We start from the raw sequence: 72089 nt of genomic DNA, 5'->3' as shown, positions 1-72089 counted from the left end.
TTTCGGACATCATGTCCCATGTCCGAAATTAGAAGCTGCTGAGCATTTCTTACAGATAACTTTGCACTGATCATTCGGATCTTGGTTAACCCCTTCACCCCCGGAGCTTTTTCCATTTTTTCGTTTTCGTTTTTCGCTCCCCTCCTTCCCAGAGCCATAACTTTTTATTTTTCCATCAATATGGCCATGTGAGGGCTTATTTTTTGCGGGACAAGATGTACTTTTGAAAAATACCATTGGTTTTACAATGCCGTGTAACAGAAAACGGGAAAAAAATTCCAAGTGTGATGAAATTGCAAAAAAAGTGCAATCTCACACTTGTTTTTTGTTTGTCTTTTTTGCTAGGTTCACCAAATGCTAAAACTAACCTGCCATTATGATTCTCCAGGTCATTACAAGTTCATAGAATCCTAACATGTCTAGGTTATTTTTTATCTAAGTGGTGAAAAAAAAATCCAAAGTTTGCTAAAAAAAAAAATAAAAAAAATTGCGCGATATTCCGATACCCGTAGCGTCTCCAATTTTCATGATCTGGGGTCGGGTGAGGGCTTATTTTTTGCGTGCCGAGCTGGTGTTTTTAATGATACCATTTTGGTGTAGATACATTCTTTTGATCGCCCGTTATTGCATTTTAATGCAATGTCACGGCGACCAAAAAACCGTAATTTTGGCGTTCTGATTTTTTCTCGCTACGCCATTTAGCGGTCAGGTTAATCCTTTGTTTTTATTGATAGATCGGGCGATTCTGAATGCGGCGATACCAAATATGTGTATGTTTAATTTTTTTTTAATTGTTTTATTTTGATTGGGGCGAAAGGGGGGTGATTTGAACTTTTAAATATTTTTTTTTTAAAATATTTTTAAACACTTTTTTTCTTAATTTTGGCATGCTTCAATAGCCTCCATAGGAGGCTAGAAGCATGCACTACACGATCGGCTCTGCTACATACAGATCACCTCTATGTAGCAGAAAGGCAGGTGTACTTTGAGCGCCGACCACAGGGTGGCGCTCAAAGCAATCGGCCATCAACAACCATAGAGGTCTCAAGGAGACCTCTGGTTGTTATGGCAATGCACCGCTGACCCCTGATCATGTGACGGGGGTCAGCGGTGCGAGCACTTCCGGCCGCGCGGCCGGGAGCGCTAGTTAAATGCCGCTGTCAGCGCTTGACGGCGGCATTTAACTAGTTAATGGGCGCGGGCGGATCGCGATTCCGCTCGCGCTCATTGCGCGCACATGTCAGCTGTACAAAACAGCTGACATGTCGCGGCTTTAAGGTGCGCTCAACGCCGGAGCCCACCTTAAAGCAGGGGATCTGCGTACTATTCCGTCAGCTGGCAGAAAGGGGTTAAAAAATTGCCACACTCCACTCTTCCTACTATGCAATACCTTTTCAGGCATTGTACGCTGTGCTACTGTCACCGGATGGCCACGCTGTCCTAAAACTGTTTTTTTGGTTGACAAACGTTTTTGGCCTGAGACGGGCCTGCCAGATGAAAGCTGTTGTGATGTTGATGGCTGCTGCGGATCATCCTCCTCCGCTTCTGAGCTACTGACAGCGGCACCCTCTTCTCCCAATGGCTGCCAATCTGGGTCAACAACTGGGTCATCTATCACCTCCTCTTCAATGTCATGTGCACCTTTCTCTGCGTCACCGTGTAAGGTGCTATAGCGTTCGGGACGGGGCACCATAGTCTCATCAGGGTCAGTTTCCGGCTCAGTACACTGCGAGGGCAATGTAGTGATCTGAGTCAATGGATCACCATAATAATCTAACTGTGGCTGTGCATCAGTGCACTCCATGTCCGATTCATCTTGTAATGGGCTGTTAACAATTTCCCTTTCTAACTCAGGCACGGTATGTGTAAAGAGCTCCATGGAGTAACCTGTAGTGTCGCCTGACGCATCCTTCACTTTTAGTTTGGGTGAAGGACACAAGAAAGCGACTTGTTCCTGAACGGGAGCATCCACTGACGACTCGCTGCTTTTATATTTGGAACTTTCTGAAGAGGAGGCGAAAGAGCTAGAGGTTGAGTTAGCAAGGAAAGCCAAAACTTTTTCCTGCTGCTCCACGGTTTTCCAACTCCCAGATAAGGGAGCCTTCGAGGCCTTGTGTAGCCAGACGATGACACTGACTCAACACCTCCAGACTTAGGTGCTATTTTGCTTTTCCCACTACACCAGATGCCCTACCACCTACACCACCATCAGTACCACCTGCAGCGACCGCCCATGGCCTCTTCCACCAGACTTCCTCATTTTTGTGAAAATGTAACCAAAATAACAACCATTATATGGTACTGTAAAACAAGGTAGAAGGTGTATCTAAACTTGTTGAGATTTTAAATCTCCCTTTTTTGGGGATGAGACTGCACCCAAACAAAGGGCCAGTGTATTACGCTACACAATGTAAGTGGCAGAATGTGGCTGGCAGATACAGTGGGGCAAAAAAGTATTTAGTCAGTCAGCAATAGTGCAAGTTCCACCACTTAAAAAGATGAGAGGCGTCTGTAATTTACATCATAGATAGACCTCAACTATGGGAGACAAACTGATAAAAAAAAAATCCAGAAAATCACATTGTCTGTTTTTTTATCATTTTATTTGCATATTATGGTGGAAAATAAGTATTTGGTCAGAAACAAACAATCAAGATTTCTGGCTCTCACAGACCTGTAACTTCTTCTTTAAGAGTCTCCTCTTTCCTCCACTCATTACCTGTAGTAATGGCACCTGTTTAAACTTGTTATCAGTATAAAAAGACACCTGTGCACACCCTCAAACAGTCTGACTCCAAACTCCACTACGGTGAAGACCAAAGAGCTGTCAAAGGACACCAGAAACAAAATTGTAGCCCTGCACCAGGCTGGGAAGACTGAATCTGCAATAGCCAACCAGCTTGGAGTGAAGAAATCAACAGAGGGAGCAATAATTAGAAAATGGAAGACATTCAAGACCACTGATAATCTCCCTCGATCTGGGGCTCCACGCAAAATCCCACCCCGTGGGGTCAGAATGATCACAAGAACGGTGAGCAAAAATCCCAGAACCACGCGGGGGGACCTAGTGAATGAACTGCAGAGAGCTGGGACCAATGTAACAAGGCCTACCATAAGTAACACACTACGCCACCATGGACTCAGATCCTGCAGTGCCAGACGTGTCCCACTGCTTAAGCCAGTACATGTCTGGGCCCGTCTGAAGTTTGCTAGAGAGCATTTGGATGATCCAGAGGAGTTTTGGGAGAATGTCCTATGGTCTGATGAAACCAAACTGGAACTGTTTGGTAGAAACACAACTTGTCGTGTTTGGAGGAAAAAGAATACTGAGTTGCATCCATCAAACACCATACCTACTGTAAAGCATGGTGGTGGAAACATCATGCTTTGGGGCTGTTTCTCTGTAAAGGGGCCAGGACGACTGATCCGGGTACATGAAAGAATGAATGGGGCCATGTATCGTGAGATATTGAGTGCAAACCTCCTTCCATCAGCAAGGGCATTGAAGACGAAACGTGGCTGGGTCTTTCAACATGACAATGATCCAAAGCACACCGCCAGGGCAACGAAGGAGTGGCTTCGTAAGAAGCATTTCAAGGTCCTGGAGTGGCCTAGCCAGTCTCCAGATCTCAACCCTATAGAAAACCTTTGGAGGGAGTTGAAAGTCCGTGTTGCCAAGCGAAAAGCCAAAAACATCACTGCTCTAGTGTGTGGCAACCTTGTGAAGACTTACAGAAAACGTTTGACCTCTGTCATTGCCAACAAAGGATATATTACAAAGTATTGAGATGAAATTTTGTTTCTGACCAAATACTTATTTTCCACCATAATATGCAAATAAAATGATAAAAAAACAGACAATGGGATTTTCTGGATTTTTTTTTCTCAGTTTGTCTCCCATAGTTGAGGTCTACCTATGATGTAAATTACAGACGCCTCTCATCTTTTTAAGTGGTGGAACTTGCACTATTGCTGACTGACTAAATACTTTTTTGCCCCACTGTATATGACAAACAGAACTGATGTAGATCCACTTAGTGGAAATTTAAATCTCCCTTTTTTGGGGGGTGAGACTGCACCCAATCTCAGGGCCAGTGTATTACACTACACAATGTAAGTGGCAGAATGTGGCTGGCAGATATACGACAAACAGAACTGATGTAGATCCACTTAGTGGCAATTTAAATCTCCCTTTTTGGGGGGTGAGACTGCACCCAAACTCAGGGCCAGTGTATTACACTACACAATGTAAGTGGCAGAACATGGCTGGCAGATATAGGACAAACAGAACTGACGTAGATCCACTTAGTGGCAATTTAAATCTCCCTTTTTTGGGGGTGAGACTGCAACCAAACTCAGGGCCAGTGTATTACACTACACAATGTAAGCGGCAGAACGTGGCTGGCAGATATACGACAAATAGAACTGATGTAGATCCACTTAGTGGCAATTTAAATCTCCTTTTTTGGGGGTGAGACTGCACCCAAACTCAGGGCCAGTGTATTACACTACACAATGTAAGTGGCAGAACGTGGCCGGCAGATATACGACAAACAGAACTGACGCAGATCCACTTAGTGGCAATTTAAATCTCCTTTTTTGGGGGTGAGACTGCACCCAAACTCAGGCCCAGTGTATTACACTACACAATGTAAGTGGCAGAACGTGGCTGGCAGATATACGATAAACCGAACTGACTTAGATCCGCTTAGCAGCAATTTAAATCTCCCTTTTTTGGGGGTGAGACTGCACCCAAACTCAGGGCCAGTGTATTACACTACACAATGTAAGTGGCAAAACGTGACTGGCAGATATACGACAAAGAGAACTGACGTAGATCCACTTAGTGGCAATTAAAATCTCCCTTTTTTGGGGATGAGACTGCACCCAAACTCAGGGCCAGTGTATTACACTACACAATGTAAGTGGCAGAACGTGGCTGGCAGATATACGACAAACAGAACTGACGTAGATCCACTTAGTGGCAATTTAAATCTCCCATTTTTGGGGGTGGGACTGCACCCAAACTCAGGGCCAGTGTATTACACTACACAATGTAAGTGGTAGAATGTGGCTGGCAGATATACGACAAACAGAACTGACTTAGATCAACTTAGTGGCAATTTAAATCTCCCTTTTTTGGGGGTGAGACTGCACCCAAACTCAGGGCCAGTGTATTACACTACACAATGTAAGTGGCAGAACGTGGCTGGCAGATATACGACAAACAGAACTGATGTAGATCCACTTAGTGGCAGTTTAAATCTCCCTTTTTTGGGGGTAAGACTGCACCCAAACTCAGGGCCAGTGTATTACACTACACAATGTAAGTGGCAGAATGTGGCTGGCAGATATACGACAAACAGAACTGATGTAGATCCACTTAGTGGCAATTTAAATCTCCCTTTTTGGGGGGTGAGACTGCACCCAAACTCAGGGCCAGTGTATTACACTACACAATGTAAGTGGCAGAACATGGCTGGCAGATATAGGACAAACAGAACTGACGTAGATCCACTTAGTGGCAATTTAAATCTCCCTTTTTTGGGGGTGAGACTGCAACCAAACTCAGGGCCAGTGTATTACACTACACAATGTAAGCGGCAGAACGTGGCTGGCAGATATACGACAAATAGAACTGATGTAGATCCACTTCGTGGCAATTTAAATCTCCTTTTTTGGGGGTGAGACTGCACCCAAACTCAGGGCCAGTGTATTACACTACACAATGTAAGTGGCAGAACGAGGCCGGCAGATATACGACAAACAGAACTGACGCAGATCCACTTAGTGGCAATTTAAATCTCCTTTTTTGGGGGTGAGACTGCACCCAAACTCAGGCCCAGTGTATTACACTACACAATGTAAGTGGCAGAACGTGGCTGGCAGATATACGATAAACCGAACTGACTTAGATCCGCTTAGCAGCAATTTAAATCTCCCTTTTTTGGGGGTGAGACTGCACCCAAACTCAGGGCCAGTGTATTACACTACACAATGTAAGTGGCAAAACGTGACTGGCAGATATACGACAAAGAGAACTGACGTAGATCCACTTAGTGGCAATTAAAATCTCCCTTTTTTGGGGATGAGACTGCACCCAAACTCAGGGCCAGTGTATTACACTACACAATGTAAGTGGCAGAACGTGGCTGGCAGATATACGACAAACAGAACTGACGTAGATCCACTTAGTGGCAATTTAAATCTCCCATTTTTGGGGGTGGGACTGCACCCAAACTCAGGGCCAGTGTATTACACTACACAATGTAAGTGGTAGAATGTGGCTGGCAGATATACGACAAACAGAACTGACTTAGATCAACTTAGTGGCAATTTAAATCTCCCTTTTTTGGGGGTGAGACTGCACCCAAACTCAGGGCCAGTGTATTACACTACACAATGTAAGTGGCAGAACGTGGCTGGCAGATATACGACAAACAGAACTGACGTAGATCCACTTAGTGGCAGTTTAAATCTCCCTTTTTTGGGGGTAAGACTGCACCCAAACTCAGGGCCAGTGTATTACACTACACAATGTAAGTGGCAGAACGTGGCTGGCAGATATACGACAAACAGAACTGACGTAGATCCACTTAGTGGCAATTTAAATCTCCCTTTTTTGGGGGTGAGACTGCACCCAAACTCAGGGCCAGTGTATTAAACTACACAATGTATGTGGCAGAACGTGGCTGGCAGATATACGACAAACAGAACTGACATAGATCCACTAAGTGGCAATTTAAATTTCCCTTTTTTGGGGGTGAGACTGCACCCAAACTCAGGGCCAGTGTATTACAATACACAATGTAAGTGGCAGAACGTGGCAGGCAGATATACGACAAACAGAACTGACGTAGATCCACTTAGTGGCAGTTTAAATCTCCCTTTTTTGGGGGTGAGACTGCACCCAAACTCAGGGCCAGTGTATTACACTACACAATGTAAGTGGCAGAACGTGGCTGGCAGATATACGACAAACAAAACTGACGTAGATCCACTTAGAGGCAATTTAAATCTCCCTTTTTTGGGGGTGGGACTGCTCCCAAACTCAGGGCCAGTGTATTACACTACACAATGTAAGTGGCAGAATGTGGCTGGCAGATATACGACAAACAGAACTGACTTAGATCCACTTAGTGGCAATTTAAATCTCCCTTTTTTGGGGGTGAGACTGCACCCAAACTCAGGGCCAGTGTATTACACTACACAATGTAAGTGGCAGAACGTGGCTGGCAGCTATACGACAAACTGCACTGACGTAGATCCACTTAGTGGCAATTTAAATCTCCCTTTTTGGGGGGTGAGACTGCACCCAAACTCAGGGCCAGTGTATTACACTACACAATGTAAGTGGCAGAATGTGGCTGGCAGATATACGACAAACAGAACTGACGTAGATCCACTTAGTGGCAATTTAAATCTCCCTTTTTGGGGGTGAGACTGCACCCAAACTCGGGGCCAGTGTATTACACTACACAATGTAAGTGGCAGAACGTGGCTGGCAGATATACGACAAACAGAACTGACGTAGATCCACTTAGCGGCAATTTAAATCTTGCTTTTTTGGGGGTGAGACTGCACCCAAACTCAGGGCCAGTGTAATACACTACACAATGTAAGTGGCAGAACGTGGCTGGCAGATATATACGACAAACAGAACAGACGTAGATCCTCTTATTGGCAATTTAAATCTCCCTTTTTTGGGGGTGAGACTGCACCCAAACTCAGGTCCAGTGTATTACACTACACAATGTAAGTGGCAGAACGTGGCTGGCAGATATGCGACCAACAGAACTGACTTAGATCCACTTAGTGGCAATTTAAATCTCTCTTTTTTGGGGATGAGACTGCACCCAAACTCAGGGCCAGTGTATTACACTACACAATGTAAGTGGCAGAACGTGGCCGGCAGATATACGACAAACAGAACTGACGAAGATCCACTAAGTGGCAATTTAAATCTCCCTTTTTTGGGGGTGAGACTACACCCAAATTCGGGGCCAGAGTATTACAATACACAATGTAAGTGGCAGAACGTGGCTGGCAGATATAAGACAAACAGAACTGACGTAGATCCACTTAGTGGCAATTTAAATCTCCCTTTTTTGGGGGTGAGACTGCACCCAAACTCAGGGCCAGTGTATTACACTACACAATGTAAGTGGCAGAACGTGGCAGGCAGATATATGACAAACAGAACTGACGTAGATCCACTTCGTGGCAATTTAAATCTCCCTCTTTTGGGGATGAGACTGCACCCAAACTCAGGGACAGTGTATTACACTACACAATGTAAGTGGCAGAATGTGGCCGGCAGATATACAACAAACAGAACTGACATAGATCCACTAAGTGGTAATTTAAATCTCGCTTTTTTGGATGTAAGACTGCACCCAAACTCAGGGCCAGTGTATTACACTACACAATGTAAGTGGCAGAACGTGGCTGGCAGATATACGACAAACAGAACAGACGTAGATCCACTTAGTGGCAATTTAAATCTCCCTTTTTTGGGGGTGAGACTGCACACAAACTCAGGGCCATTGTATTACACTACACAATGTAAGTGGTAGAACGTGGCCGGCAGATATACGACAAACAGAACTGACGTAGATCCACTTAGTGGCAATTTAAATCTCCCTTTTTTGGGGATGAGACTGCACCCAAACTCAGGGCCAGTGTATTACACTACACAATGTAAGTGGCAGAACGTGGCTGGCAGATATACGACAAACAGCACTGACGTAGATCCACTTAGTGGCAATTTAAATCTCCCTTTTTGGGGGGTGAGACTGCACCCAAACTCAGGGCCAGTGTATTACACTACACAATGTAAGTGGCAGAATGTGGCTGGCAGATATACGACAAACAGAACTGACGTAGATCCACTTAGTGGCAATTTAAATCTCCCTTTTTGGGGGTGAGACTGCACCCAAACTCGGGGCCAGTGTATTACACTACACAATGTAAGTGGCAGAACGTGGCTGGCAGATATACGACAAACAGAACTGACGTAGATCCACTTACCGGCAATTTAAATTTTGCTTTTTTGGGGGTGAGACTGCACCCAAACTCAGGGCCAGTGTACTACACTACACAATGTAAGTGGCAGAACGTGGCTGGCAGATATATACGACAAACAGAACAGACGTAGATCCTCTTATTGGCAATTTAAATCTCCCTTTTTTGGGGGTGAGACTGCACCCAAACTCAGGTCCAGTGTATTACACTACACAATGTAAGTGGCAGAACGTGGCTGGCAGATATGCGACCAACAGAACTGACTTAGATCCACTTAGTGGCAATTTAAATCTCTCTTTTTTGGGGATGAGACTGCACCCAAACTCAGGGCCAGTGTATTACACTACACAATGTAAGTGGCAGAACGTGGCTGGCAGATATACGACAAACAGAACTGACGTAGATCCACTTAGTGGCAATTTAAATCTCCCATTTTTGGGGGTGGGACTGCACCCAAACTCAGGGCCAGTGTATTACACTACACAATGTAAGTGGTAGAATGTGGCTGGCAGATATACGACAAACAGAACTGACTTAGATCAACTTAGTGGCAATTTAAATCTCCCTTTTTTGGGGGTGAGACTGCACCCAAACTCAGGGCCAGTGTATTACACTACACAATGTAAGTGGCAGAACGTGGCTGGCAGATATACGACAAACAAGAACTGATGTAGATCCACTTAGTGGCAGTTTAAATCTCCCTTTTTTGGGGGTAAGACTGCACCCAAACTCAGGGCCAGTGTATTACACTACACAATGTAAGTGGCAGAATGTGGCTGGCAGATATACGACAAACAGAACTGATGTAGATCCACTTAGTGGCAATTTAAATCTCCCTTTTTGGGGGGTGAGACTGCACCCAAACTCAGGGCCAGTGTATTACACTACACAATGTAAGTGGCAGAACATGGCTGGCAGATATAGGACAAACAGAACTGACGTAGATCCACTTAGTGGCAATTTAAATCTCCCTTTTTTGGGGGTGAGACTGCAACCAAACTCAGGGCCAGTGTATTACACTACACAATGTAAGCGGCAGAACGTGGCTGGCAGATATACGACAAATAGAACTGATGTAGATCCACTTCGTGGCAATTTAAATCTCCTTTTTTGGGGGTGAGACTGCACCCAAACTCAGGGCCAGTGTATTACACTACACAATGTAAGTGGCAGAACGAGGCCGGCAGATATACGACAAACAGAACTGACGCAGATCCACTTAGTGGCAATTTAAATCTCCTTTTTTGGGGGTGAGACTGCACCCAAACTCAGGCCCAGTGTATTACACTACACAATGTAAGTGGCAGAACGTGGCTGGCAGATATACGATAAACCGAACTGACTTAGATCCGCTTAGCAGCAATTTAAATCTCCCTTTTTTGGGGGTGAGACTGCACCCAAACTCAGGGCCAGTGTATTACACTACACAATGTAAGTGGCAAAACGTGACTGGCAGATATACGACAAAGAGAACTGACGTAGATCCACTTAGTGGCAATTAAAATCTCCCTTTTTTGGGGATGAGACTGCACCCAAACTCAGGGCCAGTGTATTACACTACACAATGTAAGTGGCAGAACGTGGCTGGCAGATATACGACAAACAGAACTGACGTAGATCCACTTAGTGGCAATTTAAATCTCCCATTTTTGGGGGTGGGACTGCACCCAAACTCAGGGCCAGTGTATTACACTACACAATGTAAGTGGTAGAATGTGGCTGGCAGATATACGACAAACAGAACTGACTTAGATCAACTTAGTGGCAATTTAAATCTCCCTTTTTTGGGGGTGAGACTGCACCCAAACTCAGGGCCAGTGTATTACACTACACAATGTAAGTGGCAGAACGTGGCTGGCAGATATACGACAAACAGAACTGACGTAGATCCACTTAGTGGCAGTTTAAATCTCCCTTTTTTGGGGGTAAGACTGCACCCAAACTCAGGGCCAGTGTATTACACTACACAATGTAAGTGGCAGAACGTGGCTGGCAGATATACGACAAACAGAACTGACGTAGATCCACTTAGTGGCAATTTAAATCTCCCTTTTTTGGGGGTGAGACTGCACCCAAACTCAGGGCCAGTGTATTAAACTACACAATGTATGTGGCAGAACGTGGCTGGCAGATATACGACAAACAGAACTGACATAGATCCACTAAGTGGCAATTTAAATTTCCCTTTTTTGGGGGTGAGACTGCACCCAAACTCAGGGCCAGTGTATTACAATACACAATGTAAGTGGCAGAACGTGGCAGGCAGATATACGACAAACAGAACTGACGTAGATCCACTTAGTGGCAGTTTAAATCTCCCTTTTTTGGGGGTGAGACTGCACCCAAACTCAGGGCCAGTGTATTACACTACACAATGTAAGTGGCAGAACGTGGCTGGCAGATATACGACAAACAAAACTGACGTAGATCCACTTAGAGGCAATTTAAATCTCCCTTTTTTGGGGGTGGGACTGCTCCCAAACTCAGGGCCAGTGTATTACACTACACAATGTAAGTGGCAGAATGTGGCTGGCAGATATACGACAAACAGAACTGACTTAGATCCACTTAGTGGCAATTTAAATCTCCCTTTTTTGGGGGTGAGACTGCACCCAAACTCAGGGCCAGTGTATTACACTACACAATGTAAGTGGCAGAACGTGGCTGGCAGCTATACGACAAACTGCACTGACGTAGATCCACTTAGTGGCAATTTAAATCTCCCTTTTTGGGGGGTGAGACTGCACCCAAACTCAGGGCCAGTGTATTACACTACACAATGTAAGTGGCAGAATGTGGCTGGCAGATATACGACAAACAGAACTGACGTAGATCCACTTAGTGGCAATTTAAATCTCCCTTTTTGGGGGTGAGACTGCACCCAAACTCGGGGCCAGTGTATTACACTACACAATGTAAGTGGCAGAACGTGGCTGGCAGATATACGACAAACAGAACTGACGTAGATCCACTTAGCGGCAATTTAAATCTTGCTTTTTTGGGGGTGAGACTGCACCCAAACTCAGGGCCAGTGTAATACACTACACAATGTAAGTGGCAGAACGTGGCTGGCAGATATATACGACAAACAGAACAGACGTAGATCCTCTTATTGGCAATTTAAATCTCCCTTTTTTGGGGGTGAGACTGCACCCAAACTCAGGTCCAGTGTATTACACTACACAATGTAAGTGGCAGAACGTGGCTGGCAGATATGCGACCAACAGAACTGACTTAGATCCACTTAGTGGCAATTTAAATCTCTCTTTTTTGGGGATGAGACTGCACCCAAACTCAGGGCCAGTGTATTACACTACACAATGTAAGTGGCAGAACGTGGCCGGCAGATATACGACAAACAGAACTGACGAAGATCCACTAAGTGGCAATTTAAATCTCCCTTTTTTGGGGGTGAGACTACACCCAAATTCGGGGCCAGAGTATTACAATACACAATGTAAGTGGCAGAACGTGGCTGGCAGATATAAGACAAACAGAACTGACGTAGATCCACTTAGTGGCAATTTAAATCTCCCTTTTTTGGGGGTGAGACTGCACCCAAACTCAGGGCCAGTGTATTACACTACACAATGTAAGTGGCAGAACGTGGCAGGCAGATATATGACAAACAGAACTGACGTAGATCCACTTCGTGGCAATTTAAATCTCCCTCTTTTGGGGATGAGACTGCACCCAAACTCAGGGACAGTGTATTACACTACACAATGTAAGTGGCAGAATGTGGCCGGCAGATATACAACAAACAGAACTGACATAGATCCACTAAGTGGTAATTTAAATCTCGCTTTTTTGGATGTAAGACTGCACCCAAACTCAGGGCCAGTGTATTACACTACACAATGTAAGTGGCAGAACGTGGCTGGCAGATATACGACAAACAGAACAGACGTAGATCCACTTAGTGGCAATTTAAATCTCCCTTTTTTGGGGGTGAGACTGCACACAAACTCAGGGCCATTGTATTACACTACACAATGTAAGTGGTAGAACGTGGCCGGCAGATATACGACAAACAGAACTGACGTAGATCCACTTAGTGGCAATTTAAATCTCCCTTTTTTGGGGATGAGACTGCACCCAAACTCAGGGCCAGTGTATTACACTACACAATGTAAGTGGCAGAACGTGGCTGGCAGATATACGACAAACAGCACTGACGTAGATCCACTTAGTGGCAATTTAAATCTCCCTTTTTGGGGGGTGAGACTGCACCCAAACTCAGGGCCAGTGTATTACACTACACAATGTAAGTGGCAGAATGTGGCTGGCAGATATACGACAAACAGAACTGACGTAGATCCACTTAGTGGCAATTTAAATCTCCCTTTTTGGGGGTGAGACTGCACCCAAACTCGGGGCCAGTGTATTACACTACACAATGTAAGTGGCAGAACGTGGCTGGCAGATATACGACAAACAGAACTGACGTAGATCCACTTACCGGCAATTTAAATTTTGCTTTTTTGGGGGTGAGACTGCACCCAAACTCAGGGCCAGTGTACTACACTACACAATGTAAGTGGCAGAACGTGGCTGGCAGATATATACGACAAACAGAACAGACGTAGATCCTCTTATTGGCAATTTAAATCTCCCTTTTTTGGGGGTGAGACTGCACCCAAACTCAGGTCCAGTGTATTACACTACACAATGTAAGTGGCAGAACGTGGCTGGCAGATATGCGACCAACAGAACTGACTTAGATCCACTTAGTGGCAATTTAAATCTCTCTTTTTTGGGGATGAGACTGCACCCAAACTCAGGGCCAGTGTATTACACTACACAATGTAAGTGGCAGAACGTGGCCGGCAGATATACGACAAACAGAACTGACGAAGATCCACTAAGTGGCAATTTAAATCTCCCTTTTTTGGGGGTGAGACTACACCCAAATTCGGGGCCAGAGTATTACAATACACAATGTAAGTGGCAGAACGTGGCTGGCAGATATACGACAAACAGAACTGACGTAGATCCACTTAGTGGCAATTTAAATCTCCCTTTTTTGGGGGTGAGACTGCTCCCAAACTCAGGGCCAGTGTATTACACTACACAATGTAAGTGGCAGAATGTGGCAGGCAGATATATGACAAACAGAACTGATGTAGATCCACTTCGTGGCAATTTAAATCTCCCTCTTTTGGGGATGTGACTGCATCCAAACTCAGGGACAGTGTATTACACTACACAATGTAAGTGGCAGAATGTGGCCGGCAGATATACAACAAAGAGAACTGACATAGATCCACTAAGTGGTAATTTAAATCTCGCTTTTTTGGATGTAAGACTGCACCCAAACTCAGGGCCAGTGTATTACACTACACAATGTAAGTGGCAGAACGTGGCTGGCAGATATACTACAAACAGAACAGACGTAGATCCACTTAGTGGCAATTTAAATCTCCCTTTTTTGGGGGTGAGACTGCACACAAACTCAGGGCCATTGTATTACACTACACAATGTAAGTGGCAGAACGTGGCCGGCAGATATACGACAAACAGAACTGACGTAGATCCACTTAGTGGCAATTTAAATCTCCCTTTTTTGGGGATGAGACTGCACCCAAACTCAGGGCCAGTGTATTACACTACACAATGTAAGTGGCAGAACGTGGCCGGCAGATATACGAGAAACAGAACTGACGAAGATCCACTAAGTGGCAATTTAAATCTCCCTTTTTTGGGGGTGAGACTACACCCAAATTCGGGGCCAGAGTATTACAATACACAATGTAAGTGGCAGAACGTGGCTGGCAGATATACGACAAACAGAACTAACGTAGATACACTTAGTGGCAATTTAAATCTCCCTTTTTTGGGGGTGAGTATGCACCCAAACTCAGGGCCAGTGTATTACACTACACAATGTAAGTGGCAGAACGTGGCCGGCAGATATACGACAAACAGAACTGACGAAGATCCACTAAGTGGCAATTTAAATCTCCCTTTTCTGGGGGTGAGACTACACCCAAATTCGGGGCCAGAGTATTACAATACACAATGTAAGTGGCAGAACGTGGCTGGCAGATATACGACAAACAGAACTGACGTAGATCCACTTAGTGGCAATTTAAATCTCCCTTTTTTGGGGGTGAGACTGCACCCAAACTCAGGGCCAGTGTATTACACTACACAGTGTAAGTGGCAGAACGTGGCAGGCAGATATATGACAAACAGAACTGACGTAGATCCACTTCGTGGCAATTTAAATCTCCCTCTTTTGGGGATGAGACTGCACCCAAACTCAGGGACAGTGTATTACACTACACAATGTAAGTGGCAGAATGTGGCCGGCAGATATACAACAAACAGAACTGACATAGATCCACTAAGTGGTAATTTAAATCTCGCTTTTTTGGATGTAAGACTGCACCCAAACTCGGGGCCAGTGTATTACACTACACAATGTAAGTGGCAGAACGTGGCTGGCAGATATACGACAAACAGAACAGACGTAGATCCACTTAGTGGCAATTTAAATATCCCTTTTTTGGGGGTGAGACTGCACCCAAACTCAGGGCCAGTGTATTACACTACACAATGTAAGTGGCAGAACGTGGCCGGCAGATATACGACAAACAGAACTGACGTAGATTCACTAAGTGGCAATTTAAATCTCCGTTTTTTCGGGGTAAGACTGCACCCAAACTCGGGGCCAGTGTATTACAATACACAATGTAAGTGGCAGAACGTGGCTGGCAGATATACGACAAACAGAACTGACGTAGATCCACTTAGTGGCAATTTAAATCTCCCTTTTTTGGGGATGAGACTGCACCCAAACTCAGGGCCAGTGTATTACACTACACAATGTAAGTGGCAGAATGTGGCTGGCAGATATACGACAAAGAGAAATGACGTAGATCCACTTAGTGGCAATTTAAAACTCCCTTTTTGGATGTGAGACTGCACCCAAACTCGGGGCCAGTGTATTACACTACACAATGTAAGTGGCAGAACGTGGCTGGCAGATATACGACAAACAGAACTGACATAGATCCACTTAGTGGCAATTTAAATCTTGCTTTTTTGGGGGTGAGAGTGCACCCAAACTCAGGGCCAGTGTACTACACTACACAATGTAAGTGGCAGAAGGTGGCTGGCAGATATATTCGACAAACAGAACAGACGTAGATTGTTATGACCCCAATGGCGAGGGTCTCAGAGGAACGTGGAAGTCTGCAGAATACAAAAATCCAGCTCATAGGGCAGTGGTAACTGGGTTGACCATATATCTACTCCTAACGCCAACACTAGAAGTAGCCGGGGATCATTCCTACGTTGATTCTAGATGACACGCGCCAGCCGGAGAATCTAGCTACCCCTAGTAGAGGAAAACAAAGACCTTTCTTGCCTCCAGAGAAGGGGACCCCAAAGCTGGATAGAAGCCCCCCACAAATAATGACGGTGAGGTAAGAGGAAATGACAAACACAGAAATGAATCAGGTTTAGCACAGAGAGGCCCGCTTACTGATAGCAGAATAAAGAAAGGTAACTTATATGGTCAACAAAAACCCTATCAAAATCCACACTGGAAATTCAAGAACCCCCGAACCGTCTAACGGTCCGGGGGGAGAACACCAGCCCCCCTAGAGCTTCCAGCAAAGGTCAGGATATTGATTTGGAACAAGCTGGACAAAAATACAAAACCAAAACAAATAGCAAAAAGCAAAAGGCAGACTTAGCTGATATAACTGGAACCAGGATCAGTAGACAAGAGCACAGCAGACTAGCTCTGATAACTACGTTGCCAGGCATTGAACTGAAGGTCCAGGGAGCTTATATAGCAACACCCCTAACTAACAACCCAGGTGCGGATAAAAGGAATGACAGAAAAACCAGAGTCAAAAAACTAGTAACCACTAGAGGGAGCAAAAAGCAAATTCACAACAGTACCCCCCCCTTAGTGAGGGGTCACCGAACCCTCACCATGACCACCAGGGCGATCAGGACGAGCGGCATGAAAGGCCCGAACTAAATCGGCCGCATGAACATCAGAGGCGACCACCCAGGAATTATCCTCCTGACCATAGCCCTTCCACTTGACCAGGTACTGAAGCCTCCGCCTGGAGAGGCGAGAATCCAAGATCTTCTCCACCACGTACTCCAACTCGCCCTCAACCAACACCGGAGCAGGAGGCTCAGCAGAAGGAACTACAGGCACAATGTACCGCTGCAACAAGGACCTATGAAATACATTGTGAATAGCAAACGACACAGGAAGATCCAGACGAAAAGATACAGGATTAAGGATTTCCAATATCTTGTAAGGCCCAATAAAACGAGGTTTAAATTTGGGAGAGGAGACCTTCATAGGAACAAAGCGGGAAGAAAGCCATACCAAATCCCCAACGCGTAGTCGGGGACCCACACCGCGGCGGCGGTTGGCAAAGCGCTGAGCCTTCTCTTGTGACAACTTCAAGTTGTCCACCACATGATTCCAGATCTGCTGCAACCTATCCACCACAGAATCCACCCCAGGACAGTCAGAAGGCTCCACATGACCCGAAGAAAAGCGAGGATGGAAACCAGAGTTGCAGAAAAAAGGCGAAACCAAGGTGGCGGAACTAGCCCGATTATTAAGGGCAAACTCAGCCAACGGCAAGAATGTCACCCAATCGTCCTGATCAGCAGAGACAAAACACCTCAAATAAGCCTCCAAAGTCTGATTGGTTCGCTCCGTCTGTCCATTAGTCTGAGGATGGAAAGCAGACGAAAACGACAAATCAATGCCCATCCTACTACAAAAGGATCGCAAGAACCTGGAAACGAACTGGGATCCTCTGTCTGACACAATATTCTCAGGGATGCCGTGCAAACGAACCACGTTCTGGAAAAACACAGGAACCAGATCGGAAGAGGAAGGCAGCTTAGGCAAAGGAACCAAATGGACCATCTTGGAGAAGCGATCACATATCACCCAGATAACGGACATGCCCTGAGATAGCGGAAGATCAGAAATGAAATCCATGGAGATATGTGTCCAAGGTCTCTTCGGGACAGGCAAGGGCAAGAGCAAACCGCTGGCACGAGAACAGCAAGGCTTAGCTCGAGCACAAGTCCCACAGGACTGCACAAATGACCGCACATCCCTTGACAAGGAAGGCCACCAAAAGGACCTGGCCACCAGATCTCTGGTGCCAAAAATTCCCGGGTGACCTGCCAACACCGAGGAATGAACCTCGGAAATGACTCTGCTGGTCCACTTATCCGGGACAAACAGTCTGTCAGGTGGACAAGACTCAGGCCTATCAGCCTGAAATCTCTGCAACACACGTCGCAGATCCGGAGAAATAGCTGACAAGATAACTCCATCTTTAAGAATACCAACAGGATCAGCGACTCCAGGAGCATCAGGCACAAAGCTCCTAGAAAGAGCATCGGCCTTCACATTCTTTGAACCTGGTAAATACGAGACAACAAAATCAAAGCGGGAGAAAAACAATGACCAGCGGGCCTGTCTCGGATTAAGGCGTTTAGCAGACTCGAGATACATCAGATTTTTGTGATCAGTCAAGACCACCACACGATGCTTAGCACCCTCGAGCCAATGACGCCACTCCTCAAATGCCCATTTCATGGCCAACAACTCCCGATTGCCCACATCATAATTTCGCTCGGCAGGCGAAAACTTCCTAGAGAAAAAGGCACAAGGTTTCATAACAGAGCAACCAGGGCCTCTCTGCGACAAAACGGCCCCTGCCCCAATCTCCGAAGCATCCACCTCAACCTGAAAGGGAAGTGAGACGTCAGGCTGGCACAAAACAGGCGCCGAAGTAAACCGGCGTTTCAACTCCTGGAAAGCCTCCACGGCAGCAGGAGCCCAGTTAGCTACATCGGAGCCCTTCTTGGTCATATCCGTCAAAGGTTTCACAATGCTAGAAAAATTAGCAATAAAACGACGGTAGAAGTTAGCGAAGCCCAAGAACTTCTGAAGACTCTTAACTGACGAGGGCTGAGTCCAATCAAGAATAGCTCGGACCTTGACTGGGTCCATCTCCACAGCAGAAGGGGAAAAAATGAACCCCAAAAAGGGAACCTTCTGTACACCAAAGAGACACTTTGAGCCCTTGACAAACAAAGAATTTTCACGCAAAATTTTAAAGACCAACCTGACCTGCTCCACATGCGAATCCCAATTATCAGAAAAAACCAAAATATCATCCAGATAAACAATCAAAAATTTATCCAGATACTTCCGGAAAATGTCATGCATAAAGGACTGAAAAACTGAAGGCGCATTGGAGAGCCCAAAAGGCATCACCAAGTACTCAAAATGACCTTCGGGCGTATTGAATGCGGTTTTCCATTCATCACCTTGCTTAATGCGCACAAGGTTGTACGCACCACGAAGGTCTATCTTGGTGAACCACTTGGCACCCTTAATCCGGGCAAACAAGTCAGACAACAGCGGTAAAGGATACTGAAATTTGACAGTGATCTTATTTAAAAGCCGATAATCAATACAAGGTCTCAAAGATCCGTCCTTTTTTGCCACAAAAAAGAATCCCGCACCAAGAGGGGAAGAAGACGGACGAATATGTCCTTTCTCCAGAGACTCCTTGATATATGAACGCATAGCGGTATGTTCAGGTACCGACAGATTAAACAGTCTTCCCTTAGGAAACTTACTGCCTGGGATCAAATCTATAGCACAGTCACAGTCCCTATGAGGAGGCAGTGCACTGGACTCAGACTCACTGAAGACATCCTGATAATCAGACAAATACTCCGGAACTTCCGAAGGCGTAGAAGAAGCAATAGACACAGGCAGGGAATCCTCATGAATACCACGACAGCCCCAACTAGACACTGACATAGCCTTCCAGTCAAGGACTGGATTATGGGTCTGTAACCATGGCAGCCCTAAAACAACCAAATCATGCATTTTATGTAAAACCAGGAAACGTATCACCTCGCGGTGTTCAGGAGTCATGCACATGGTAACCTGTGTCCAATACTGCGGTTTATTTGCTGCCAATGGTGTAGCATCAATACCCCTAAGAGGAATAGGATTTTCTAATGGTTCAAGAGTAAACCCACAGCGCTTAGCAAATGAGAGATCCATGAGACTCAGGGCAGCACCTGAATCTACAAACGCCATGACAGGATAAGATGACAGTGAGCAAATCAAAGTTACAGACAGGATAAATTTAGGTTGCAAATTACCAACGGTGACAGGACTAACAACCTTAGCTATACGTTTAGAGCATGCTGAGATAACATGTGTAGAATCACCACAGTAGTAGCACAAGCCATTCCGGCGTCTATGAATTTTCCGCTCATTTCTAGTCAGGATTCTATCACATTGCATTAAATCAGGTGTCTGTTCAGACAACACCATGAGGGAATTTGTGGTTTTTCTATCACATTGCACCGAATTAGGTGTCTGTTCAGACAACACCATGAGGGAATTTGCGGTTTTGCGCTCCCGCAACCGCCGGTCAATTTGAATAGCCAGTGCCATAGTATCATTCAGACCTGTGGGAATGGGAAAACCCACCATAACATTCTTAATGGCTTCAGAAAGGCCATTTCTAAAATTAGCGGCCAGTGCACACTCGTTCCAATGTGTCAGCACGGACCATTTCCGAAATTTTTGGCAATACACTTCAGCCTCGTCCTGCCCCTGAGACATAGCCAGCAAGGCCTTTTCTGCCTGAATCTCAAGATTGGGTTCCTCATAAAGTAAACCGAGCGCCAGAAAAAACGCATCAAGATTAGCCAATGCCGGATCTCCTGGCGCCAGCGAAAAAGCCCAATCCTGAGGGTCGCCCCGTAAGAACGAAATAACAATTTTTACTTGCTGAGCAGAATCTCCAGATGAACAGGGTCTCAGGGACAAAAACAATTTACAATTATTCACGAAATTCCTAAACTTAAACCTGTCTCCGGAAAACAGTTCAGGAATCGGTATTTTAGGTTCTGACCTAGGATTTCTGATAACATAGTCTTGTATGCCCTGCACACGAGTAGCCAGCTGGTCCACACTTGTAATCAAGGTCTGGACATTCATGTCTGCAGCAAGCATAGCCACTCTGAGGTAAAGGGGAAGAAGAAAAAAAAAAAAAAAAAAACCTCAGAATCTTCTTTCTTATAATCCCTCTTCTGCAATGCATTAAACATTTAATACTGGCCTGGCAAACTGTTATGACCCCAATGGCGAGGGTCTCAGAGGAACGTGGAAGTCTGCAGAATACAAAAATCCAGCTCATAGGGCAGTGGTAACTGGGTTGACCATATATCTACTCCTAACGCCAACACTAGAAGTAGCCGGGGATCATTCCTACGTTGATTCTAGATGACACGCGCCAGCCGGAGAATCTAGCTACCCCTAGTAGAGGAAAACAAAGACCTTTCTTGCCTCCAGAGAAGGGGACCCCAAAGCTGGATAGAAGCCCCCCACAAATAATGACGGTGAGGTAAGAGGAAATGACAAACACAGAAATGAATCAGGTTTAGCACAGAGAGGCCCGCTTACTGATAGCAGAATAAAGAAAGGTAACTTATATGGTCAACAAAAACCCTATCAAAATCCACACTGGAAATTCAAGAACCCCCGAACCGTCTAACGGTCCGGGGGGAGAACACCAGCCCCCCTAGAGCTTCCAGCAAAGGTCAGGATATTGATTTGGAACAAGCTGGACAAAAATACAAAACCAAAACAAATAGCAAAAAGCAAAAGGCAGACTTAGCTGATATAACTGGAACCAGGATCAGTAGACAAGAGCACAGCAGACTAGCTCTGATAACTACGTTGCCAGGCATTGAACTGAAGGTCCAGGGAGCTTATATAGCAACACCCCTAACTAACAACCCAGGTGCGGATAAAAGGAATGACAGAAAAACCAGAGTCAAAAAACTAGTAACCACTAGAGGGAGCAAAAAGCAAATTCACAACAGTAGATCCTCTTAGTGGCAATTTAAATCTCCCTTTTTTGGGGATGAGACTGCACCCAAACTCAGGGCCAGTGTATTACACTACACAATGTAAGTGGCAGAACGTGGCCGGCAGATATACGACAAACAGAAGTGACGTAGATCCACTTAGTTGCAATATAAATCTCCTTTTTTGGGGGTGAGACTGCACCCAAACTCGGGGCCAGTGTATTACACTACGCAATGTAAGTGGCAGAGCGTGGCTGGCAGATATATGACAAACAGAACTGACGTAGATCCACTTAGTGGCAATTTAAATCTTCCTTTTTTGGGGGTGAGACTGTACACAATCTCAGGGCCAGTGTATTACACTACACAATGTAAGTGGCAGAACGTGGCTGGCAGATATATGACAAACAGAACTGACGTAGATCCACTTAGTGGCAATTTAAATCTCCCATTTTTGGGGATGAGACTGCACCCAAGCTCAGGGCCAGTGTATTACACTACACAATGTAAGTGGCAGAACATGGCTGGCAGATATACGACAAACAGAACTGATTTAGATCCACTTAGTGGCAAATTAAATCTCCCTTTTTTGGGGGTGAGACTGCACTCAAACTCAGGGCCAGTGTATTACACTACACAACGTAAGTGGCATTACGTGGCTGGCAGATATACGACAAACCGAACTGATGTAGATCCACTTAGCGGCAATTTAAATCTCCTTTTTTTTGGGGTGAGACTGCACCCAAACTCAGGGCCAGTGTATTACACTACACAATGTAAGTGGCAGAACATGGCAGGCAGATATACGACAAACAGAACTGACGTAGATCCACTTAGTGGCAATTTAAATCTCCCTTTTTGGGGGTGAGACTGCACCCAAACTCGGGGCCAGTGTATTACACTACACAATGTAAGTGGCAGAACGTGGCTGGCAGATATACGACAAACAGAACTGACATAGATCCACTTAGTGGCAATTTAAATCTTGCTTTTTTGGGGGTGAGACTGCACCCAAACTCAGGGCCAGTGTACTACACTACACAATGTAAGTGGCAGAAGGTGGCTGGCAGATATATACGACAAACAGAACAGACGTAGATCCTCTTAGTGGCAATTTAAATCTCCCTTTTTTGGGGATGAGACTGCACCCAAACTCAGGGCCAGTGTATTACACTACACAATGTAAGTGGCAGAACGTGGCCGGCAGATATACGACAAACAGAAGTCACGTAGATCCACTTAGTTGCAATATAAATCTCCTTTTTTGGGGGTGAGACTGCACCCAAACTCGGGGCCAGTGTATTACACTACGCAATGTAAGTGGCAGAGCGTGGCTGGCAGATATATGACAAACAGAACTGACGTAGATCCACTTAGTGGCAATTTAAATCTTCCTTTTTTGGGGGTGAGACTGTACACAATCTCAGGGCCAGTGTATTACACTACACAATGTAAGTGGCAGAACGTGGCTGGCAGATATATGACAAACAGAACTGACGTAGATCCACTTAGTGGCAATTTAAATCTCCCTTTTTTGGGGGGAGACTGTACACAAGCTCAGGGCCAGTGTATTACACTACACAATGTAAGTGGCAGAACATGGCTGGCAGATATACGACAAACAGAACTGATTTAGATCCACTTAGTGGCAAATTAAATCTCCCTTTTTTGGGGGTTAGACAGCACCCAAACTCAGGGCCAGTGTATTACACTACACAACGTAAGTGGCATTACGTGGCTGGCAGATATACGACAAACCGAACTGATGTAGATCCACTTAGTGGCAATTTAAATCTCCCTTTTTTGGGGGTGAGACTGCACCCAAACTCAGGGCCAGTGTATTACACTACACAATGTAAGTGGTAGAACATGGCAGGCAGATATACGACAAACAGAACTGACGTAGATCCACTTAGCGACAATTTAAATCTCCTTTTTCGGGGGTGAGACTGCACCCAAACTCAGGGCCAGTGTATTACACTACACAATGTAAGTGGAAGAACGTGGCTGGCAGATATACAACAAACAGAACTGACGTAGATCCACTTAGTGGCAATTTAAATCTCCCTTTTTTGGGGGTGAGACTGCACCCAAACTCAGGGCCTGGGTATTACACTACACAATGTAAGTGGCAGTAAGTGGCTGGCAGATATACGACAAACAGAACTGACGTAGATCCACTTAGTGGCAATTTAAATCTCCCTTTTTTGGGGGTGGGACTGCACCCAAACTCAGGGCCAGTGTATTACACTACACAATGTAAGTGGCAGAACGTGGCTGGCAGATATACGACAAACAGAACTGACGTAGATCCACTTAGTGGCAATTTAAATCTCCCTTTTTTGGGGATGAGACTGCACCCAAACTCAGGGCCAGTGTATTACACTACACAATGTAAGTGGCAGAATGTGGCTGGCAGATATACGACAAAGAGAAATGACGTAGATCCACTTAGTGGCAATTTAAAACTCCCTTTTTGGATGTGAGACTGCACCCAAACTCGGGGCCAGTGTATTACACTACACAATGTAAGTGGCAGAACGTGGCTGGCAGATATACGACAAACAGAACTGACATAGATCCACTTAGTGGCAATTTAAATCTTGCTTTTTTGGGGGTGAGAGTGCACCCAAACTCAGGGCCAGTGTACTACACTACACAATGTAAGTGGCAGAAGGTGGCTGGCAGATATATACGACAAACAGAACAGACGTAGATCCTCTTAGTGGCAATTTAAATCTCCCTTTTTTGGGGATGAGACTGCACCCAAACTCAGGGCCAGTGTATTACACTACACAATGAAAATGGCAGAACGTGGCCGGCAGATATACGACAAACAGAAGTGACGTAGATCCACTTAGTTGCAATATAAATCTCCTTTTTTGGGGGTGAGACTGCACCCAAACTCGGGGCCAGTGTATTACACTACGCAATGTAAGTGGCAGAGCGTGGCTGGCAGATATATGACAAACAGAACTGACGTAGATCCACTTAGTGGCAATTTAAATCTCCCATTTTTGGGGGGAGACTGTACACAAGCTCAGGGCCAGTGTATTACACTACACAATGTAAGTGGCAGAACATGGCTGGCAGATATACGACAAACAGAACTAATTTACATCCACTTAGTGGCAAATTAAATCTCCCTTTTTTGGGGGTGAGACTGCACCCAAACTCAGGGCCAGTGTATTACACTACACAACGTAAGTGGCATTACGTGGCTGGCAGATATACGACAAACCGAACTGATGTAGATCCACTTAGTGGCAATTTAAATCTCCCTTTTTTGGGGGTGAGACTGCACCCAAACTCAGGGCCAGTGTATTACACTACACAATGTAAGTGGCAGAACATGGCAGGCAGATATACGACAAACAGAACTGACGTAGATCCACTTAGTGGCAATTTAAATCTCCCTTTTTGGGGGTGAGACTGCACCCAAACTCGGGGCCAGTGTATTACACTACACAATTTAAGTGGCAGAACGTGGCTGGCAGATATACGACAAACAGAACTGACATAGATCCACTTAGTGGCAATTTAAATCTTGCTTTTTTTGGGGTGAGACTGCACCCAAACTCAGGGCCAGTGTACTACACTACACAATGTAAGTGGCAGAAGGTGGCTGGCAGATATATACGACAAACAGAACAGACGTAGATCCTCTTAGTGGCAATTTAAATCTCCCTTTTTTGGGGATGAGACTGCACCCAAACTCAGGGCCAGTGTATTACACTACACAATGTAAGTGGCAGAACGTGGCCGGCAGATATACGACAAACAGAAGTGACGTAGATCCACTTAGTTGCAATATAAATCTCCTTTTTTGGGGGTGAGACTGCACCCAAACTCGGGGCCAGTGTATTACACTACGCAGTGTAAGTGGCAGAGCGTGGCTGGCAGATATATGACAAACAGAACTGACGTAGATCCACTTAGTGGCAATTTAAATCTTCCTTTTTTGGGGGTGAGACTGTACACAATCTCAGGGCCAGTGTATTACACTACACAATGTAAGTGGCAGAACGTGGCTGGCAGATATATGACAAACAGAACTGACGTAGATCCACTTAGTGGCAATTTAAATCTCCCTTTTTTGGGGGGAGACTGTACACAAGCTCAGGGCCAGTGTATTACACTACACAATGTAAGTGGCAGAACATGGCTGGCAGATATACGACAAACAGAACTGATTTAGATCCACTTAGTGGCAAATTAAATCTCCCTTTTTTGGGGGTGAGACTGCACCCAAACTCAGGGCCTGGGTATTACACTACACAATGTAAGTGGCAGTACGTGGCTGGCAGATATTCGACAAACAGAACTGACGTAGATCCACTTAGTGGCAATTTAAATCTCCCTTTTTTGGGGGTTGGACTGCACCCAAACTCAGGGCCAGTGTATTACACTACACAATATAAGTGGCAGAATGTGGCTGGCAGATATACGACAAACAGAACTGATTTAGATCCACTTAGTGGCAATTTAAATCTCCCTTTTTTGGGGGTGAGACTGCACCCAAACTCAGGGCCAGTGTATTACACTACACAATGTAAGTAGCAGAAAGTGGCTGGCAGATATACGACAAACAGAACTGACGTAGATCCACTAACTGGCAATTTAAATCTCCCTTTTTTGGGGATGAAACTGCACCCAAACTCAGGGCCAGTGTATTACACTACACAATGTAAGTGGCAGAACGTGGCCGGCAGATATACGACAAAAAGAACTGACAAAGATCCACTAAGTGGCAATTTAAATCTCCCTTTTTGGGGGGTGAGACTGCACCCAAACTCGGGGCCAGAGTATTACAATACACAATGTAAGTGGCAGAACGTGGCTGGCAGATATACGACAAAGAGAACTGACGTAGATCCACTTAGTGGCAATTTAAATCTCCCTTTTTTGGGGGTGAGACTGCACCCAAACTCATGGCCAGTGTATTACACAACACAATGTAAGTGGCAGAGCGTGGCAGGCAGATATACGACAAACAGAACTGACGTAGATCCACTTAGCGGCAATTTAAATCTCCTTTTTCGGGGGAGAGACTGCACCCAAACTCAGGGCCAGTGTATTACACTACGCAATGTAAGTGGAAGAACGTGGCTGGCAGATATACAACAAACAGAACTGACGTACATCCACTTAGTGGCAATTTAAATCTCCCTTTTTTGGGGGTGAGACTGCACCCAAACTCAGGGCCAGGGTATTACACTACACAATGTAAGTGGCAGAACGTGGCTGGCAGATATACGACAAACAGAACTGACGTAGATCCACTTAGTGGCAATTTAAATCTCCCTTTTTTGGGGGTGGGACTGCACCCAAACTCAGGGCCAGTGTATTACACTACACAATGTAAGTGGCAGAACGTGGCTGGCAGATATACGACAAACAGAACTGATTTAGATCCACTTAGTGGCAATTTATATCTCCCTTTTTTGGGGGTGAGACTGCACCCAAACTCAGGGCCAGTGTATTACACTACACAATGTAAGTGTTAGAACGTGGCTGGCAAATATACGACAAACAAAACTGATGTAGATCCACTTAGTGGCAATTTAAATCTCCCTTTTTTGGGGGTGAGACTGCACTCAAACTCATGGCCAGTGTATTACACTACACAATGTAAGTGGCAGAATGTGGCTGGCAGATATACGATAAACCGAACTGACGTAGATCCATTTAGCAGCAATTTAAATCTCCCTTTCTTGGGGGTGAGACTGCACCCAAACTCAGGGCCAGTGTATTACACTACACAATGTAAGTGGCAGAACGTGGCCGGCAGATATACGACAAACAGAACTGACATAGATCCACTTAGTGGCAATTTAAATCTCCCTTTTTTGGGGGTGAGACTGCACCCAAACTCGGGGCCAGTGTATAACACTACACAATGTAAGTGGCAGAACGTGGCTGGCAGATATACGTAAAACAGAACTGACGTAGATCCACTTAGCGGCAATTTAAATCTCCCTATTTTGGGGGTGAGACTGCACCCAAACTCAGGGCCAGTGTATTACATTACACAATGTAAGTGGCAGTACGTGGCTGGCAGATATACGACAAACAGAACTGAAATAGATCCACTTAGTGGCAATTTAAATCTCCCATTTTTGGGGGTGAGACTGCACACAAACTCAGGGCCAGTGTATTACACTACACAATGTAAGTGGCAGAACGTGGCTGGCAGATATACGACAAACAGAACTGACGTAGATCCACTTAGTAGCAATTTAAATCTCCCTTTTTTGGGGGTGAGTCTGCACTCAAACTCAGGGCCAGTGTATTACACTACACAATGTAAGTGGCAGAACGTGGCTGGCAGATATACGACAAACAGAACTGACGTAGATCCACTTAGTGGCAATTTAAATCTCCCTTTTTTGGGGGTGAGACTGCACCCAAACTCAGGGCCAGTGTATTACACTACACAATGTAAGTGGCAGAACGTGGCTGGCAGATATACGACAAACAGAACTGACGTAGATCCACTTAGTGGCAATTTAAATCTCCCTTTTTTGGGGGTGAGACTGCACCCAAACTCAGGGCCAGTGTATTTCACTACACAATGTAAGTGGCAAAACGTGGCTGGTAGATATACGACAAACAGAACTGAAATAGATCCACTTAGTGGCAATTTAAATCTCCCTTTTTTGTGGGTGAGACTGCACCCAAACTCGGGGCCAGTGTATTACACTACAAAATGTAAGTGGCAGAATGTGGCTGGCAGATATACGACAAGCAGAACTGACGTAGATCCACTAAGTGGCAATTTAAATCTCCCTTTTTTGGGGGTGAGTCTGCACCCAAAATCAGGGCCAGTGTATTACACTACACAATGTAAGTGGCAGAACGTGGCTGGCAGATATACGACAAACAGAGATGACGTAGATCCACTTAGTGGCAATTTAAATCTCCCTTTTTTGGGGGTGAGACTGCACCCAAACTCAGGGCCAGTGTATTTCACTACACAATGTAAGTGGCAAAACGTGGCTGGCAGATATATGACAAACAGATCTGACGTAGATCCACTTAGTGGCAATTTAAATCTCCCATTTTTGGAGGCAAGACTGCACCCAAACTCAGGGCCAGTGTATTACACTACACAATGTAAGTGGCAGAACGTGGCTGGCAGATATACGACAAACAGAACTGACGTAGATCCACTTAGTGGCAATTTAAATCTCCCTTTTTTGGGGATGAGGCTGCACCCAAACTCAGGGCCAGTGTATTACACTACACAATGTAAGTGGCAGAACGTGGCTGGCAGATATACCACAAACAGAACTGACGTAGATCCACTTAGTGGCAATTTAAATCTCCCTTTTTGGGGGGGTGAGACTGCACCCAAACTCAGGGCCAGTGTTTTACACTACACAATGTAAGTGGCAGAACGTGGCTGGCAGATATATACGATAAACCGAACTGACGTAGATTCACTTAGCAGCAAATTAAATCTCCCTTTTTGGGGGGTGAGACTGCACCCAAATTCAGGGCCAGTGTATTACACTACACAATGTAAGTGGCAGAACGTGGCTGGCAGATATACGACAAACAGAACTGATGTACATCCACTTAGTGGCAATTAAAATCTCCCTTTTTTGGAGATGAGACTGCACCCAAACTCAGGGGCAGTTTATTACACTACACAATGTAAGTGGCAGAACGTGGCCGGCAGATATACGACAAACAGAACTGACGTAGATCCACTCAGTGGCAATTTAAATCTCCCTTTTTTGGGGGTGAGACTGCACCCAAACTCGGGGCCAGTGTATTACACTACACAATGTAAGTGGCAGAATGTGGCTGGCAGATATACGACAAACAGAACTGACATAGATCCACTTAGTGGCAATTTAAATCTCCCTTCTTTGGGGGTGAGTCTGCACCCAAACTCAGGGCCAGTGTATTACACTACACAATGTAAGTGGCAGAACGTGGCCGGCAGATATACGACAAATAGACCTGACGTAGATCCACTAAGTGGCAATTTAAATCTTTCTTTTTGGGGGTGAGACTGCACCCAATCTCGGGGCCAGTGTATTACACTACACAATGTAAGTGGCAGAACGTGGATGGTAGATATACGACAAACAGAACTGACGTAGATCCACTTAGTGGCAATTTAAATCTCGCTTTTTTGGGGGTGAGACTGCACCCAAACTCAGGGCCAGTGTACTACACTACACAATGTAAGTGGCAGAACGTGGCTGGCAGATATATATGACAAACAGAACAGACGTAGATCCTCTTATTGGCAATTTAAATCTCCCTTTTTTCGGGGTGAGACTGCACCCAAACTCAGGGCCAGTGTATTACACTACACAATGTAAGTGGCAGAACGTGGCTGGCAGATATACGACAAACAGAACTGACTGAGATCCACTTAGTGGCAATTTAAATCTCCCTTTTATGGGGATGAGACTGCACCCAAACTCAGGGCCAGTGTATTACACTACACAATGTAAGTGGCAGAACGTGGCCGGCAGATATACGACATACAGAAGTGACGTAGATCCACTTAGTGGCAATTTAAATCTCCTTTTTTGGGGGTGAGACTGCACCCAAACTCGGGGCCAGTGTATTACACTACACAATGTAAGTTGCAGAGCGTGGCTGGCAGATGTACGACAAACAGAACTGACATAGATCCACTTAGTGGCAATTTAAATCTTCCTTTTTTGGGGGTGAGACTGTACACAATCTCAGGGCCAGTGTATTACACTACACAATGTAAGTGGCAGAACGTGGCTGGCAGATATATGACAAACAGAACTGACGTAGATCCACTTAGTGGCAATTTAAAACTCCCTTTTTTGGGGGTGAGACTGTACACAAACTCAGGGCCAGTGGATTACACTACACAATGTAAGTGGCAGAACGTGGTTGGCAGATATACGACAAGCAGAACTGACGTAGATCCACTAAGTGGCAATTCAAATCTCCCTTTTTTGGGGGTGAGTCTGCACCCAAACTCAGGGCCAGTGTATTACACTACACAATGTAAGTGGCAGAACGTGGCTGGCAGATATACGACAAACAGAAATGACGTAGATCCACTTAGTGGCAATTTAAATCTCCCTTTTTTGGGGGTGAGTCTGCACCCAAACTCAGGGCCAGTGTATTACACTACACAATGTAAGTGGCAGAACGTGGCTGGCAGATATACGACAAACAGAAATGACGTAGATCCACTTAGTGGCAATTTAAATCTCCCTTTTTTGGGGGTGAGACTGCACCCAAACTCAGGGCCAGTGTATTTCACTACACAATGTAAGTGGCAGAACGTGGCTGGCAGATATATACGATAAACAGAACTGACGTAGATCCACTTAGCAGCAAATTAAATCTCCCTTTTTTGGGGGTGAGACTGCACCGAAATTCAGGGCCAGTGTATTACACTACACAATGTAAGTGGCAGAACGTGGCCGCCAGATATACGACAAACAGAACTGACGTAGATCCACTCAGTGGCAATTTAAATCTCCCTTTTTTGGGGGTGAGACTGCACCCAAACTCGGGGCCAGTGTATTACACTACACAATGTAAGTGGCAGAATGTGGCTGGCAGATATACGACAAACAGAACTGACATAGATCCACTTAGTTGCAATTTAAATCTCCCTTCTTTGGGGGTGAGTCTGCACCCAAACTCAGGGCCAGTGTATTACACTACACAATGTAAGTGGCAGAACGTGGCCGGCAGATATACGACAAACGGAACTGACGTAGATCCACTAAGTGGCAATTTAAATCTTTCTTTTTGGGGGTGAGACTGCACCCAAACTCGGGGCCAGTGTATTACACTACACAATGTAAGTGGCAGAACGTGGCTGGCAGATATACGACAAACAGAACTGACGTAGATCCACTTAGTGGCAATTTAAATCTCCCTTTTTTGGGGATGAGACTGCACCCAAACTCAGGGCCAGTGTATTACACTACACAATGTAAGTGGCAGAACGTGGCTGGCAGATATACGACAAACAGAACTGAAATAGATCCACTTAGTGGCAATTTAAATCTCCCTTTTTTGTGGGTGAGACTGCACCCAAACTCGGGGCCAGTGTATTACACTACAAAATGTAAGTGGCAGAATGTGGCTGGCAGATATACGACAAGCAGAACTGACGTAGATCCACTAAGTGGCAATTTAAATCTCCCTTTTTTGGGGGTGAGTCTGCACCCAAAATCAGGGCCAGTGTATTACACTACACAATGTAAGTGGCAGAACGTGGCTGGCAGATATACGACAAACAGAGATGACGTAGATCCACTTAGTGGCAATTTAAATCTCCCTTTTTTGGGGGTGAGACTGCACCCAAACTCAGGGCCAGTGTATTTCACTACACAATGTAAGTGGCAAAACGTGGCTGGCAGATATATGACAAACAGATCTGACGTAGATCCACTTAGTGGCAATTTAAATCTCCCATTTTTGGAGGCAAGACTGCACCCAAACTCAGGGCCAGTGTATTACACTACACAATGTAAGTGGCAGAACGTGGCTGGCAGATATACGACAAACAGAACTGACGTAGATCCACTTAGTGGCAATTTAAATCTCCCTTTTTTGGGGATGAGACTGCACCCAAACTCAGGGCCAGTGTATTACACTACACAATGTAAGTGGCAGAACGTGGCTGGCAGATATACGACAAACAGAACTGACGTAGATCCACTTAGTGGCAATTTAAATCTCCCTTTTTGGGGGGGTGAGACTGCACCCAAACTCAGGGCCAGTGTTTTACACTACACAATGTAAGTGGCAGAACGTGGCTGGCAGATATACGACAAACAGAACTGATGTACATCCACTTAGTGGCAATTAAAATCTCCCTTTTTTGGAGATGAGACTGCACCCAAACTCAGGGGCAGTTTATTACACTACACAATGTAAGTGGCAGAACGTGGCCGGCAGATATACGACAAACAGAACTGACGTAGATCCACTCAGTGGCAATTTAAATCTCCCTTTTTTGGGGGTGAGACTGCACCCAAACTCGGGGCCAGTGTATTACACTACACAATGTAAGTGGCAGAATGTGGCTGGCAGATATACGACAAACAGAACTGACATAGATCCACTTAGTGGCAATTTAAATCTCCCTTCTTTGGGGGTGAGTCTGCACCCAAACTCAGGGCCAGTGTATTACACTACACAATGTAAGTGGCAGAACGTGGCCGGCAGATATACGACAAATAGAACTGACGTAGATCCACTAAGTGGCAATTTAAATCTTTCTTTTTGGGGGTGAGACTGCACCCAATCTCGGGGCCAGTGTATTACACTACACAATGTAAGTGGTAGAACGTGGCTGGTAGATATACGACAAACAGAACTGACGTAGATCCACTTAGTGGCAATTTAAATCTCGCTTTTTTGGGGGTGAGACTGCACCCAAACTCAGGGCCAGTGTACTACACTACACAATGTAAGTGGCAGAACGTGGCTGGCAGATATATATGACAAACAGAACAGACGTAGATCCTCTTATTGGCAATTTAAATCTCCCTTTTTTCGGGGTGAGACTGCACCCAAACTCAGGGCCAGTGTATTACACTACACAATGTAAGTGGCAGAACGTGGCTGGCAGATATACGACAAACACAACTGACTGAGATCCACTTAGTGGCAATTTAAATCTCCCTTTTTTGGGGATGAGACTGCACCCAAACTCAGGGCCAGTGTATTACACTACACAATGTAAGTGGCAGAACGTGGCCGGCAGATATACGACATACAGAAGTGACGTAGATCCACTTAGTGGCAATTTAAATCTCCTTTTTTGGGGGTGAGACTGCACCCAAACTCGGGGCCAGTGTACTACACTACACAATGTAAGTTGCAGAGCGTGGCTGGCAGATGTACGACAAACAGAACTGACATAGATCCACTTAGTGGCAATTTAAATCTTCCTTTTTTGGGGGTGAGACTGTACACAATCTCAGGGCCAGTGTATTACACTACACAATGTAAGTGGCAGAACGTGGCTGGCAGATATATGACAAACAGAACTGACGTAGATCCACTTAGTGGCAATTTAAAACTCCCTTTTTTGGGGGTGAGACTGTACACAAACTCAGGGCCAGTGGATTACACTACACAATGTAAGTGGCAGAACGTGGTTGGCAGATATACGACAAACAGAACTGACGTAGATCCACTTAGTGGCAATTTAAATCTCCCTTTTTTGGGGGTGAGACTGCACCCAAACTCAGGGCCAGTGTATTACACTACACAATGTAAGTGGCAGAATGTGGCTGGCAGATATACGACAAACAGAACTGACGTAGATCCACTTAGTGGCAATTTAAATCTCCCTTTTTTGGGGACGAGACTGCACCCAAACTCAGGGCCACTGTATTACACTACACAATGTAAGTGGCAGAACGTGGCTGGCAGATATACGACAAACAGAACTGACGTAGATCCACTTAGTGGCAATTTAAATCTCCCATTTTTGGGGGTGAGACTGCACACAAACTCAGGGCCAGTGTATTACACTACACAATGTAAGTGGCAGAACGTGGCCGGCAGATATACGACAAACAGAACTGGCGTAGATCCACTAAGTGGCAATTTAAATCTCCCTTTTTTGTGGGTGAGACTGCACCCAAACTCGGGGCCAGTGTATTACACTACAAAATGTAAGTGGCAGAATGTGGCTGGCAGATATACGACAAGCAGAACTGACGTAGATCCACTAAGTGGCAATTCAAATCTCCCTTTTTTGGGGGTGAGTCTGCACCCAAACTCAGGGCCAGTGTATTACACTACACAATGTAAGTGGCAGAACGTGGCTGGCAGATATACGACAAACAGAAATGACGTAGATCCACTTAGTGGCAATTTAAATCTCCCTTTTTTGGGGGTGAGTCTGCACCCAAACTCAGGGCCAGTGTAATACACTACACAATGTAAGTGGCAGAACGTGGCTGGCAGATATACGACAAACAGAAATGACGTAGATCCACTTAGTGGCAATTTAAATCTCCCTTTTTTGGGGGTGAGACTGCACCCAAACTCAGGGCCAGTGTATTTCACTACACAATGTAAGTGGCAGAACGTGGCTGGCAGATATATACGATAAACAGAACTGACGTAGATCCACTTAGCAGCAAATTAAATCTCCCTTTTTTGGGGGTGAGACTGCACCCAAATTCAGGGCCAGTGTATTACACTACACAATGTAAGTGGCAGAACGTGGCCGGCAGATATACGACAAACAGAACTGACGTAGATCCACTCAGTGGCAATTTAAATCTCCCTTTTTTGGGGGTGAGACTGCACCCAAACTCGGGGCCAGTGTATTACACTACACAATGTAAGTGGCAGAATGTGGCTGGCAGATATACGACAAACAGAACTGACATAGATCCACTTAGTTGCAATTTAAATCTCCCTTCTTTGGGGGTGAGTCTGCACCCAAACTCAGGGCCAGTGTATTACACTACACAATGTAAGTGGCAGAACGTGGCCGGCAGATATACGACAAACGGAACTGACGTAGATCCACTAAGTGGCAATTTAAATCTTTCTTTTTAGGGGTGAGACTGCACCCAAACTCGGGGCCAGTGTATTACACTACACAATGTAAGTGGCAGAACGTGGCTGGCAGATATACGACAAACAGAAATGACGTAGATCCACTTAGTGGCAATTTAAATCTCCCTTTTTTGGGGGTGAGTCTGCACCCAAACTCAGGGCCAGTGTATTACACTACACAATGTAAGTGGCAGAACGTGGCTGGCAGATATACGACAAACAGAAATGACGTAGATCCACTTAGTGGCAATTTAAATCTCCCTTTTTTGGGGGTGAGACTGCACCCAAACTCAGGGCCAGTGTATTTCACTACACAATGTAAGTGGCAGAACGTGGCTGGCAGATATATACGATAAACAGAACTGACGTAGATCCACTTAGCAGCAAATTAAATCTCCCTTTTTTGGGGGTGAGACTGCACCCAAATTCAGGGCCAGTGTATTACACTACACAATGTAAGTGGCAGAACGTGGCCGGCAGATATACGACAAACAGAACTGACGTAGATCCACTCAGTGGCAATTTAAATCTCCCTTTTTTGGGGGTGAGACTGCACCCAAACTCGGGGCCAGTGTATTACACTACACAATGTAAGTGGCAGAATGTGGCTGGCAGATATACGACAAACAGAACTGACATAGATCCACTTAGTTGCAATTTAAATCTCCCTTCTTTGGGGGTGAGTCTGCACCCAAACTCAGGGCCAGTGTATTACACTACACAATGTAAGTGGCAGAACGTGGCCGGCAGATATACGACAAACGGAACTGACGTAGATCCACTAAGTGGCAATTTAAATCTTTCTTTTTGGGGGTGAGACTGCACCCAAACTCGGGGCCAGTGTATTACACTACACAATGTAAGTGGCAGAACGTGGCTGGCAGATATACGACAAACAGAACTGACGTAGATCCACTTAGTGGCAATTTAAATCTCGCTTTTTTGGGGGTGAGACTGCACCCAAACTCAGGGCCAGTGTACTACACTACACAATGTAAGTGGCAGAACGTGGCTGGCAGATATACGACAAACAGAACTGACGTAGATCCACTTAGTGGCAATTTAAATCTCCTTTTTTGGGGGTGAGACTGCACCCAAACTCGGGGCCAGTGTATTACACTACACAATGTAAGTTGCAGAGCGTGGCTGGCAGATGTACGACAAACAGAACTGACATAGATCCACTTAGTGGCAATTTAAATCTTCCTTTTTTGGGGGTGAGACTGTACACAATCTCAGGGCCAGTGTATTACACTACACAATGTAAGTGGCAGAACGTGGCTGGCAGATATATGAGAAACAGAACTGACGTAGATCCACTTAGTGGCAATTTAAATCTCCCTTTTTTTGGGGTGAGACTGTACCCAAACTCAGGGCCAGTGTATTACACTACACAATGTAAGTGGCAGAACGTGGTTGGCAGATATACGACAAACAGAACTGACGTAGATCCACTTAGTGGCAAATTAAATCTCCCTTTTTTGGGGGTGAGACTGCACCCAAACTCAGGGCCAGTGTATTACACTACACAATGTAAGTGGCAGAACGTGGCTGGCAGATATACGACAAACAGAACTGACGTAGATCCACTTAGTGGCAATTTAAATCTCCCTATTTTAGGGGAGAGACTGCACCCAAACTCAGGGCCAGTGTATTACACTACGCAATGTAAGTGGAAGAACGTGGCAAGCAGATATACGACAAACAGAACTGACGTAGATCCACTTAGCGGCAATTTAAATCTCCGTTTTCGGGGGTGAGACTGCACCCAAACTCAGGGACAGTGTATTACACTACGCAATGTAAGTGGAAGAACGTGGCTGGCAGATATACGATATACCGAACTGACGTAGGTCCACTTAGCAGCAATTTAAATCTCCCTTTTTTGGGGGTGAGACTGCACCCAAACTCAGGGCCAGTGTATTACACTACACAATGTAAGTGGCAGAACGTGGCCGGCAGATATACGACAAACAGAACTGACATAGATCCACTAAGTGGCAAATTAAATCTCCCTTTTTTGGAGGTGAGACTGCACCCAAACTCGGGTCCAGTGTATTACACTACACAATTTAAGTGGCAGAACGTGGCTGGCAGATATATGACAAACAGAACTGACGTAGATCCATTAAGTGGCAATTTAAATCTCCCTTTTTTGGGGGTGATACTGCACCCAAACACAGGTCCAGTGTACTACATTACACAATGTAAGTGGCAGAACGTGGCTGGCAGATATATGACAAACAGAACTGACGTAGATCCACTTAGTGGCAATTTAAATCTCCCTTTTTTGAGGATGAGACTGCACCCAAACTCAGGGCCAGTGTATTACACTACACAATGTAAGTGGCAGAACGTGGCCGGCAGATATACGACAAACAGAACTGACGTAGATCCACTAAGTGGTAATTTAAATCTCGCTTTTTTGGGGGTGAGACTGCACCCAAACTCAGGGCCAGTGTATTACACTACACAATGTAAGTGGCAGAACGTGGCTGGCAGATATACGACAAACAGAACTGACGTAGATCCACTTAGTGGTAATTTAAATCTCCCATTTTTTGAAGGTGAGACTGCACCCAAATTCAGGGCCAGTGTATTACACTACACAATGTAAGTGGCAGAATGTGGCTGGCAGATATACGACAAACAGAACTGACGTAGATCCACTTAGTGGCAATTTAAATCTCCCTTTTTTGGGGATGAGACTGCACCCAAACTCTGTGCTAGTGTATTACACTACACAATGTAAGTGGCAGAACGTGGCTGGCAGATATACGACAAACAGAACTGACGTAGATCCACTCAGTGGCAATTTAAATCTCCCTTTTTTGGGGGTGAGACTGCACCCAAACTCAGGGCCAGTGTATTACACTACAAAATGAAAGTGGCAGAACGTGGCTGGAAGATATACAACAAATAGAACTGACGTAGATCCACTTAGTGACAATTTAAATCTCCCTTTTTTGGGGGTGAGACTGCACCCAAACTCAGGGCCAGTGTATTACACTACACAATGTAAGTGGCAGAACGTGGCTGGCAGATATACGATATACCGAACTGACGTAGATCCACTTAGCAGCAATTTAAATCTCCCTTTTTTGGGGGTGAGACTGCACCCAAACTCAGGGCCAGTGTATTACACTACACAATGTAAGTGGCAGAACGTGGCTGGCAGATATACGACAAACAGAACTGACGTAGATCCACTTAGTGGCAATTTAAATCTCCCTTTTTTGGGGGTGAGACTGCACCCAAACTCAGGGCCAGTGTATTACACTACACAATGTAAGTGGCAGAACGTGGCCGGCAGATATACGACAAACAGAACTGACGTAGATCCACTAAGTGGCAATTTAAATCTCCCTTTTTTGGGGGTGAGACTGCACCCAAACTCGGGGCCAGTGTATTACAATACACAATGTAAGTGGCAGAACGTAGCTGGCAGATATACGACAAATAGAACTGACGTAGATCCACTTAGTGGCAATTTAAATCTCCCTTTTTGTGGGTGAGACTGCATCCAAACTCGGGGCCAGTGTATTACACTACACAATGTAAGTGGCAGAACGTGGCTGGCAGATATACGACAAAAAGAACTGACGTAGATCCACTTAGTGGCAATTTAAATCTCGCTTTTTTGGGGGTGAGACTGCACCCAAACTCAGGGCCAGTGTATTACACTACACAATGTAAGTGGCAGAACGTGGCCGGCAGATATACGACAAACAGAACTGACGTAGATCCACTAAGTGGCAATTTAAATCTCCCTTTTTTGTGGGTGAGACTGCACCCAAACTCGGGGCCAGTGTATTACACAACACAAAGTAAGTGGCAGAATGTGGCTGGCAGATGTACGACAAACAGAACTGACGTAGATCCACTTAGTGGCAATTTAAATCTTCCATTTTTGGAGGTGAGACAGCACCCAAACTCAGGGCCAGTGTATTACACTACACAATGTAAGTGGCAGAATGTGGCTGGCAGATATACGACAAACAGAACTGACGTAGATCCTCTTAGTGGCAATTTAAATCTCCCTTTTTTGGGGGTGAGACTGCACCCAAACTCGGGGCCAGTGTATTACACTACACAATGTAAGTGTTAGAACGTGGCTGGCAGATATACGACAAACAAAACTGATGTAGATCCACTTAGTGGCAATTTAAATCTCCCTTTTTTGGGGGTGAGACTGCACTCAAACTCAGGGCCAGTGTATTACACTACACAATGTAAGTGGCAGAACGTGGCTGGCAGATATACGATAAACCGAACTGACGTAGATCCAATTAGCAGCAATTTAAATCTCCCTTTCTTGGGGGTGAGACTGCACCCAAACTCAGGGCCAGTGTATTACACTACACAATGTAAGTGGCAGAACGTGGCTGGCAGATATACGATATACCGAACTGACGTAGATCCACTTAGCAGCAATTTAAATCTCCCTTTTTTGGGGGTGAGACTGCACCCAAATTCAGGGCCAGTGTATTACACTACACAATGTAAGTGGCAGAACGTGGCTGGCAGATATACGACAAACAGAACTGACGTAGATCCACTTAGTGGCAATTTAAATCTCCCTTTTTTGGGGGTGAGACTGCACCCAAACTCAGGGCCAGTGTATTACACTACACAATGTAAGTGGCAGAACGTGGCCGGCAGATATACGACAAACAGAACTGACGTAGATCCACTAAGTGGCAATTTAAATCTCCCTTTTTTGGGGGTGAGACTGCACCCAAACTCGGGGCCAGTGTATTACAATGCACAATGTAAGTGGCAGAACGTAGCTGGCAGATATACGACAAATAGAACTGACGGAGATCCACTTAGTGGCAATTTAAATCTCCCTTTTTGGGGGGTGAGACTGCACCCAAACTCAGGGCCAGTGTATTACACTACACAATGTAAGTGGCAGAATGTGGCTGGCAGATATACGACAAACAGAACTGACGTAGATCCACTTAGTGGCAATTTAAATCTCGCTTTTTTGGGGGTGAGACTGCACCCAAACTCAGGGCCAGTGTATTACACTACACAATGTAAGTGGCAGAACGTGGCCGGCAGATATACGACAAACAGAACTGACGTAGATCCATTAAGTGGCAATTTAAATCTCCCTTTTTTGTGGGTGAGACTGCACCCAAACTCGGGGCCAGTGTATTACACAACACAAAGTAAGTGGCAGAATGTGGCTGGCAGATGTACGACAAACAGAACTGACGTAGATCCACTTAGTGGCAATTTAAATCTTCCATTTTTGGAGGTAAGACTGCACCCAAACTCAGGGCCAGTGTATTACACTACACAATGTAAGGGGCAGAATGTGGCTGGCAGATATACGACAAACAGAACTGACGTAGATCCACTTAGTGGCAATTTAAATCTTTCTTTTTGGGGGTGAGACTGCACCCAAACTCGGGGCCAGTGTATTACACTACACAATGTAAGTGGCAGAACGTGGCTGGCAGATATACGACAAACAGAACTGACGTAGATCCACTTAGTGGCAATTTAAATCTCGCTTTTTTGGGGGTGAGACTGCACCCAAACTCAGGGCCAGTGTATTACACTACACAATGTAAGTGGCAGAACGTGGCCGGCAGATATACGACAAACAGAACTGACGCAGATCCACTAAGTGGCAATTTAAATCTCCCTTTTTTGTGGGTGAGACTGCACCCAAACTCGGGGCCAGTGTATTACTCAACACAAAGTAAGTGGCAGAATGTGGCTGGCAGATATACGACAAACAGAACTGACGTAGATCCACTAAGTGGTAATTTAAGTCTCGCTTTTTTGGGGGTGAGACTGCACCCAAACTCGGGGCCAGTGTATTACAATACACAATGTAAGTGGCAGAACGTAGCTGGCAGATATACGACAAATAGAACTGACGTAGATCCACTTAGTGGCAATTTAAATCTCCCTTTTTGGGGGGTGAGACTGCACCCAAACTCAGGGCCAGTGTATTACACTACACAATGTAAGTGTTAGAACGTGGCTGGCAGATAAACGACAAACAAAACTGATGTAGATCCACTTAGTGGCAATTTAAATCTCCCTTTTTTGGGGGTGAGACTGCACTCAAACTCAGGGCCAGTGTATTACACTACACAATGTAAGTGGCAGAATGTGGCTGGCAGATATACGATAAACCGAACTGACGTAGATCCAATTAGCAGCAATTTAAATCTCCCTTTCTTGGGGGTGAGACTGCACCCAAACTCGGGGCCAGTGTATTACACTACACAATGTAAGTGGCAGAACGTGGCTGGCAGATATACGACAAACAGAACTGACGTAGATCCACTTAGTGGCAATTTTTATCTCGCTTTTTTGGGGGTGAGACTGCACCCAAACTCAGGGCCAGTGTATTACACTACACAATGTAAGTGGCAGAACGTGGCCGGCAGATATACGACAAACACAACTGACGCAGATCCACTAAGTGGCAATTTAAATCTCCCTTTTTTGTGGGTGAGACTGCACCCAAACTCGGGGCCAGTGTATTACACAACACAAAGTAAGTGGCAGAATGTGGCTGGCAGATATACGACAAACAGAACTGACGTAGATCCACTTAGTGGCAATTTAAATCTTCCATTTTTGGAGGTGAGACTGCACCCAAACTCAGGGCCAGTGTATTACACTACACAATGTAAGTGGCAGAACGTGGCCGGCAGATATACGACAAACAGAACTGACGTAGATCCACTAAGTAGCAATTTAAATCTTTCTTTTTGGGCGTGAGACTGCACCCAAACTCGGGGCCAGTGTATTACACTACACAATGTAAGTGGCAGAACGTGGCTGGCAGATATACGACAAACAGAACTGACTGAGATCCACTTAGTGGCAATTTAAATCTCCTTTTTTGGGGGTGAGACTGCACCAAAACTCGGGGCCAGTGTATTACACTACACAATGTAAGTTGCAGAGCATGGCTGGCAGATGTACGACAAACAGAACTGACATAGATCCACTTAGTGGCAATTTAAATCTTCCTTTTTTGGGGGTGAGACTGTACACAATCTCAGGGCCAGTGTATTACACTACACAATGTAAGTGGCAGAACGTGGCTGGCAGATATACGATATACCGAAGTGACGTAGATCCACTTAGTGGCAATTTAAATCTTCCATTTTTGGAGGTGAGACTGCACCCAAACTCAGGGCCAGTGTATTACACTACACAATGTAAGTGGCAGAATGTGGCTGGCAGATATACGACAAACAGAACTGACGTAGATCCTCTTAGTGGCAATTTAAATCTCCCTTTTTTGGGGGTGAGACTGCACCCAAACTCGGGGCCAGTGTATTACACTACACAATGTAAGTGTTAGAACGTGGCTGGCAGATATACGACAAACAAAACTGATGTAGATCCACTTAGTGGCAATTTAAATCTCCCTTTTTTGGGGGTGAGACTGCACTCAAACTCAGGGCCAGTGTATTACACTACACAATGTAAGTGGCAGAACGTGGCTGGCAGATATACGATAAACCGAACTGACGTAGATCCAATTAGCAGCAATTTACATCTCCCTTTCTTGGGGGTGAGACTGCACCCAAACTCAGGGCCAGTGTATTACACTACACAATGTAAGTGGCAGAACGTGGCTGGCAGATATACGATATACCGAACTGACGTAGATCCACTTAGCAGCAATTTAAATCTCCCTTTTTTGGGGGTGAGACTGCACCCAAATTCAGGGCCAGTGTATTACACTACACAATGTAAGTGGCAGAACGTGGCTGGCAGATATACGACAAACAGAACTGACGTAGATCCACTTAGTGGCAATTTAAATCTCCCTTTTTTGGGGGTGAGACTGCACCCAAACTCAGGGCCAGTGTATTACACTACACAATGTAAGTGGCAGAACGTGGCCGGCAGATATACGACAAACAGAACTGACGTAGATCCACTAAGTGGCAATTTAAATCTCCCTTTTTTGGGGGTGAGACTGCACCCAAACTCGGGGCCAGTGTATTACAATGCACAATGTAAGTGGCAGAACGTAGCTGGCAGATATACGACAAATAGAACTGACGGAGATCCACTTAGTGGCAATTTAAATCTCCCTTTTTGGGGGGTGAGACTGCACCCAAACTCAGGGCCAGTGTATTACACTACACAATGTAAGTGGCAGAATGTGGCTGGCAGATATACGACAAACAGAACTGACGTAGATCCACTTAGTGGCAATTTAAATCTCGCTTTTTTGGGGGTGAGACTGCACCCAAACTCAGGGCCAGTGTATTACACTACACAATGTAAGTGGCAGAACGTGGCCGGCAGATATACGACAAACAGAACTGACGTAGATCCATTAAGTGGCAATTTAAATCTCCCTTTTTTGTGGGTGAGACTGCACCCAAACTCGGGGCCAGTGTATTACACAACACAAAGTAAGTGGCAGAATGTGGCTGGCAGATGTACGACAAACAGAACTGACGTAGATCCACTTAGTGGCAATTTAAATCTTCCATTTTTGGAGGTAAGACTGCACCCAAACTCAGGGCCAGTGTATTACACTACACAATGTAAGGGGCAGAATGTGGCTGGCAGATATACGACAAACAGAACTGACGTAGATCCACTTAGTGGCAATTTAAATCTTTCTTTTTGGGGGTGAGACTGCACCCAAACTCGGGGCCAGTGTATTACACTACACAATGTAAGTGGCAGAACGTGGCTGGCAGATATACGACAAACAGAACTGACGTAGATCCACTTAGTGGCAATTTAAATCTCGCTTTTTTGGGGGTGAGACTGCACCCAAACTCAGGGCCAGTGTATTACACTACACAATGTAAGTGGCAGAACGTGGCCGGCAGATATACGACAAACAGAACTGACGCAGATCCACTAAGTGGCAATTTAAATCTCTTTTTTTTGTGGGTGAGACTGCACCCAAACTCGGGGCCAGTGTATTACTCAACACAAAGTAAGTGGCAGAATGTGGCTGGCAGATATACGACAAACAGAACTGACGTAGATCCACTTAGTGGCAATTTAAATCTTCCATTTTTGGAGTTGAGACTGCACCCAAACTCGGGGCCAGTGTATTACACTACACAATGTAAGTGGCAGAACGTGGCTGGCAGATATACGACAAACAGAACTGACGTAGATCCACTAAGTGGTAATTTAAGTCTCGCTTTTTTGGGGGTGAGACTGCACCCAAACTCGGGGCCAGTGTATTACAATACACAATGTAAGTGGCAGAACGTAGCTGGCAGATATACGACAAATAGAACTGACGTAGATCCACTTAGTGGCAATTTAAATCTCCCTTTTTGGGGGGTGAGACTGCACCCAAACTCAGGGCCAGTGTATTACACTACACAATGTAAGTGGCAGAATGTGGCTGGCAGATATACGACAAACAGAACTGACGTAGATCCACTTAGTGGCAATTTAAATCTCCCTTTTTTGGGGGTGAGACTGCACCCAAACTCGGGGCCAGTGTATTACACTACACAATGTAAGTGTTAGAACGTGGCTGGCAGATAAACGACAAACAAAACTGATGTAGATCCACTTAGTGGCAATTTAAATCTCCCTTTTTTGGGGGTGAGACTGCACTCAAACTCAGGGCCAGTGTATTACACTACACAATGTAAGTGGCAGAATGTGGCTGGCAGATATACGATAAACCGAACTGACGTAGATCCAATTAGCAGCAATTTAAATCTCCCTTTCTTGGGGGTGAGACTGCACCCAAACTCGGGGCCAGTGTATTACACTACACAATGTAAGTGGCAGAACGTGGCTGGCAGATATACGACAAACAGAACTGACGTAGATCCACTTAGTGGCAATTTTTATCTCGCTTTTTTGGGGGTGAGACTGCACCCAAACTCAGGGCCAGTGTATTACACTACACAATGTAAGTGGCAGAACGTGGCCGGCAGATATACGACAAACACAACTGACGCAGATCCACTAAGTGGCAATTTAAATCTCCCTTTTTTGTGGGTGAGACTGCACCCAAACTCGGGGCCAGTGTATTACACAACACAAATAAGTGGCAGAATGTGGCTGGCAGATATACGACAAACAGAACTGACGTAGATCCACTTAGTGGCAATTTAAATCTTCCATTTTTGGAGGTGAGACTGCACCTAAACTCAGGGCCAGTGTATTACACTACACAATGTAAGTGGCAGAACGTGGCCGGCAGATATACGACAAACAGAACTGACGTAGATCCACTAAGTAGCAATTTAAATCTTTCTTTTTGGGCGTGAGACTGCACCCAAACTCGGGGCCAGTGTATTATGCAGCGCCCCAGAGTTCTGGTCGTTGCAGTACTGTGGCTTCGCCGCTAAGGGGAGCCATGGTACGTTCGATGGCACCAAAGGAGTTCCTCCAATCAGGTATCACAGACACCAATATGTTTCACAGCTGGGCCTCCGGGGGGAGCTAAGGGTGCTATTCATTAGGCCACTCCCCACCATAGTGGGTAAACTGGGGGTCAGGCAGAAAGTTAGAGAGAACGCTGACGGGATTGAACGGAGCAACACCCTGTGGCAGGGGGTGTTGTGAAGGGAGAGGCTGTAGGGTCTCTGCCAGGGGTGGGATCCTGGCAGAGGCTTGGCATTGAAAGAACGTAACGGGTCCGCGCAGGCTCCTGGAAGCGGCGGGACTCAAGGAAAGGACTAGAAGCGAGACAGATTGTGCTGAGTGAGAAACGAGATCAAGCAGAAGGAGAATACCAGCAGGGGTTGTGCTGAAAGAGGCAGCACCTTGCTGAGGCGCAATACCGGTGGCCGGAACGCCGAGGGAGTGGATTAGAATACAGCTTCAAGCCATACTCCAAACAGCGGCAGGACAGTCGGTCTCAGGCGGGCTGTCTACCACATATCACCTATGAAGTCTTGGGGGGCAATTGCGGGAGAGGGGCGTCTCTAGGGTCCCGGAAGAACTCCAGGCCTACCTGACAAACGGGTGCCATTCCAACCTGAATACAGGGAAGGGGTGGATTACAGAGGAACATCAAATCGAGTTGTGAGGGAACTTAAGAAACAGACACAACCGTTGTGGGGTTACTTTCCGTAAGCACAGCAGGGAAGGACTACAACACATAGCGCTAGAAGGAAGGCACAGATTTCCACCTGAGAGGAGAACTCTGGAGGTGCCATTGGACCGGCCGGACTTGCGCAGCCTGGTGAACCGTATTCTGGACTGAGGACTCAGAGATCTCCAGTAAAGAGGTAAAGAGACTGCAAACTGGTGTCCTCGTTATTTACCGCGACTTACACCCCACAACCGCACCGTTACATCGCTACCATTAATACCACCTATTTCACCGGACGTCCCCCACTGACGGACAGGGCCACGGACCGGGTTAAGCCACCGTGACAACCTCAGGACTGAGACCTAGAGACCCGGCTCCGGGTACCTCTCGGCCCTGCGGCGGTGTGGGGGCGCTCCAACTTGGCGTCACGAACAGGATCTACTTAAGCCTGAAGAATCAGGTCATGTGTGCCTTGGAACTGTGATTTATTGTGCTTGGACTGTACTTTATTGCAAAGACTGTGCTGCGCCATTTACCGCCAAAAGTTCCCGCCAAAACCGCCGCCATTACAGCGCTGAGGAGAGCGCAGGAGAAGAAGAAGGGCGTGGAAGTGGGCGTGAACAAGCTGAAGAGCGCGAAAGACAATGGCCGCCCAGTCTAAATATCTCAGCCCCTTGAGGACGTGTCCGTCAGCAGCCGAGATCCGCCTCCTGATCCTTAATGGTGGGCAGAGGCAACGAAAACGAAACCGCCCACGAAGGAGAGAGCGGGAAAAGGACCAGGAAGAAGAAGTGAGCGACATGGAGGACGCCATGGCGAGCCGCCCGAAGCCGGAGCGTGGGGTCGGAGCAGAGGACTCCCCCAGCCACCCGGAGGGGCACCGCAACCAGGCCCCCACCGCTGATGCTGAATTCCTGCAGGCCGGAGTGGACGAGCTCAGCGACCGACCCCGGCGGACGCAGCTGAGCACCGAGGCCGGGTGGAAGAAGGCCATCATCAGGAGCCTCACCGGACATCTGTCGGCAGCCTCATCTGGTCCGGAGCAGGAAAGAAGTCCCAGCGCTCCGAAGCTGGAAAGCAAGGCCCTGCCGGAAAGCGAGGTGCTGCAAGCAGAGATGACAGCATCGCAGCACAAGGCCCCGCAGCCAGCGTTCCAGACCCCAGCGGAGACGGAGCAGACCGGCACCGGAGGAACCGCATCTGAAGCAGGTAGGAGGAGCCACCCTGCCCTGACGACCGACACCACTCCAGTGACTGCTAGTGCCACAGCTGCTGACTCCGTTCCAGTGACTGATCTTGCAGCAGCCGCTACCTTTGCTGCCGCAGATGCCCATACTCAAGCTGCGCAGACCTCCATCGCTGCGCATGATTTAACCATACATGAAAGACGGATTAACGGCGTGTGTCCAGCACTGGGTGTAGCCCTGGACCTCACTTTTCCCAGGCCAGGAAGGGTTAAGTGCCAGGTGCAGCCCTGGAAGCCGTCCAACTAAGCCTCGGAAACCTGAAACTGTAAATAGTTAACTGTTTATTTCCTTGCTGTTTTGCTGCTAAAACCCGTCCTGGGTTAACTCTTAAAGGGATCCCTGTTGTGAATTTGGATTCTGGGCTCCCCCGGTGGCTACTGGTGGAATTGAACTGGTGTTTTCATCTTCTCTGTTCACCTGTTCCCATCAAGATGTGGGAGTCGCTATATAACCTTGCTGCTCTGTTAGTTGCTTGCCGGTCAACAATGTTATCAGAAGCCTCTCTGTGCTTGTTCCTGCTCCTAGACAACTACTAGATAAGTTGGACTCTTGTCCATGTTTGTTTTTGCATTTTTGTTCCAGTTCACAGCTGTAGTTTCGTTACTGTGTCTGGAAAGCTCTTGTGAACAGGAATTGCCACTCTGGTGTTATGAGTTAATGCCAGAGTTTTAAAGTAATTTCTGGATGGTGTTTTGATAGGGTTTTCAGCTGACCATGAAAGTGTCCTTTCTGTCTTCTGCTATGTAGTAAGTGGACCTCAAATTTGCTAAACCTATTTTCATACTACGTTTGTTATTTCATCTTAATTCACCGCCAATACATGTGGGGGGCCTCTGTCTCCTTTCGGGGTATTTCTCTAGAGGTGAGCTAGGACTAATATTTTCCTCTGCTAGCATTATTTAGTCCTCCGGCTGGTGCTGGGCATCTAGAATCAACGTAGGCATGCTACCCGGCCACTGCTAGTTGTGCGTTAGGTTTAGTTCATGGTCAGCTCAGTTCCCATCTTCCAAGAGCTAGTTCCTATATATGCTGATGCTATGTTCTCTTGCCATTGAGAACATGACAGTTTGACCGGCCCACTAAAGGGTTAAAATCCTTGGCTGAGAAAGGAGAGAAATAAGAAGTCTGCTGAGAATTTTTTTTTTTTTTCTCCTTCTAATCTTTGAATGGCTCTGTGTCCACCTGTTTGTAATGGATCTTCAGAGTGTAACTGCAGGTTTGAACAATCTCGCCACGAAGGTACAAAATTTGCAAGACTTTGTTTGTCATGCACCTGTATCTGAGCCGAGAATTCCTTTGCCGGAATTTTTCTCGGGGAATAGATCTGGGTTTCAGAATTTTCGAAATAATTGCAAATTATTTTTGTCCCTGAAATTTCACTCTGCCGGAGACCCTGCACAGCAGGTCAGGATTGTGATTTCCTTGCTCCGGGGCGACCCTCAAGACTGGGCTTTTTCATTGACACCAGGGGATCCTGCGTTGCTCAATGTGGATGCGTTTTTTCTGGCCTTGGGGTTGCTTTATGACGAACCTCATTTGGAGCTTCAGGCAGAAAAAACTTTGATGTCCCTATCTCAGGGGCAAGATGAAGCGGAAATTTACTGCCAAAGATTCCGTAAATGGTCTGTGCTTACTCAGTGGAATGAGTGCGCCCTGGCGGCGACTTTCAGAGAGGGTCTCTCTGATGCCATTAAGGATGTTATGGTGGGGTTCCCTGTGCCTGCGGGTCTGAATGAGTCCATGACAATGGCTATTCAGATCGATAGGCGTTTGCGGGAGCGCAAACCAGTGCACCATCTGGCGGTGTCCACTGAGAAGTCGCCAGAGAGTATGCAGTGTGATAGAATTCTGTCCCGAAGCGAGCGGCAGAATTTTAGACGGAAAAATGGGTTGTGTTTCTATTGTGGTGATTCTACTCATGTTATATCAGCATGCTCTAAGCGCACTAAAAAGCTTGATAAATCTGTTTCCATTTGCACCTTACCGTCTAAGTTTATTCTATCTGTGACCCTGATTTGCTCTTTGTCATCTATTACCACGGACGCCTATGTCGACTCTGGCGCCGCTTTGAGTCTTATGGATTGGTCCTTTGCCAAACGCTGTGGGTATGATTTAGAGCCTTTGGAGACTCTTATTCCTCTGAAGGGGATTGACTCCACCCCATTGGCTAATAATAAACCACAATATTGGACACAAGTAACTATGCGTATTAATCCGGATCACCAGGAGATTATTCGCTTTCTGGTGCTGTATAATCTACATGATGATTTGGTGCTAGGATTGCCTTGGCTGCAATCTCACAACCCAGTCCTCGACTGGAGAGCTATGTCTGTGTTGAGCTGGGGATGTAAGGGGGCTCATGGGGATGTACCTGTGGTTTCCATTTCATCATCTATTCCCTCTGAAATTCCTGAGTTCCTGTCTGACTATCGTGACGTCTTTGAAGAATCCAAGCTTGGTTCATTACCTCCGCACCGAGAGTGCGATTGTGCCATAGATTTAATCCCGGGTAGTAAATACCCGAAGGGTCGTTTATTTAACCTGTCTGTGCCTGAACATGCTGCTATGCGAGAATATATAAAGGAGTCCTTGGAAAAGGGACATATTCGTCCATCGTCATCTCCCTTAGGAGCCGGTTTTTTCTTTGTGTCAAAAAAAGACGGCTCTTTGAGACCATGTATCGATTATCGGCTTTTGAATAAAATCACTGTAAAATATCAATACCCATTGCCGTTGCTGACTGATTTGTTTGCTCGCATAAAGGGGGCCAAGTGGTTCTCTAAGATTGACCTTCGTGGGGCGTATAATTTGGTGCGAATCAGGCAGGGGGATGAGTGGAAAACCGCATTTAATACGCCCGAGGGCCACTTTGAGTATTTAGTGATGCCTTTTGGTCTTTCAAATGCTCCGTCAGTTTTCCAGTCCTTTATGCATGATATTTTTCGCGATTATTTGGATAAATTTATGATTGTGTATCTGGATGATATTCTGATTTTTTCGGATGACTGGGACTCTCATGTCCAGCAAGTCAGGAGGGTTTTCCAGGTTTTGCGGTCTAATTCTTTGTGTGTGAAGGGTTCTAAGTGTGTTTTTGGGGTACAGAGGATTTCCTTTTTGGGATATATTTTTTCTCCCTCTTCCATTGAAATGGATCCTGTCAAGGTTCAAGCTATTTGTGATTGGACGCAGCCCTCTTCTCTTAAGAGTCTTCAGAAATTTTTGGGCTTTGCTAACTTTTATCGTCGATTTATTGCTGGTTTTTCGGATATTGCTAAGCCATTGACCGATTTGACTAAGAAGGGTGCTGATGTTGCTGATTGGTCCCCTGACGCTGTGGAGGCCTTTCGGGAGCTTAAGCGCCGTTTTTCCTCTGCCCCTGTGTTGCGTCAGCCTGATGTTGCTCTACCTTTTCAGGTTGAGGTCGACGCTTCTGAGATCGGAGCTGGGGCAGTGTTGTCGCAGAAAAGTTCTGACTGCTCCGTGATGAGGCCTTGTGCCTTCTTTTCCCGTAAATTTTCGCCCGCTGAGCGGAATTATGATGTTGGGAATCGGGAGCTTTTGGCCATGAAGTGGGCTTTTGAGGAGTGGCGCCATTGGCTTGAGGGGGCCAGACATCAGGTGGTGGTATTGACTGACCACAAAAACTTGATTTATCTTGAGACCGCCAGGCGCCTGAATCCTAGACAGGCGCGCTGGTCATTATTTTTCTCTCGGTTTAATTTTGTGGTGTCATACCTACCGGGTTCTAAGAATGTTAAGGCGGATGCCCTTTCTAGGAGTTTTGAGCCTGACTCGCCTGGTAACTCTGAGCCCACAGGTATCCTTAAGGATGGAGTGGTATTGTCAGCCGTTTCTCCAGACCTGCGGCGGGCCTTGCAGGAGTTTCAGGCGGATAGACCGGATCGTTGCCCACCTGATAAACTGTTTGTTCCTGATGATTGGACCAGTAGAGTCATCTCTGAGGTTCATTCTTCTGCGATGGCAGGTCATCCTGGCATTTTTGGTACCAGGGATTTGGTGGCAAGGTCCTTCTGGTGGCCTTCCCTGTCACGAGATGTGCGAGGCTTTGTGCAGTCTTGTGACGTTTGTGCTCGGGCCAAGCCTTGTTGCTCTCGGGCTAGTGGATTATTGTTGCCCTTGCCTATTCCTAAGAGGCCTTGGACGCACATCTCGATGGATTTTATTTCAGATCTGCCTGTTTCTCAGAAGATGTCTGTCATCTGGGTGGTGTGTGACCGTTTCTCTAAGATGGTCCATTTGGTTCCTCTGCCCAAGTTGCCTTCTTCTTCCGAGTTGGTTCCTCTGTTTTTTCAAAATGTTGTTCGTTTGCATGGTATTCCTGAGAATATCATTTCTGACAGAGGGACCCAATTCGTGTCTAGATTTTGGCGGGCATTCTGTGCTAGGATGGGCATAGATTTATCTTTTTCGTCCGCTTTCCATCCTCAGACGAATGGCCAGACCGAGCGGACTAATCAGACCCTGGAGACATATCTGAGGTGTTTTGTGTCTGCTGACCAGGATGATTGGGTTGCTTTTTTGCCATTGGCAGAGTTCGCTCTCAATAATCGGGCCAGCTCTGCCACTTTGGTGTCCCCGTTTTTCTGTAATTCGGGGTTTCATCCTCGATTTTCCTCTGGTCAGGTGGAATCTTCGGATTGTCCTGGAGTGGATGCTGTGGTGGAGAGATTGCATCAGATCTGGGGGCAGGTGGTGGACAATTTGAGGTTGTCCCAGGAGAGGACTCAGCTTTTTGCCAACCGCCACCGTCGTGTTGGTCCTCGGCTTTGTGTTGGGGATTTGGTGTGGTTGTCTTCTCGTTTTGTCCCTATGAGGGTCTCTTCTCCTAAGTTTAAGCCTCGGTTCATCGGCCCGTATAAGATATTGGAGATTCTTAACCCTGTTTCCTTCCGTTTGGACCTCCCTGCATCCTTTTCTATTCATAACGTTTTTCATCGGTCATTATTGCGCAGGTATGAGGTACCGGTTGTGCCTTCCGTTGAGCCTCCTGCTCCGGTGTTGGTTGAGGGTGAGTTGGAGTACGTTGTGGAGAAAATCTTAGACTCTCGTGTTTCCAGACGGAAACTCCAGTATCTGGTCAAGTGGAAGGGATACGGCCAGGAGGATAATTCTTGGGTGAATGCATCTGATGTTCATGCCTCTGATCTGGTTCGTGCCTTTCATAGGGCCCATCCTGATCGCCCTGGTGGTTCTGGTGAGGGTTCGGTGCCCCCTCCTTGAGGGGGGGGTACTGTTGTGAATTTGGATTCTGGGCTCCCCCGGTGGCTACTGGTGGAATTGAACTGGTGTTTTCATCTTCTCTGTTCACCTGTTCCCATCAAGATGTGGGAGTCGCTATATAACCTTGCTGCTCTGTTAGTTGCTTGCCGGTCAACAATGTTATCAGAAGCCTCTCTGTGCTTGTTCCTGCTCCTAGACAACTACTAGATAAGTTGGACTCTTGTCCATGTTTGTTTTTGCATTTTTGTTCCAGTTCACAGCTGTAGTTTCGTTACTGTGTCTGGAAAGCTCTTGTGAACAGGAATTGGCACTCTGGTGTTATGAGTTAATGCCAGAGTTTTAAAGTAATTTCTGGATGGTGTTTTGATAGGGTTTTCAGCTGACCATGAAAGTGTCCTTTCTGTCTTCTGCTATGTAGTAAGTGGACCTCAAATTTGCTAAACCTATTTTCATACTACGTTTGTTATTTCATCTTAATTCACCGCCAATACATGTGGGGGGCCTCTGTCTCCTTTCGGGGTATTTCTCTAGAGGTGAGCTAGGACTAATATTTTCCTCTGCTAGCATTATTTAGTCCTCCGGCTGGTGCTGGGCATCTAGAATCAACGTAGGCATGCTACCCGGCCACTGCTAGTTGTGCGTTAGGTTTAGTTCATGGTCAGCTCAGTTCCCATCTTCCAAGAGCTAGTTCCTATATATGCTGATGCTATGTTCTCTTGCCATTGAGAACATGACAGATCCCTTTGTTTACCCGGGATCCCTATTGCTTTTTATTTTTGCTTTCACTTTCATTTTTGCTTTTTTGTTCCACAATGTTATAAAAACTGCTGAATCATGGACTGTGCATGATTTGAACTTTCTTGTAAATAGTTGGCACCTTCTTAAAGGTGCTTCCTACTGGTTTTAGCCAAAGACACTTTGCGAAGATACTTTTCCTACTGGTTTTAGCCAAAGACACTTTGCGAAGATATCAATGCTGGAACCTTTGCATGGACTGGTAGGCTGAGAGAACGAGCTACCTCAGAGAGACCTGGTCCCCTCTTAAAGGGGATGTGAAGAATTGAACTTGAGAAAGATACTGTTGCAGAACAGTAATGTCATGATGATGCTTTGAAAAGAAATGTAACTGTTTTACATGAAAAGTTATATGTGTTTAAATTGTTTGAATTGTGAAATCTGAAAATAATGTTTTGTGAAAGGAAAAGATGCAGAGAGCCCGTAGGGGTAGAGATAGAGATCTGCATAGCTGAAAGTAAGCGAAGTAATAATGAAGGTGAGGATAGAAGGTAAACCCCGCGTCCCCATTGAAAGTTACTTTGTTACTAAGGACAGAGAGTGAACCCGTAGGGGTTAGAGAGTGAGTCCTTAAAGGAGCCGAGTAGAGCTGGCTCAGAGTTCTTTAAACGAAAGGAATGTTATGTCTATACCATGTATAGTAGAGAAAGGCAGTAGGCCCTGGATGAACAGGGCGGTCCTGTAAAAGAAAGGAGAGGCAGTAGGTCTGGTGCCATAGGGACAGGCGGTCCTGCAGGTTCAAAGTAGGAGAATGTGAAGTTACCTTACCCTGTAATGTGATTATAGGAAGGCCTTTGGTAAACTAAGAGTGTATGTTTCTTAAAGGCAATGTTAATTTATTGTTCCCGAATTTGCACTAAGTAGAATACCCGGTTGGGTAACAGGAGTTATGCATAGCCTGTAATTTATAATGTTGACTATGTTTGTAACGTTAAAAGTGTCCTCACCTCCCATAAAGGGAAGCCTGTTCAAGTATACTTATTGTTTTGCACTCAACAAAATTGTATGTCTGTTTACTAATCTGTATTGTTGTTTTTCTTCCCAGTCCCGGAGTACTGTGTTTAACCAGGGGGGAGTGCAGCGCCCCAGAGTTCTGGTCGTTGCAGTACTGTGGCTTCGCCGCTAAGGGGAGCCATGGTACGTTCGATGGCACCGAAGGAGTTCCTCCAATCAGGTATCACAGACACCAATATGTTTCACAGCTGGACCTCCGGGGGGAGCTAAGGGTGCTATTCATTAGGCCACTCCCCACCATAGTGGGTAAACTGGGGGTCAGGCAGAAAGTTAGAGAGAACGCTGACGGGATTGAACGGAGCAACACCCTGTGGCAGGGGGTGTTGTGAAGGGAGAGACTGTAGGGTCTCTGCCAGGGGTGGGATCCTGGCAGAGGCTTGGCATTGAAAGAACGTAACGGGTCCGCGCAGGCTCCTGGAAGCGGCGGGACTCAAGGAAAGGACTAGAAGCGAGACAGATTGTGCTGAGTGAGAAACGAGATCAAGCAGAAGGAGAATACCAGCAGGGGTTGTGCTGAAAGAGGCAGCACCTTGCTGAGGCGCAATACCGGTGGCCGGAACGCCGAGGGAGTGGATTAGAATACAGCTTCAAGCCATACTCCAAACAGCGGCAGGACAGTCGGTCTCAGGCGGGCTGTCTACCACATATCACCTATGAAGTCTTGGGGGGCAATTGCGGGAGAGGGGCGTCTCTAGGGTCCCGGAAGAACTCCAGGCCTACCTGACAAACGGGTGCCATTCCAACCTGAATACAGGGAAGGGGTGGATTACAGAGGAACATCAAATCGAGTTGTGAGGGAACTTAAGAAACAGACACAACCGTTGTGGGGTTACTTTCCGTAAGCACAGCAGGGAAGGACTACAACACATAGCGCTAGAAGGAAGGCACAGATTTCCACCTGAGAGGAGAACTCTGGAGGTGCCATTGGACCGGCCGGACTTGCGCAGCCTGGTGAACCGTATTCTGGACTGAGGACTCAGAGATCTCCAGTAAAGAGGTAAAGAGACTGCAAACTGGTGTCCTCGTTATTTACCGCGACTTACACCCCACAACCGCACCGTTACATCGCTACCATTAATACCACCTATTTCACCGGACGTCCCCCACTGACGGACAAGGCCACGGACCGGGTTTAGCCACCGTGACAACCTCAGGACTGAGACCTAGAGACCCGGCTCCGGGTACCCCTCGGCCCTGCGGCGGTGTGGGGGCGCTCCAACTACACTACACAATGTAAGTGGCAGAACGTGGCTGGCAGATATACGACAAACAGAACTGACTGAGATCCACTTAGTGGCAATTTAAATCTCCTTTTTTGGGGGTGAGACTGCACCAAAACTCGGGGCCAGTGTATTACACTACACAATGTAAGTTGCAGAGCATGGCTGGCAGATGTACGACAAACAGAACTGACATAGATCCACTTAGTGGCAATTTAAATCTTCCTTTTTTGGGGGTGAGACTGTACACAATCTCAGGGCCAGTGTATTACACTACACAATGTAAGTGGCAGAACGTGGCTGGCAGATATACGATATACCGAAGTGACGTAGATCCACTTAGCAGCAATTTACATCTCCCTTTTTTGGGGGTGAGACTGCACCCAAACTCAGGGCCAGTGTATTACACTACACAATGTAAGTGGCAGAACGTGGCTGGCAGATATACGACAAACAGAACTGACGTAGATCCACTTAGTCGCAATTTAAATTTTTCTTTTTGGGGGTGAGACTGCATCCAAACTCGGGGCCAGTGTATTACACTACACAATATAAGTGGCAGAACGTGGCTGGCAGATATACGACAAACAGAACTGACGTAGATCCACTTAGTGGCAATTTAAATCTCGCTTTTTAGGGGGTGAGACTGCACCCAAACTCAGGGCCAGTGTATTACACTACACAATGTAAGTGGCAGAACGTGGCCGGCAGATATACGACAAACAGAACTGACGTAGATCCACTAAGTGGCAATTTAAATCTCCCTTTCTTGGGGGTGAGACTGCACCCAAACTCGGGGCCAGTGTATTACACTACACAATGTAAGTGGCAGAACGTGGCTGGCAGATATACGACAAACAGAACTGACGTAGATCCACTTAGTGGCAATTTTTATCTCGCTTTTTTGGGGGTGAGACTGCACCCAAACTCAGGGCCAGTGTATTACACTACACAATGTAAGTGGCAGAACGTGGCCGGCAGATATACGACAAACACAACTGACGCAGATCCACTAAGTGGCAATTTAAATCTCCCTTTTTTGTGGGTGAGACTGCACCCAAACTCGGGGCCAGTGTATTACACAACACAAAGTAAGTGGCAGAATGTGGCTGGCAGATATACGACAAACAGAACTGACGTAGATCCACTTAGTGGCAATTTAAATCTTCCATTTTTGGAGGTGAGACTGCACCTAAACTCAGGGCCAGTGTATTACACTACACAATGTAAGTGGCAGAACGTGGCCGGCAGATATACGACAAACAGAACTGACGTAGATCCACTAAGTAGCAATTTAAATCTTTCTTTTTGGGCGTGAGACTGCACCCAAACTCGGGGCCAGTGTATTATGCAGCGCCCCAGAGTTCTGGTCGTTGCAGTACTGTGGCTTCGCCGCTAAGGGGAGCCATGGTACGTTCGATGGCACCGAAGGAGTTCCTCCAATCAGGTATCACAGACACCAATATGTTTCACAGCTGGGCCTCCGGGGGGAGCTAAGGGTGCTATTCATTAGGCCACTCCCCACCATAGTGGGTAAACTGGGGGTCAGGCAGAAAGTTAGAGAGAACGCTGACGGGATTGAACGGAGCAACACCCTGTGGCAGGGGGTGTTGTGAAGGGAGAGACTGTAGGGTCTCTGCCAGGGGTGGGATCCTGGCAGAGGCTTGGCATTGAAAGAACGTAACGGGTCCGCGCAGGCTCCTGGAAGCGGCGGGACTCAAGGAAAGGACTAGAAGCGAGACAGATTGTGCTGAGTGAGAAACGAGATCAAGCAGAAGGAGAATACCAGCAGGGGTTGTGCTGAAAGAGGCAGCACCTTGCTGAGGCGCAATACCGGTGGCCGGAACGCCGAGGGAGTGGATTAGAATACAGCTTCAAGCCATACTCCAAACAGCGGCAGGACAGTCGGTCTCAGGCGGGCTGTCTACCACATATCACCTATGAAGTCTTGGGGGGCAATTGCGGGAGAGGGGCGTCTCTAGGGTCCCGGAAGAACTCCAGGCCTACCTGACAAACGGGTGCCATTCCAACCTGAATACAGGGAAGGGGTGGATTACAGAGGAACATCAAATCGAGTTGTGAGGGAACTTAAGAAACAGACACAACCGTTGTGGGGTTACTTTCCGTAAGCACAGCAGGGAAGGACTACAACACATAGCGCTAGAAGGAAGGCACAGATTTCCACCTGAGAGGAGAACTCTGGAGGTGCCATTGGACCGGCCGGACTTGCGCAGCCTGGTGAACCGTATTCTGGACTGAGGACTCAGAGATCTCCAGTAAAGAGGTAAAGAGACTGCAAACTGGTGTCCTCGTTATTTACCGCGACTTACACCCCACAACCGCACCGTTACATCGCTACCATTAATACCACCTATTTCACCGGACGTCCCCCACTGACGGACAGGGCCACGGACCGGGTTAAGCCACCGTGACAACCTCAGGACTGAGACCTAGAGACCCGGCTCCGGGTACCTCTCGGCCCTGCGGCGGTGTGGGGGCGCTCCAACTTGGCGTCACGAACAGGATCTACTTAAGCCTGAAGAATCAGGTCATGTGTGCCTTGGAACTGTGATTTATTGTGCTTGGACTGTACTTTATTGCAAAGACTGTGCTGCGCCATTTACCGCCAAAAGTTCCCGCCAAAACCGCCGCCATTACAGCGCTGAGGAGAGCGCAGGAGAAGAAGAAGGGCGTGGAAGTGGGCGTGAACAAGCTGAAGAGCGCGAAAGACAATGGCCGCCCAGTCTAAATATCTCAGCCCCTTGAGGACGTGTCCGTCAGCAGCCGAGATCCGCCTCCTGATCCTTAATGGTGGGCAGAGGCAACGAAAACGAAACCGCCCACGAAGGAGAGAGCGGGAAAAGGACCAGGAAGAAGAAGTGAGCGACATGGAGGACGCCATGGCGAGCCGCCCGAAGCCGGAGCGTGGGGTCGGAGCAGAGGACTCCCCCAGCCACCCGGAGGGGCACCGCAACCAGGCCCCCACCGCTGATGCTGAATTCCTGCAGGCCGGAGTGGACGAGCTCAGCGACCGACCCCGGCGGACGCAGCTGAGCACCGAGGCCGGGTGGAAGAAGGCCATCATCAGGAGCCTCACCGGACATCTGTCGGCAGCCTCATCTGGTCCGGAGCAGGAAAGAAGTCCCAGCGCTCCGAAGCTGGAAAGCAAGGCCCTGCCGGAAAGCGAGGTGCTGCAAGCAGAGATGACAGCATCGCAGCACAAGGCCCCGCAGCCAGCGTTCCAGACCCCAGCGGAGACGGAGCAGACCGGCACCGGAGGAACCGCATCTGAAGCAGGTAGGAGGAGCCACCCTGCCCTGACGACCGACACCACTCCAGTGACTGCTAGTGCCACAGCTGCTGACTCCGTTCCAGTGACTGATCTTGCAGCAGCCGCTACCTTTGCTGCCGCAGATGCCCATACTCAAGCTGCGCAGACCTCCATCGCTGCGCATGATTTAACCATACATGAAAGACGGATTAACGGCGTGTGTCCAGCACTGGGTGTAGCCCTGGACCTCACTTTTCCCAGGCCAGGAAGGGTTAAGTGCCAGGTGCAGCCCTGGAAGCCGTCCAACTAAGCCTCGGAAACCTGAAACTGTAAATAGTTAACTGTTTATTTCCTTGCTGTTTTGCTGCTAAAACCCGTCCTGGGTTAACTCTTAAAGGGATCCCTGTTGTGAATTTGGATTCTGGGCTCCCCCGGTGGCTACTGGTGGAATTGAACTGGTGTTTTCATCTTCTCTGTTCACCTGTTCCCATCAAGATGTGGGAGTCGCTATATAACCTTGCTGCTCTGTTAGTTGCTTGCCGGTCAACAATGTTATCAGAAGCCTCTCTGTGCTTGTTCCTGCTCCTAGACAACTACTAGATAAGTTGGACTCTTGTCCATGTTTGTTTTTGCATTTTTGTTCCAGTTCACAGCTGTAGTTTCGTTACTGTGTCTGGAAAGCTCTTGTGAACAGGAATTGCCACTCTGGTGTTATGAGTTAATGCCAGAGTTTTAAAGTAATTTCTGGATGGTGTTTTGATAGGGTTTTCAGCTGACCATGAAAGTGTCCTTTCTGTCTTCTGCTATGTAGTAAGTGGACCTCAAATTTGCTAAACCTATTTTCATACTACGTTTGTTATTTCATCTTAATTCACCGCCAATACATGTGGGGGGCCTCTGTCTCCTTTCGGGGTATTTCTCTAGAGGTGAGCTAGGACTAATATTTTCCTCTGCTAGCATTATTTAGTCCTCCGGCTGGTGCTGGGCATCTAGAATCAACGTAGGCATGCTACCCGGCCACTGCTAGTTGTGCGTTAGGTTTAGTTCATGGTCAGCTCAGTTCCCATCTTCCAAGAGCTAGTTCCTATATATGCTGATGCTATGTTCTCTTGCCATTGAGAACATGACAGTTTGACCGGCCCACTAAAGGGTTAAAATCCTTGGCTGAGAAAGGAGAGAAATAAGAAGTCTGCTGAGAATTTTTTTTTTTTTTCTCCTTCTAATCTTTGAATGGCTCTGTGTCCACCTGTTTGTAATGGATCTTCAGAGTGTAACTGCAGGTTTGAATAATCTCGCCACGAAGGTACAAAATTTGCAAGACTTTGTTTGTCATGCACCTGTATCTGAGCCGAGAATTCCTTTGCCGGAATTTTTCTCGGGGAATAGATCTGGGTTTCAGAATTTTCGAAATAATTGCAAATTATTTTTGTCCCTGAAATTTCACTCTGCCGGAGACCCTGCACAGCAGGTCAGGATTGTGATTTCCTTGCTCCGGGGCGACCCTCAAGACTGGGCTTTTTCATTGACACCAGGGGATCCTGCGTTGCTCAATGTGGATGCGTTTTTTCTGGCCTTGGGGTTGCTTTATGACGAACCTCATTTGGAGCTTCAGGCAGAAAAAACTTTGATGTCCCTATCTCAGGGGCAAGATGAAGCGGAAATTTACTGCCAAAGATTCCGTAAATGGTCTGTGCTTACTCAGTGGAATGAGTGCGCCCTGGCGGCGACTTTCAGAGAGGGTCTCTCTGATGCCATTAAGGATGTTATGGTGGGGTTCCCTGTGCCTGCGGGTCTGAATGAGTCCATGACAATGGCTATTCAGATCGATAGGCGTTTGCGGGAGCGCAAACCAGTGCACCATCTGGCGGTGTCCACTGAGAAGTCGCCAGAGAGTATGCAGTGTGATAGAATTCTGTCCCGAAGCGAGCGGCAGAATTTTAGACGGAAAAATGGGTTGTGTTTCTATTGTGGTGATTCTACTCATGTTATATCAGCATGCTCTAAGCGCACTAAAAAGCTTGATAAATCTGTTTCCATTTGCACCTTACCGTCTAAGTTTATTCTATCTGTGACCCTGATTTGCTCTTTGTCATCTATTACCACGGACGCCTATGTCGACTCTGGCGCCGCTTTGAGTCTTATGGATTGGTCCTTTGCCAAACGCTGTGGGTATGATTTAGAGCCTTTGGAGACTCTTATTCCTCTGAAGGGGATTGACTCCACCCCATTGGCTAATAATAAACCACAATATTGGACACAAGTAACTATGCGTATTAATCCGGATCACCAGGAGATTATTCGCTTTCTGGTGCTGTATAATCTACATGATGATTTGGTGCTAGGATTGCCTTGGCTGCAATCTCACAACCCAGTCCTCGACTGGAGAGCTATGTCTGTGTTGAGCTGGGGATGTAAGGGGGCTCATGGGGATGTACCTGTGGTTTCCATTTCATCATCTATTCCCTCTGAAATTCCTGAGTTCCTGTCTGACTATCGTGACGTCTTTGAAGAATCCAAGCTTGGTTCATTACCTCCGCACCGAGAGTGCGATTGTGCCATAGATTTAATCCCGGGTAGTAAATACCCGAAGGGTCGTTTATTTAACCTGTCTGTGCCTGAACATGCTGCTATGCGAGAATATATAAAGGAGTCCTTGGAAAAGGGACATATTCGTCCATCGTCATCTCCCTTAGGAGCCGGTTTTTTCTTTGTGTCAAAAAAAGACGGCTCTTTGAGACCATGTATCGATTATCGGCTTTTGAATAAAATCACTGTAAAATATCAATACCCATTGCCGTTGCTGACTGATTTGTTTGCTCGCATAAAGGGGGCCAAGTGGTTCTCTAAGATTGACCTTCGTGGGGCGTATAATTTGGTGCGAATCAGGCAGGGGGATGAGTGGAAAACCGCATTTAATACGCCCGAGGGCCACTTTGAGTATTTAGTGATGCCTTTTGGTCTTTCAAATGCTCCGTCAGTTTTCCAGTCCTTTATGCATGATATTTTTCGCGATTATTTGGATAAATTTATGATTGTGTATCTGGATGATATTCTGATTTTTTCGGATGACTGGGACTCTCATGTCCAGCAAGTCAGGAGGGTTTTCCAGGTTTTGCGGTCTAATTCTTTGTGTGTGAAGGGTTCTAAGTGTGTTTTTGGGGTACAGAGGATTTCCTTTTTGGGATATATTTTTTCTCCCTCTTCCATTGAAATGGATCCTGTCAAGGTTCAAGCTATTTGTGATTGGACGCAGCCCTCTTCTCTTAAGAGTCTTCAGAAATTTTTGGGCTTTGCTAACTTTTATCGTCGATTTATTGCTGGTTTTTCGGATATTGCTAAGCCATTGACCGATTTGACTAAGAAGGGTGCTGATGTTGCTGATTGGTCCCCTGACGCTGTGGAGGCCTTTCGGGAGCTTAAGCGCCGTTTTTCCTCTGCCCCTGTGTTGCGTCAGCCTGATGTTGCTCTACCTTTTCAGGTTGAGGTCGACGCTTCTGAGATCGGAGCTGGGGCAGTGTTGTCGCAGAAAAGTTCTGACTGCTCCGTGATGAGGCCTTGTGCCTTCTTTTCCCGTAAATTTTCGCCCGCTGAGCGGAATTATGATGTTGGGAATCGGGAGCTTTTGGCCATGAAGTGGGCTTTTGAGGAGTGGCGCCATTGGCTTGAGGGGGCCAGACATCAGGTGGTGGTATTGACTGACCACAAAAACTTGATTTATCTTGAGACCGCCAGGCGCCTGAATCCTAGACAGGCGCGCTGGTCATTATTTTTCTCTCGGTTTAATTTTGTGGTGTCATACCTACCGGGTTCTAAGAATGTTAAGGCGGATGCCCTTTCTAGGAGTTTTGAGCCTGACTCGCCTGGTAACTCTGAGCCCACAGGTATCCTTAAGGATGGAGTGGTATTGTCAGCCGTTTCTCCAGACCTGCGGCGGGCCTTGCAGGAGTTTCAGGCGGATAGACCGGATCGTTGCCCACCTGATAAACTGTTTGTTCCTGATGATTGGACCAGTAGAGTCATCTCTGAGGTTCATTCTTCTGCGATGGCAGGTCATCCTGGCATTTTTGGTACCAGGGATTTGGTGGCAAGGTCCTTCTGGTGGCCTTCCCTGTCACGAGATGTGCGAGGCTTTGTGCAGTCTTGTGACGTTTGTGCTCGGGCCAAGCCTTGTTGCTCTCGGGCTAGTGGATTATTGTTGCCCTTGCCTATTCCTAAGAGGCCTTGGACGCACATCTCGATGGATTTTATTTCAGATCTGCCTGTTTCTCAGAAGATGTCTGTCATCTGGGTGGTGTGTGACCGTTTCTCTAAGATGGTCCATTTGGTTCCTCTGCCCAAGTTGCCTTCTTCTTCCGAGTTGGTTCCTCTGTTTTTTCAAAATGTTGTTCGTTTGCATGGTATTCCTGAGAATATCATTTCTGACAGAGGGACCCAATTCGTGTCTAGATTTTGGCGGGCATTCTGTGCTAGGATGGGCATAGATTTATCTTTTTCGTCCGCTTTCCATCCTCAGACGAATGGCCAGACCGAGCGGACTAATCAGACCCTGGAGACATATCTGAGGTGTTTTGTGTCTGCTGACCAGGATGATTGGGTTGCTTTTTTGCCATTGGCAGAGTTCGCTCTCAATAATCGGGCCAGCTCTGCCACTTTGGTGTCCCCGTTTTTCTGTAATTCGGGGTTTCATCCTCGATTTTCCTCTGGTCAGGTGGAATCTTCGGATTGTCCTGGAGTGGATGCTGTGGTGGAGAGATTGCATCAGATCTGGGGGCAGGTGGTGGACAATTTGAGGTTGTCCCAGGAGAGGACTCAGCTTTTTGCCAACCGCCACCGTCGTGTTGGTCCTCGGCTTTGTGTTGGGGATTTGGTGTGGTTGTCTTCTCGTTTTGTCCCTATGAGGGTCTCTTCTCCTAAGTTTAAGCCTCGGTTCATCGGCCCGTATAAGATATTGGAGATTCTTAACCCTGTTTCCTTCCGTTTGGACCTCCCTGCATCCTTTTCTATTCATAACGTTTTTCATCGGTCATTATTGCGCAGGTATGAGGTACCGGTTGTGCCTTCCGTTGAGCCTCCTGCTCCGGTGTTGGTTGAGGGTGAGTTGGAGTACGTTGTGGAGAAAATCTTAGACTCTCGTGTTTCCAGACGGAAACTCCAGTATCTGGTCAAGTGGAAGGGATACGGCCAGGAGGATAATTCTTGGGTGAATGCATCTGATGTTCATGCCTCTGATCTGGTTCGTGCCTTTCATAGGGCCCATCCTGATCGCCCTGGTGGTTCTGGTGAGGGTTCGGTGCCCCCTCCTTGAGGGGGGGGTACTGTTGTGAATTTGGATTCTGGGCTCCCCCGGTGGCTACTGGTGGAATTGAACTGGTGTTTTCATCTTCTCTGTTCACCTGTTCCCATCAAGATGTGGGAGTCGCTATATAACCTTGCTGCTCTGTTAGTTGCTTGCCGGTCAACAATGTTATCAGAAGCCTCTCTGTGCTTGTTCCTGCTCCTAGACAACTACTAGATAAGTTGGACTCTTGTCCATGTTTGTTTTTGCATTTTTGTTCCAGTTCACAGCTGTAGTTTCGTTACTGTGTCTGGAAAGCTCTTGTGAACAGGAATTGCCACTCTGGTGTTATGAGTTAATGCCAGAGTTTTAAAGTAATTTATGGATGGTGTTTTGATAGGGTTTTCAGCTGACCATGAAAGTGTCCTTTCTGTCTTCTGCTATGTAGTAAGTGGACCTCAAATTTGCTAAACCTATTTTCATACTACGTTTGTTATTTCATCTTAATTCACCGCCAATACATGTGGGGGGCCTCTGTCTCCTTTCGGGGTATTTCTCTAGAGGTGAGCTAGGACTAATATTTTCCTCTGCTAGCATTATTTAGTCCTCCGGCTGGTGCTGGGCATCTAGAATCAACGTAGGCATGCTACCCGGCCACTGCTAGTTGTGCGTTAGGTTTAGTTCATGGTCAGCTCAGTTCCCATCTTCCAAGAGCTAGTTCCTATATATGCTGATGCTATGTTCTCTTGCCATTGAGAACATGACAGATCCCTTTGTTTACCCGGGATCCCTATTGCTTTTTATTTTTGCTTTCACTTTCATTTTTGCTTTTTTGTTCCACAATGTTATAAAAACTGCTGAATCATGGACTGTGCATGATTTGAACTTTCTTGTAAATAGTTGGCACCTTCTTAAAGGTGCTTCCTACTGGTTTTAGCCAAAGACACTTTGCGAAGATACTTTTCCTACTGGTTTTAGCCAAAGACACTTTGCGAAGATATCAATGCTGGAACCTTTGCATGGACTGGTAGGCTGAGAGAACGAGCTACCTCAGAGAGACCTGGTCCCCTCTTAAAGGGGATGTGAAGAATTGAACTTGAGAAAGATACTGTTGCAGAACAGTAATGTCATGATGATGCTTTGAAAAGAAATGTAACTGTTTTACATGAAAAGTTATATGTGTTTAAATTGTTTGAATTGTGAAATCTGAAAATAATGTTTTGTGAAAGGAAAAGATGCAGAGAGCCCGTAGGGGTAGAGATAGAGATCTGCATAGCTGAAAGTAAGCGAAGTAATAATGAAGGTGAGGATAGAAGGTAAACCCCGCGTCCCCATTGAAAGTTACTTTGTTACTAAGGACAGAGAGTGAACCCGTAGGGGTTAGAGAGTGAGTCCTTAAAGGAGCCGAGTAGAGCTGGCTCAGAGTTCTTTAAACGAAAGGAATGTTATGTCTATACCATGTATAGTAGAGAAAGGCAGTAGGCCCTGGATGAACAGGGCGGTCCTGTAAAAGAAAGGAGAGGCAGTAGGTCTGGTGCCATAGGGACAGGCGGTCCTGCAGGTTCAAAGTAGGAGAATGTGAAGTTACCTTACCCTGTAATGTGATTATAGGAAGGCCTTTGGTAAACTAAGAGTGTATGTTTCTTAAAGGCAATGTTAATTTATTGTTCCCGAATTTGCACTAAGTAGAATACCCGGTTGGGTAACAGGAGTTATGCATAGCCTGTAATTTATAATGTTGACTATGTTTGTAACGTTAAAAGTGTCCTCACCTCCCATAAAGGGAAGCCTGTTCAAGTATACTTATTGTTTTGCACTCAACAAAATTGTATGTCTGTTTACTAATCTGTATTGTTGTTTTTCTTCCCAGTCCCGGAGTACTGTGTTTAACCAGGGGGGAGTGCAGCGCCCCAGAGTTCTGGTCGTTGCAGTACTGTGGCTTCGCCGCTAAGGGGAGCCATGGTACGTTCGATGGCACCGAAGGAGTTCCTCCAATCAGGTATCACAGACACCAATATGTTTCACAGCTGGACCTCCGGGGGGAGCTAAGGGTGCTATTCATTAGGCCACTCCCCACCATAGTGGGTAAACTGGGGGTCAGGCAGAAAGTTAGAGAGAACGCTGACGGGATTGAACGGAGCAACACCCTGTGGCAGGGGGTGTTGTGAAGGGAGAGACTGTAGGGTCTCTGCCAGGGGTGGGATCCTGGCAGAGGCTTGGCATTGAAAGAACGTAACGGGTCCGCGCAGGCTCCTGGAAGCGGCGGGACTCAAGGAAAGGACTAGAAGCGAGACAGATTGTGCTGAGTGAGAAACGAGATCAAGCAGAAGGAGAATACCAGCAGGGGTTGTGCTGAAAGAGGCAGCACCTTGCTGAGGCGCAATACCGGTGGCCGGAACGCCGAGGGAGTGGATTAGAATACAGCTTCAAGCCATACTCCAAACAGCGGCAGGACAGTCGGTCTCAGGCGGGCTGTCTACCACATATCACCTATGAAGTCTTGGGGGGCAATTGCGGGAGAGGGGCGTCTCTAGGGTCCCGGAAGAACTCCAGGCCTACCTGACAAACGGGTGCCATTCCAACCTGAATACAGGGAAGGGGTGGATTACAGAGGAACATCAAATCGAGTTGTGAGGGAACTTAAGAAACAGACACAACCGTTGTGGGGTTACTTTCCGTAAGCACAGCAGGGAAGGACTACAACACATAGCGCTAGAAGGAAGGCACAGATTTCCACCTGAGAGGAGAACTCTGGAGGTGCCATTGGACCGGCCGGACTTGCGCAGCCTGGTGAACCGTATTCTGGACTGAGGACTCAGAGATCTCCAGTAAAGAGGTAAAGAGACTGCAAACTGGTGTCCTCGTTATTTACCGCGACTTACACCCCACAACCGCACCGTTACATCGCTACCATTAATACCACCTATTTCACCGGACGTCCCCCACTGACGGACAAGGCCACGGACCGGGTTTAGCCACCGTGACAACCTCAGGACTGAGACCTAGAGACCCGGCTCCGGGTACCCCTCGGCCCTGCGGCGGTGTGGGGGCGCTCCAACTACACTACACAATGTAAGTGGCAGAACGTGGCTGGCAGATATACGACAAACAGAACTGACTGAGATCCACTTAGTGGCAATTTAAATCTCCTTTTTTGGGGGTGAGACTGCACCAAAACTCGGGGCCAGTGTATTACACTACACAATGTAAGTTGCAGAGCATGGCTGGCAGATGTACGACAAACAGAACTGACATAGATCCACTTAGTGGCAATTTAAATCTTCCTTTTTTGGGGGTGAGACTGTACACAATCTCAGGGCCAGTGTATTACACTACACAATGTAAGTGGCAGAACGTGGCTGGCAGATATACGATATACCGAAGTGACGTAGATCCACTTAGCAGCAATTTACATCTCCCTTTTTTGGGGGTGAGACTGCACCCAAACTCAGGGCCAGTGTATTACACTACACAATGTAAGTGGCAGAACGTGGCTGGCAGATATACGACAAACAGAACTGACGTAGATCCACTTAGTCGCAATTTAAATTTTTCTTTTTGGGGGTGAGACTGCATCCAAACTCGGGGCCAGTGTATTACACTACACAATATAAGTGGCAGAACGTGGCTGGCAGATATACGACAAACAGAACTGACGTAGATCCACTTAGTGGCAATTTAAATCTCGCTTTTTAGGGGGTGAGACTGCACCCAAACTCAGGGCCAGTGTATTACACTACACAATGTAAGTGGCAGAACGTGGCCGGCAGATATACGACAAACAGAACTGACGTAGATCCACTAAGTGGCAATTTAAATCTCCCTTTTTTGTGGGTGAGACTGCACCCAAACTCGGGGCCAGTGTATTACACAACACAAAGTAAGTGGCAGAATGTGGCTGGCAGATATACGACAAACAGAACTGACGTAGATCCACTTAGTGGCAATTTAAATCTCGCTTTTTTGGGGGTGAGACTGCACCCAAACTCAGGGCCAGTGTATTACACTACACAATGTAAGTGGCAGAACGTGGCCGGCAGATATACGACAAACAGAACTGACGTAGATCCACTAAGTGGTAATTTAAATCTCGCTTTTTTGGGGGTGAGACTGCACCCAAACTCAGGGCCAGTGTATTACACTACACAATGTAAGTGGCAGAACGTGGCTGGCAGATATACGACAAACAGAACTGACGTAGATCCACTTAGTGGCAATTTAAATCTCGCTTTTTTGGGGGTGAGACTGCACCCACACTCAGGGCCAGTGTATTACACTACACAATGTAAGTGGCAGAACGTGGCTGGCAGATATACGACAAACAGAACTGACGTAGATCCACTTAGTGGTAATTTAAATCTCCCATTTTTTGAAGGTGAGACTGCACCCAAATTCAGGGCCAGTGTATTACACTACACAATGTAAGTGGCAGAATGTGGCTGGCAGATATACGACAAACAGAACTGACGTAGATCCACTTAGTGACAATTTAAATCTCCCTTTTTTGGGGGTGAGACTGCACTCAAACTCAGGGCCAGTGTATTACACTACACAATGTAAGTGGCAGAACGTGGCTGGCAGATATACGATATACCGAAGTGACGTAGATCCACTTAGCAGCAATTTAAATCTCCCTTTTTTGGGGGTGAGACTGCACCCAAACTCAGGGCCAGTGTATTACACTACACAATGTAAGTGGCAGAACGTGGCTGGCAGATATACGACAAACAGAACTGACGTAGATCCACTTAGTAGCAATTTAAATCTCCCTTTTTTGGGGGTGAGACTGCACCCAAACTCAGGGCCAGTGTATTACACTACACAATGTAAGTGGCAGAACGTGGCCGGCAGATATACGACAAACAGAACTGACGTAGATCCACTAAGTGGCAATTTAAATCTCCCTTTTTTGGGGGTGAGACTGCACCCAAACTCGGGGCCAGTGTATTACAATACACAATGTAAGTGGCAGAACGTAGCTGGCAGATATACGACAAATAGAACTGACGTAGATCCACTTAGTGGCAATTTAAATCTCCCTTTTTGGGGGGTGAGACTGCACCCAAACTCAGGGCCAGTGTATTACACTGCACAATGTAAGTGGCAGAATGTGGCTGGCAGATATACGACAAACAGAACTGACGTAGATCCACTTAGTCGCAATTTAAATTTTTCTTTTTGGGGGTGAGACTGCATCCAAACTCGGGGCCAGTGTATTACACTACACAATATAAGTGGCAGAACGTGGCTGGCAGATATACGACAAACAGAACTGACGTAGATCCACTTAGTGGCAATTTAAATCTCGCTTTTTTGGGGGTGAGACTGCACCCAAACTCAGGGCCAGTGTATTACACTACACAATGTAAGTGGCAGAACGTGGCCGGCAGATATACGACAAACAGAACTGACGTAGATCCACTAAGTGGCAATTTAAATCTCCCTTTTTTGTGGGTGAGACTGCACCCAAACTCGGGGCCAGTGTATTACACAACACAAAGTAAGTGGCAGAATGTGGCTGGCAGATGTACGACAAACAGAACTGACGTAGATCCACTTAGTGGCAATTTAAATCTTCCATTTTTGGAGGTGAGACTGCACCCAAACTCAGGGCCAGTGTATTACACTACACAATGTAAGTGGCAGAATGTGGCTGGCAAATATACGACAAAGAGAACTGACGTAGATCCACTTAGTGGCAATTTAAATCTCCCTTTTTTGGGGGTGAGACTGCACCCAAACTCGGGGCCAGTGTATTACACTACACAATGTAAGTGTTAGAACGTGGCTGGCAGATGTACGACAAACAAAACTGATGTAGATCCACTTAGTGGCAATTTAAATCTCCCTTTTTTGGGTGTGAGACTGCACTCAAACTCAGGGCCAGTGTATTACACTACACAATGTAAGTGGCAGAATGTGGCTGGCAGATATACGATAAACCGAAATGACGTAGATCCAATTAGCAGCAATTTAAATCTCCCTTTCTTGGGGGTGAGACTGCACCCAAACTCAGGGCCAGTGTATTACACTACACAATGTAAGTGGCAGAACGTGGCTGGCAGATATACGACAAACAGAACTGACGTAGATCCACTTAGTGGCAATTTAAATCTCCCTTTTTTGGGGTTGAGACTGCACCCAAACTCAGGGCCAGTGTATTACACTACACAATGTAAGTGGCAGAACGTGGCCGGCAGATACACGACAAACAGAACTGACGTAGATCCACTAAGTGGCAATTTAAATCTCCCTTTTTTGGGGGTGAGACTGCACCCAAACTCGGGGCCAGTGTATTACAATACACAATGTAAGTGGCAGAACGTAGCTGGCAGATATACGACAAATAGAACTGACGTAGATCCACTTAGTGGCAATTTAAATCTCCCTTTTTGGGGGGTGAGACTGCACCCAAACTCAGGGCCAGTGTATTACACTACACAATGTAAGTGGCAGAATGTGGCTGGCAGATATACGACAAACAGAACTGACGTAGATCCACTTAGTGGCAATTTAAATCTCCCTTTTTTGGGGGTGAGACTGCACCCAAACTCGGGGTCAGTGTATTACACTACACAATGTAAGTGTTAGAACGTGGCTGGCAGATATACGACAAACAAAACTGATGTAGATCCACTTAGTGGCAATTGAAATCTCCCTTTTTTGGGGGTGAGACTGCACTCAAACTCAGGGCCAGTGTATTACACTACACAATGTAAGTGGCAGAATGTGGCTGGCAGATATACGATAAACCTAACTGACGTAGATCCAATTAGCAGCAATTTAAATCTCCCTTTCTTGGGGGTGAGACTGCACCCAAACTCAGGGCCAGTGTATTACACTACACAATGTAAGTGGCAGAATGTGGCTGGCAGATATACGACAAACAGAACTGACGTAGATCCACTTAGTGGCAATTTAAATGTCCCTTTTTTGGGGATGAGACTGCACCCAAACTCAGGGCTAGTGTATTACACTACACAATGTAAGTGGCAGAACGTGGCCGGCAGATATACGACAAACAGAACTGACGTAGATCCACTCAGTGGCAATTTAAATCTCCCTTTTTTGGGGGTGAGACTGCACCTAAACTCAGGGCCAGTGTATTACACTACAAAATGAAAGTGGCAGAACGTGGCTGGAAGATATACGACAAACAGAACTGACGTAGATCCACTTAGTGACAATTTAAATCTCCCTTTTTTGGGGGTGAGACTGCACCCAAACTCAGGGCCAGTGTATTACACTACACAATGTAAGTGGCAGAACGTGGCTGGCAGATATACGATATACCGAACTGACGTAGATCCACTTAGCAGCAATTTAAATCTCCCTTTTTTGGGGGTGAGACTGCACCCAAACTCAGGGCCAGTGTATTACACTACACAATGTAAGTGGCAGAACGTGGCTGGCAGATATACGACAAACAGAACTGACGTAGATCCACTTAGTGGCAATTTAAATCTCCCTTTTTTGGGGGTGAGACTGCACCCAAACTCAGGGCCAGTGT

Source organism: Ranitomeya variabilis, chromosome 2 (assembly GCF_051348905.1).
Source record: "Ranitomeya variabilis isolate aRanVar5 chromosome 2, aRanVar5.hap1, whole genome shotgun sequence".
NCBI classification, from domain to species: Eukaryota; Metazoa; Chordata; class Amphibia; order Anura; family Dendrobatidae; genus Ranitomeya; species Ranitomeya variabilis.
The sequence above is the reverse complement of the archived record's forward strand: the minus strand, read 5'-3'. Positions refer to the sequence as shown.